At 42.1% G+C, this 72,089-nt stretch overlaps 1 protein-coding gene across 4 annotated transcripts; it reads left to right on the top strand.

The window, feature by feature from the left end:
- Positions 1–8,795: 8,795 nt before the first annotated feature.
- Positions 8,796–35,292, top strand: SCNN1G (sodium channel epithelial 1 subunit gamma). Of its 4 annotated transcripts, XM_069982122.1 has the most exons (14): positions 8,796–8,853; positions 10,833–11,136; positions 16,905–17,234; positions 24,531–24,831; positions 25,738–25,931; positions 27,388–27,491; positions 27,598–27,761; positions 28,641–28,739; positions 29,461–29,578; positions 29,913–29,991; positions 30,605–30,662; positions 31,621–31,682; positions 32,932–33,007; positions 33,275–35,292. In XM_069982122.1, exons 3-14 carry the CDS (start codon positions 16,912–16,914, stop codon positions 33,662–33,664), a joined length of 1,968 nt encoding a protein of 655 aa, XP_069838223.1. In that variant the 5' UTR covers positions 8,796–8,853; positions 10,833–11,136; positions 16,905–16,911; the 3' UTR covers positions 33,665–35,292. The 4 variants fall into 4 exon arrangements, with proteins under 4 accessions (XP_069838223.1, XP_069838224.1, XP_069838221.1 ...); XM_069982123.1 differs by lacking the exons at positions 8,796–8,853; positions 10,833–11,136 and adding an exon at positions 11,865–11,888; XM_069982120.1 differs by lacking the exons at positions 8,796–8,853; positions 10,833–11,136 and adding an exon at positions 14,939–15,124.
- Positions 35,293–72,089: the final 36,797 nt, after the last annotated feature.

The raw sequence follows: 72,089 nt of genomic DNA on the forward strand, positions 1-72,089 counted from the left end.
CAGCCAAGTTTCTAGCTTGGACACCCAATAACTGTAGGGTACAGAGCGATGGGGGAGGAAAGGGTTACGGTCGGCTAGGTATTCTCTCAACATTCGCCAATACTTGTCTCTTCTGCTCACAATAGTCCCCGCACTGGTGAAAGTTTAGCAGTGGCTGCAGTTGACTTGTGGGACGCCCGCAATCTTGGTCGGGAGTAGCAGGTAGGCAGTACTAGGACTTGGTCGCTGCCTCCACGATGTTCACTCAGTGTGCCTTCAGGGAGATGTAGCGCCCCTGGTCACAAGCACTTGTCCATGTGTTGGTGGTCAAGTCGACCTTTGCGGTAACCACGTTTCTCAGGGCACGCCTGATGTTACAGGACACATGCTGGGGGGGGGGGGGCGGCACAACGGAAAAAATGGTGACATCTAGGAACTGAATACCGAGGGACAGCAGCCTCCATAAGGTTGCGGAAAGCTTCTGTTTCCACAAGCCTAAACGGCAACAGCTTCGGTGCCAGCAGTTTGGTGACGTGGCAGTTTAAGGTTTGCGCTTGTGGGCAAATGCGTACCTCCGCCTGTGATAAAATCTCTGGGATATGGACAACTGAAGAGACACGGCAGATGATGGGGCACATGAAGGAGCATATGAAGGGGAAGGAGCAAAGAAAGGCAAAGGAGCAGATGCAACATGTGTGCATGTGTCCTGGCTGGTGGACTGGACTGCAGTGCCAGCACCCAGAACTGGGGAAGAAGCAGTGGCGGCACCCACTGGCGCAGGTTGTCTGTTTGCTCTCTCCCACTCAGTCCAGTGCTTGGCTTCCATATGTCGCCACATGACTGCTTTCCCCACTAGACATGACACCTGGCCAGGTCGGTTTGTCCACCACCTCCTCTTCCACCTCCTCGTTCTGCTCCTCCTCCTGCCCATTGGACATACCAACAGCCTCCAACTGTGCCGGTCCACACCACCAAAATCACCCAGAGATAGTGGAAGCTTCAGTTTTTGGGCATTGATACAAACAAAATCCTCAGGTACCTCCTGCAATTCAGTGGAGGTCTTGCACGGATTCAAATTCGAGAAAAGGACCTGAGAAGAGCTCCTGGGAGTGGGCAAGGGTGGGATCACTCGTTTGATAACATTGGGCAGGGTGGGAGAAAGGTGGGTCAGAGTGAGGTTGCTGCTGTCTTGACTCTTGGCTGTCGACGAGACTGGATTGTGTGGATGGCTGGGTGGTGGACAGGAGACTCGAAGCGCTATTCGCTATGCATTTGATCACCTGCTCTGGCTTCAACAGTGGTGCTCCCCACCCCCGCTTCACTGGCCGATGAAACCAGGGATGCTGGCTGAGCGTAATCCTGGCTGCCCCTCAGCAGTAGGCATTGTTTCCCCACGCGCTTGTCTGCAGCTTGTGCCCCCACCATCATTTCTGCGCCATCATCTCTTTGTGCTAGCCTTCTGCATTGCAAAAGTTATAATTTTGCACAATGTTCTGGGATATATGTTTCTGCATTGTATTGTAACATAATTAACCCCTTAAGGACAGAGCCCAAAATGGCCTTAAGGGCTGCGCCAATTTTTATTTTTGCGTTTTCGTTTTTTCCTCCTCGCCTTCTAAGAGCTATACCTCTTTTATTTTGCCATCTATAGGGCCATGTGAGTTCTTGTTTTTTCCAGGAACAGGTGTACCTTGTAATGACACCTTTTAATCTACCATAAAATCAATGACTGAACCCCCAAAATATAATTTATTGGGGGGGGGGGGGGGAATGCAATTACACAATGTTTTTTTTTTTTGGGGGGGGGGGGTCGTGTTTATGTAATGCACTTTACAGTAAAACTGAAATTTTATCTTTATTCTATAGGTCCGTCTGAATACAGCGATATGCATGTTTACATAGCTTCTCTAATGTTTTGCAAATAAGTATATTTAAAATGGCCGTATTGTGACTTTTATAGCGCTTTTATTTTTTCACCTACGGGGCTGTATGGGGCATCATTTTTTTTGCGCCACAATCTCTAGTTTTTATTAGGATTCCATTTGTGTAGATGGGACATATTGATCACTTTTTATTAACTTTTTAATATATAAAATGTAATAAAAAAATCTGCAATCCTAGCATTTTTTAACGCTTGTTCACGCCGTTCACCGTATGGTAATAATATTGTTTTATTTAAAAAGATCGGATTATTACACACGCTACGGTATATTATATGTTTATTTTATTATTTTTGGGAGGGGGGTAGTGATTTCACCTTTTATTGGGAAAGGGGCTATGTTTTTTTTTTTACACTTTTGAAGTCCCTTAGGGATTTTCAACCTTTTTTGAGCCGCGGCACACTTTTTATACTTAAAAAATCCCGGGGCACACCACCAACCAAAATGGCACAAAATGACACTAAAACAGTACATATTATACATATAGTTAATAATATAGATTCTAAATGTATTTATATTCACTCAGTGTAAAACCTGGGCCTGTTTCGATAAACACAAAAGGGATATCCTGGCAGGAATGGTGGAAAGACACACACGAAGCTCTTCCTCAACAGTTCTCAGTCTCTCCCTGTTTTTAGAGAGAATGAAAATGGGGTACGGTCCTCAAATTAGATATTTATTGCAAAGCAATTCATAGAAATTCATAAAAATTGAAATAAAATACAAGTCATAGGATAAAATATAAGTAACATGTAACTGAATAAAACATTATAGTATAGAACACAGCGCTGTGGGATAGAACATCTGTTAAAAAGCCTAAAAAAGATGCATGCAAGATGGGGGTTAGACTAATAATATATATAGGAGAAACTAATAAAAATTTTATGAATAAATAAACAGATAAATACATGAATTAATAAACCTCTATAGGTAGTCTTGGTTCATGCAGATATATCCAAGAAGGGAATGAATGGAAGGTTGATGAGAATAGATAGATAGATAGATAGATAGATAGATAGATAGGAGATAGATAGATAGATAGATAGATAGATAGATAGATAGATAGATAGGAGATAGATAGATAGATAGGAGATAGATAGATGATAGATAGATAGATAGATAGATAGGAGATAGATAGATAGATAGATAGATAGATAGATAGGAGATAGATAGATAGATAGGAGATAGATAGATAGATAGATAGATAGATAGATAGATAGATAGATAGATAGATAGTGCTGGACAGGATATCTATACTTATGTGTATGGAAAAGACAAAGTCCTGCAGCACTCCTCGAATGAAAAACAGATGGTGCCAAGCGGTTAGCACAAGGGACCATTCGTGCAAAATGTATAAAAAATAGAAAACCGCAGCACTCCAGATAAATTCAAAAAACTGTGGTATTTATTTTCACCCAAGTTTTTGGGTGAAAATAAATACCACAGTTTTTTGAATTTATCTGGAGTGCTGCGGTTTTCTATTTTTTATACTTATGTGTAATGATCTGCGCTTTTGATTTAATAATTGCTTGAGCTAAGTAAGGTTGTCTTGCATATTTCATCGCTCTTTACAAAGTGGGGAATAATCTTCAAGATGATATGATATGGAAAGGAGTGGGGAATATGGGCTCTGGGAGACCAATCTCTGGGTCCGTCACCGGCTGTCTATCAGTTTCTCCTATATATATTATTAGTCTAACCCCCATATTAATGTGACACCAAATATGGGACTTTGCAAGTTTTTTTTTCCAAGTTTTCCCTTTTTTTTTCCCTAGTTTTTCCTTGTTTTCCTGTCTTCTATATTCGATGTCAGTATACATGCACTCTTGAATTTTATTCGGAGGCACTCTTTCTAATAAAATCCAGTCCACATTTGCTGTTAAACTGCAGATTAATTATAATGGAGCAATCAGAAAAATACCCACCCCTTAAATTCTCAAAGAGACATTTACTCCACTTATACACTATTTGCTGTTGACAAAGAGGCTAAGAAAGCTTCGAAACGCGTTCAGCTATTACCTCCGTCTATATCCACAATTGTATTTATTATGATCATATGGAACTAATATAACTGCACGCTATAAGTACTATTCAATACCGATTTAGTATATCCATATCAACTTTTATCCCACATTTTTGTGTATATACACATCATATTTTTTTCATTCAATTTTTATTTATTTATTTATTTATTTTCATTTTTATTTTTCTATTCTTTCACATTCTTCATTTTTTATTTTCATTTTTATGTGTAGTACCATTTGTACATCTTGCATGCATCTTTTTCAGGCTTTTTAACGGATGTTCTATCCCACAGCGCTGTGTTTTATACTATAATGTTTTATTCAGTTACATGTTACTTATATTTTATCCTATGACTTGTATTTTATTTAAATTTTTATGAATTTCTATAAATTGCTTCGCAATAAATATCTAATTTGAGGACCTTACCCCATTTTCATTCTCTCTATCTAGTCTAGTCCAATAGGGTATAGGACTTCTAAAGGTTAACCTCATTAGATACCTATCAGTAGAACTCACACCTCTTCCTTTACCTTTGCATTCTCCCTGTTTTTAGTTTTTATCGCAGTCAAGCTTGAGAAGCCCAGCTAACATAGATATGTGGTTGAAAATGGGAGCAATGTTAAAATAGCTTTGTTGGCCAGAATGGGGAACTCCTTGGCAACAGATAACCAAAGACTGTGCAAAGGAAGATCAGCAAACTTTAGCTTTAAACGCGATCTTGCTTCAGTTCAATAAGTTCCTCTTGCTCCTTTAAAGTCATGTCCTTTCCAGCAACGGATAATGAGCTGTATGGGTCCCTAACCCAGTCAAGGCATTCTGTGAAGGCCGAAGAGAAATAAAATGACAACTTCTCCTCAAGAGTTTTCAAATGTCTGCCAATCACCTCGCACATTGCAGCAGTGTTGTCATCATGCAGTTTCTCGGTGAGCGGGAACATCTGAAGGTTGCTACCCTGCACGTAGCTGCCAGAGCTGCACCTTTAAACCAAGTCTCTTCATTTTATCAGTGCTTGTAAGCAGGTTTTCATTTCGGCCTTGCATCCGTGTGTTTAGTTCATTCAGATGTTGAAATATATCAGCCAGGTATGCCAGCTTTGCACACCACTCATCACTTGCAAGCAGCTTTGAATAATCGGACCTCTCGTTTGTCAGAAATATTTTAAGTTCCTCTCGCAACTCATACACACGGGCCAGCACTTTGCCGCGTGGCAGCCACCTGACCTCCGTGTGGAGCAATAAGATTTTATGTTCCGCTCCCATTTCTGTACACAAAGACGCAAATAAGCGACATCTCAAAGGTCGCGTCTTCACAAAGTTCACTATGCGCACAACTTCATCCAACACAGAAGCTAGATCTGCTGGTAAGGTCTTTGCAACGAGGGCCTCACGGTGCAAGAAACAGTGGGTAACAAGAACATCTGGGTTTCTTTCTTTAACCCTACGTACAAAGCCTTTGATGCGCCCGACCATGGCTGCGGCTCCATCAGTACAGACACCTGTGCAGTTTTCCCATGTAAGCCCACTTTTATCAAGATATTCCGATGTGACCTGGAATATTACCTCTCCTGTTGATTTTTCTGGCAGTACCTTGCAAAATAGGAAGTTTTCTCTAATGGCTTCTCCATTCACAAAACGCACATTGGCCAACAGCTGACAATGTCCACTGATATCCGTCGACTCATCAAGTTGCAAGGCAAATTTCTTACTAATGCGCACTTTTTCCAAAACAACTGTTTCAATATCCGCAGACATGTCATCAATCCGTCTGGCAATTGTGTTATCAGAGAGAGGCACTTTAGCTATCTCTTTGGCTGCGTCAGGGCCAAGCATCTCATTTACAATACCTTTACAAGCTGGCAGTATTAATGTTTCTGCCACAGTGTGGGACTTTTTTGATTTAGCTATGAGTTCAGCAACAAGGTAGCTAGCTTTGAGGGCTTTCTCATTTACCTTTGTGCTTTTTCTCAAAAAAGTTGCCGCTTTGTTTGTACGTAAGCGTACAAAATACTCCATTGGCTTGTTTTAAACGGAATGGTGTTTCGTTTGGAGATGGCGTTTAAGCTTGCTTGGCACCATGGCTCTATTGGATAGCTTCTCACCACACACCAAGCATAGTGGTGTTGGTGCTGTCACATCCCCAGTGAAAGTAAATCCAAATAAAAGATAGCTTTCACTGTATTGCCTTGAGCTCACCGTCTTGTCTTTTTTCTTTTGTTGACCTCTCACATCTTTAGAATTTAGGTTAGAATTGTGTCCAGGGTCCTGTTTGGCATTTGCCTTTTCCATTCTCAAATACTTCTCCATCACTGCTGAGATAGTGTGCGCAGCCACACACTAAAATAGAAGAGTATTAAATTATCCCCTGCTTCTCTCCCCCATACTTCTCCTCACATGCTTCTCTCCCCTGCTTCTCTCCCCCATACTTCTCCTCACATGCTTCTCTCCCCTGCTTCTCTCCCCCATACTTATTCTTCCATACTTCTCCCCCCCTGCTTCTCTCCCCCATACTTATCCTCCCATACTTCTCCCCCCTGTGCTTCTCTCCTGTGCTTCTCTCCACCATACTTCTCCCCCTACTTCTCTCCTGTGCTTCTCTCCACCATACTTCTCCCCCTACTTCTCTCCTGTGCTTCTCTCCACCATACTTCTCCCCCTGCTTCTCTCCTGTGCTTCTTTCCACCATACTTCTCCCCCGTGCTTCTCTCCTGTGCTTCTCTCCACCATACTTCTCTCCCCCTTGCTTCTCTCCACCAAACTTTTCTCCCCCATGCTTCTCTCCGCTGTTTCTCTCCCCCATCCCCATGTTTCTCTCCCCCCTGTTTCTCCCCCATCCCCATGTTTCTCTCCCCCATCCCCATGTTTTTCTCCCACATCCCCATGTTTCTCTCCCCCCTGCTTCTCTCCCCTGTTTCTCCCCCATCCCCAGGTTTCTCTTCCCCATCCCCATGTTTCTCTCCCCCATCCCCATGTTTCTCTCCCCCATCCCCATGATTCTCTCCCCCCCTGCTTCTCTCCCCCATCCCTATGTTTCTCTACCCCATCCCCATGTTTCTCTTCCCCCATCCCCATGTTTCTCTCCCCCATCCCCATGTTTCTCTCCCCCATCCCCATGTTTCTCTCCCCCCTGCTTCTCTCCCCTATTTCTCCCCCATCCCCATGTTTCTCTCCCCCATCCCCATGTTTCTTTCCCCCCTGCTTCTCTTCCCTGTTTCTCCCCCATCCCCATGTTTCTCTCCCCCATCCCCTGTTTCTCCCCCATCCCCATGTTTCTCTCCCCCATCCCCATGTTTCTCTCCCCCCTGCTTCTCTTCCCTTGTTTCTCTCTGGTTGAAAAACACTGCTTTAGGGGACTTTTACATTGATGCATTAGATTACGTACACTAATCCCTGCTATACAGTAGCATAGCAGGGATCAGTGTTATCGGCAATCTTCTGATAGAGCCTGCCTGTGAAGATTAGACTGCACAGAAGTAAGCTACATAACCCCGGCAGTCAGGCAATGCGATCAGCATGTCTGTGGGGGTCCTGATCGGTAAGTGACAGGCGATGCTCTTGTCACACTTAGATGCTGCGGTAAGGGCCCGGCTGCTGATTGCTCCTCCGACTCCTGAGCTTGCTCCACAGCGGGCCCCTTGGCAGGGCGTATATTTTGCGTTATGCCCCTGGTCAATAGGGGTTAAGTATAGTATGTCCAGGAAATAGTTTGCAAAAACAGACAAATTTATGAGCGCAATAAACTGTCCTGCAACTATTTTTGTCTAACCGGAACTCAACTAAGCCAACACTGGCGTATATAGTATGCTTGTAAAGTTATGCGTACAGCGGCAGGCGATACATACAGATTTTTTTTATTATTTTAAACCTTGCACAGAGCGCAATAAGGTGTCCTGTGGCAATATGAATGTAACACTAACACAGGTGACTAGAGGAGAATTATAAACTGCCTGTCTTAAGTAGCTGATGTCCTGGTAGTCTACACACTGTATGGACGGAGCTATTTGCTGTGCTGTGTAGTAGCCCTAAGAAAGGCTTTTGGGGTCTTGCCTGACTAAAATCTGTGAAAACCCTTACTGCCCCCTGTTGCTGTACCTGATAGTCTCCCCTATCCCCCATTACTGTACCTATAGTAACCCCTAATGCTGTACCTGATAGTCGTCTGTGTTCCCTTTTGCCGTACCTGATCTTTGCTTCTGTTAGTGTATTTAACCATTGTGCTGTTAGTATACATGATTTTCGTTCCTGTTAGTGTATCTAATTGTCACTGCTGTTAGTATTTGTGAACTTTTCTACCGTTAGGGTACATATTCGCCGTTCCTGTACCCGATTGTTGTCGCTTTTACTGTATGAAATATAAAAATTCTCATAAAAAGACCATTACCAAATAAAGTAGACATATTTTAAGGTCATGTATTTTTGCTCAGTATTTTGCAACCAAAACCAGGAGATAATTGAAAACACAGAAAGGTTATGCTCGCACCTTGAGTTAGACATTGACAAAAAGGGGCCACCCTGTTGTTTCCCTATTTATGTTCCAATACTCGCAACCGAGTGGGACTTTAGGGGTTACCTATCAGGGTGGTGTGGTGCTTTCCCCATCATAGAGGCACCCCGTGACAACAGGCTAGAGATATCTGGCTATCCCATGGTTTGAGACTCGCAACCGAGGCTCCACGGACTTGTTTTGTATGTTCACACACTGTTGAAATTTGATGGTTGCCGTTTAATGGCAAATATTTTCCATCATTTTAAAACAACAGTCATTGTTATAATATGAATTATTATATCATTTGTGTTGTGTGACTATCTTTATTACACACAGAAAATTTCAAACCTAGAAAACACTGCAGATGACGGGAACCGGACGAAAAAATGGACCATGCCACCGGGATCTGCACTGCTACACTGACCAGGTAACATTAATTTTATATTCTTTGTGGTACATTCGCCTTAAAGGGGTTATCCAGCGTTTAAAAAATATATTGCTGCACTCGAACAATTAACAAGGATTTTGGTATCCGCACCAAACGAACGATGAACGATTTCTCGTTGGTCGTTTGATGGTTGCCTGCATTTACATGAAACAATTATTGCTTAAATTTGAACGCTATTAGCGATCATTTGCATGATAATTGTCCTGTATAATAGGGCCATTACTCGTCTCAGGAGAGACAGTGCGGTCAGCCAATCACAGGCCGTAGCACTGTCCAGTCCGCATTGGGACACTGGGAGAGAGCGGAGAGGTAAGCATAACTTGTTCATTATATTTACCAAGAGTGTAGCATTATGTAAGGGTTTATAATAGTCCAGCACTGACTGGGATGCTGCCCCCAGCAGGTGGCACCAGAGAGTAGAGCTACTTCGCACAAAGATGTACAAAAGATGTATAAACACATTTTACAAGAGAATGAGAGAGATGAAGAGATGTTGGGTGATGCAGCAAAACAGTGGGGCTGATTCGCTAACTAATTGTTGGGTCTTTGTCCATTTTCTCTGTCGGTTGGCGTCCAACATCTTTGATAAAGGTGTGCAACGCAATTTTTCCAAAAACCTGACAAACCTTTCATTTTTGTCCAAAAAGTCGCCAAATGGGCGTGTCCTGGGTCTGTCCTTTAAAACCTGCCACAACCAACAGATTTACTCAGCAAACCATTATTTTTTTATAGTAAAAAGACCCTCCAGATTTACTAAGGACGTGCACCACATTAATGAATTACAGAACAAACAGCATAATTGATGCAGTTATTAAGTGAGGCCCAATGATCCAAAGCACTCAAGTGTATAAGGATGCCTTTGGTAAGTGGGATAACTGCTAAAGCAGGATCTACAGATTATTACAGTTAAAGGGGTATTCCTATCTCAGCAAATATAGTTAGATGAGAAGTCTGACCAAAAACGAAAAATCAGGGGTGTGTGGTAACATAATGAAGAATCTATACTTACTCATCCCTGTGCCCCTTCCCCAGTGCTGCATCACCGTTCTTGGACCCCCCTGGCCTACTGCAGCTCCTGCAACATCACGACCTGGCTCACGAATGGTGGGACACTGCTGAAGTCAATGACTTGCTAAACAGGCGCTTCCCGTCTGGTCATTACGACACAGGAACTGAGGAGAAACTGGAGCCCAGCGGAGGTTATTCAGCCTGTGACCAAGCGCTGCAGGTGCATGGTGACAGGTAAGTATAGGATCTTTATTATGTTCCCCCACCCCTTGCAGGCCCTGGATTTTTCATTTTGCCCGGACTTCTCCTTTAATTGTGTAGGACTCGTCAAGTTAAATATTTTTGCCAATACATTCATTAATTTGTCTCCTTCTCATGATATGTTGCTCTTTTCCTCCCACTGTTGAAAGCTCATTATCTAGGGTACCAACCACCAATCTGCTCTAAAATCAGTGGTGTGTGTGTGTGTGTGTGTATAGCTATGTTGATGTATAGAGCTATTTTGTATATCTACTGTATAATACATGTACATATTATCTATAGATATCAGCCAGCACACTGTTTTTAGAGCAGAGTTGTGGTTGGTAACCTAGACAATGAGCTATGAACAATGGGAGGAAATCAGGAGAAGGAGACACGTTTGCTTAATGAATATATTTGCAAATATATATAATTTGGTAAGTTTTATAAGTATAACTATACTAGTAAGATAGAAATACCCCTTTAAGGGGTTTTCTTCCTGCCCTATGAATGTTTACTCAATGTGCCCAATTAAACACAGGACCAGTCCAACTGCTTGTGTGTTATTAGTTTACTTATTTGTCTGGAATTATACCTTCAAAGACAATCAGACCCCATTTTATTAGTATTCAGAGCATAAATCCAGGAAATTCTAAAGTATCCACTTCCTCCAATGACATTTAATATATGTTAGTTCCTTCTTCCATTAGCCATTAGGAGGCGCTGCAGGACAAACATCAGCACAGTCCACTGCATGTGAGTGATGGAGCAGATCGGGATACAAGAGACAGGCAGTGATTCCAGAGGCTGAGATGGGATCAGCAGGTAGGCAGTTCTAGCACCTGGAGCTGCCAAGAAGAAGCCTAGTGATGCACAGCCTAAAACTGCAAATGGAAAATTCCCAACACTAAAGGATTAAAAAAACCAAGTGGCAGCTGCCTGTCTGGGATCAGCATTGTGTGCAGCTCCACATCCCCTGTGCATCTGAGAACACTGAGACCCTGGATTATACAGGTGAGATACATATAATGTATATACTATATACCACTGAGACCCTGGATTATACAGGTGAGATACATATAATGTATATACTTTATACCACTGAGACCCTGGATTATACAGGTGAGATACATATAATGTATATACTTTATACCACTGAGACCCTGGATTATACAGGTGAGATACATATAATGTATATACTATATACCACTGAGACCCTGGATTACACAGGTGAGATACATATAATGTATATACTATATACCACTGAGACCCTGGATTATACAGGTGAGATACATATAATGTATATACTATATACCACTGAGACCCTGGATTATACAGGTGAGATACATATAATGTATATACTATATACCACTGAGACCCTGGATTATACAGGTGAGATACATATAATGTATATACTTTATACCACTGAGACCCTGGATTATACAGGTGAGATACATATAATGTATATACTTTATACCACTGAGACCCTGGATTATACAGGTGAGGTACATATTATGTATATACTATATAATACGGAGACCCTGAATTATACAGGTGAGATACACATAATGTTTATACTATATACCACTGATATTATAGATTATACAGGTGAGATACATATAATGTATATACTATATACCACTGAGACCCTGGATTATACATGATACATATAATGTATATACTATATACCACTGAGATTATGGATTATACAGGTGAGATACATATAATGTATATACTTTATACCACTGAGACCCTGGATTATACAGGTGAGATACATATAATGTATATACTATATACCAGGTGAGAGACATATAATGTATATACTATATACCAGGTGAGATACATATAATGTATATACAATATACCAGTAACATTATGGATTATACAATCACATATGGGGTATAAATGTAAGCTGGTGATTTGTACGCGTATGGTGCGGGTGCACAGGACTCTCTTTTCTCCTATAGAAGGTGATAGAGCTCCTGTGCCCAGCCTGCCTCTGCTCGCCTTGTGGGTGTACCATCCTGCTTTGCCAGTGAAGCTGCCAACTTTTTAAACATTTTAATCTATTTTAGGCCATGTTCACACAACTTATTTTTTGCATAAATCACTGCCATTCTTGCAATGTGGTCAGAGCTGGCGTAGGTTTCAGTATCATTTTTTCACAAAAAAAATGATAAATGTGGCACACAAAGAGGCTGCGCCCCCTCTGAATGTAGCCCCCCCCCTCTCCGCCCCACTGTCGAAGGTGGCGCAGATGCGAAAAAAATATTCGCAAAAATACCGTTTGCAAATATTTTTACGCTGATTTGCCCCATCTGCGCCTAAAAAAGTAATTTACGCCTTTTCATACATGTCCCCCCTAGTATATGCTCCTGCCTGGATTCCAACCGGCCGCACGAAAAACTGACTTGTCAGTTTTGTGCGGCCGCTATTCGTTGAATAGCAGCCACACAGACATGTCAGTGCACACAATAGAGCGTGCGGCGGCGAATTGGTATGCAGGCACACACGGGTGCGCCCGCATCCCAATTCAGCAGAAATAAATAACTACAGTACCAGCCGGGATGATCTTCACTGAGTCACAGAACGGCCAGTGTCATATGATATGTGAACATGGCCTTATAGTGTAGAAAGACAGCGCAGCTTACACCAAGCAGAGGACTGTAAATCATGTGTGTACGTTAGACTTGCTATTCAGGAACGATTAAAAAAAGATGGCGCCCAAAACAGAAGATAAAAAGGCGGGTTTCCTGCTAATTAAAGGCAGATACAGCGAACCCCCACCCCAACCCGTCAGCTACAGCGCCCCCCACCAGCTAGTCAATGCAGCACCTGTAATGTGTAAGAAGTCACATTCTTATGGTGCCTTTACACAGAGAGATTTATCTGACAGATTTTTGAAGCCAAAGCCAGGAATGGATTTCAAAAGAGAAGAAATCTCAGTCTTTCCTTTCTTTATGATCTGTTCTCTGTTAATAGTCTTTTCCTGGCTTTGGCTTTAAAAATCTGTCAGCTAAATCTCTCTGTGTAAAGGCACCATTTGGTCAGAATTATCAGTATTTTTAGCCAAAACCAAGAGTGGAGCCGACATAGAACAAACTAGAATGGAAAGATTTCCACCTTTTTCTGTGTTTTCATCCACTTCTGGTATTGGTTAATAATACTGAAAAAACTACTAGAAATGAAGCCAATATATCACAGAGATCCTGGAGTATACAGGTGAGGGGTGACAATGTATCCACTGTACTGCTACTATATACTGAGATCAGGCAATGTACACATCTATCTACAGTATCTATCATCTATCTATCTATCATCTATCTATAGCTCTATCTATTATCTATCAATCTCCTATCTATCTATCTCCTATCTATCTATCTATCTATCTATCTATCTATCTATCTATCTATCTATCTATCTCCTATCTATCTATCTATCTATCTATCTGTCTATCTCCTATCTATCTATCTATCTATCTATCTATCTCCTATCTATCTATCTATCTATCTATCTATCTATCTATCAATCTCCTATCTACCTATCTCCTATCTATCTATCTATCTATAATCTATCTATCTATCTATCTATCTCCTATCTATTATCTATCTATCTATCTATCTATCTATCTATCTATCATCCATCTATCTCCTATCTATCTATCTATCTATCATCTATCTATCTATCATCTATCTATAGCTCTATCTATTATCTATCAATCTCCTATCTATCTATCTATCTCCTATCTATCTATCTATCTATCTATCTATCTATCTATCTATTATCTATCAATCTTCTATCTATCTATCTATCTATCTCCTATCTATCTATCTATCTATCTATCTATCTATCTATCTCCTATCTTCCTATCTATCTATCTATCTATCTATCTCCTATCTATCTATCTATCTATCTATCTATCTATCTATCTATCTATCTATCATCCATCTATCTCCTATCTATCTATCTATCTATCTATCTTCTATCTATCTATCTATCTATCTATCTATCTATCTCCTATCTATCTATCTATCTATCTATCTATCTATCTATCTATCTATCTATCATCTATCTATCTATTATCTATTTCCTATCTATCTATCTCCTATTTATCTATCTATCTATCTATCTATCTATCTATCTATCTATCTCCTATCTATTATCTATCTATCTATCTATCTATCTCCTATCTATCTATCTATCTATCTATATAAACGTTGCCTCTTTGATTGCTGTGCTGTAACATGATTTGATCACTGGAATAAATCACTATTGGTTTTCACCGTACCTCGGAGTGCCGTTGGATTTACTCTGATATATTAGGAGTTCGTGGTTGGAACTACTACTGGCACCCACTTCACCTATTTTTGTGCTGCTGATTTACTTCTATATCTATCTATCTATCTATCTATTATCTATCTATCTATCTCCTATCTATTATCTATCTATCTATCTATCTATCTCCTATCTATCATCTATCTCCTATCTATTATCTATCTATCTATCTATCTCCTATCTATCTGCTATCTATCACCCCCCCCCCCCCCCCCCACCCCCCTCTCTCTCTCTCTTGTGGTGGTTAGGGTAGTATAGGGCTGTGTTATTGGGTTTATACTATCCCGCTGTTTTCCCGGTATCATCCTTCCTTATAGTTATTATACAGCTCTTCCTATGTTCTATCTTCTGAGATAATAGCGGGGTTATCCCAGGTCCTCCCCAGTGTTTCCTCCTGTCTCATCGCCGCCCTGGAATCTGGAGGCTAATACTATATGTAGGGATATGAGAGGCTGGCCTCACATCTGCAGCTTCATCAGGTTGTGAGGAAGAAGAACTCCCATAGACCAGACTGGCTCTACCTGTCAGGGAATCTAGTCGTGTCTGCCTCAGACCAGACTCAGCTAGGTGCATAGACAAGAACATTCAGTTCATATTTGGATAATCTTTATGAGAGCAGAGGGTGAGGTAGAGATCCTGCTCCAGTCTACGTCCATCCCTCAGACAGGTGAGGTCTATGTGCTCGGCGGCCGCAGCTACCCCCCTGCCCCCTCAGGTACCCCAATATACAATAGCTGGGGGCAGATAAAGGAGATTCATGAGCTGTTGTCTTATTGGTGTGTAAAACATATGATAGCTTTTTGTGCTTTTTTATTATTTTTTCTTGATTGTAATTCAGCATAAGGTCCAGGAAGCTGAGATATGTGAAGCTATTTGGCAGGACCCTTCCATTGGTGGCCTCTAGTGCTTTCCACTTCTACATATTGTGAACAAAGATCTATTTTTCATGGATCATTAGTTATGGAGAACAGCTATTTGGATGGTCAGCAGTCACCAAGTCTCCAGCCTTTCAGTATCTATACATAGATGGATAGATAGATAGATAGATAGATAGATAGATAGATAGATAACAATAGGACTGTCATACTCAGTTTGATTTACATCCTACAACTTATACTGCTTATGGGTCACTATCCTACAGCTTATACTGGTTATAAGTCACCATCCTACAGCTTATACTGGTTATGGGTCACTATCCTACAGCTTATACTGGTTATGGGTCACTATCCTACAGTTTATACTGGTTATGGGTCACCATCCTACAGCTTATACTGGTTATGGGTCACCATCCTACAACTTATACTGGTTATAGGTCATCATTCTACATCTTATACTGGTTATGGGTCACCATCCTACAACTTATACTGGTTATGGGTCACCATCCTACAACTTATACTGGTTATGGGTCACCATCCTACAACTTATACTGGTTATGGGTCATTATCCTACAGCTTATACTTTGTGCACCAGCATGCAACTTAAATTCAATCTGGGATTTAGCGAATGACTATTCTTGGGAACTAAAGGGCAAAAAATTGTTAAAACGTTCAAATTCAAGCAATAATATTCTGGTGTAAGTGCAACAACAAACAACAACCACTAATTCTTTAATATCTCGTTGATGCATCTTTGGAGCCGACCTCATATATCATTATCACTCGTTCTCACGTCTTTCAGTGTAAACTCTCATCGGTCACATTATATATTACCATTATATTTAGGACTTTTCGTAGTGATTTATCTTCTTGTCTCGTCGTTCACTAGATGATCGGTTAAGCGATTTTTCCGTGTATGTAGCAGGACCCTTACTCTGGGGGTCTTAGAGGCATATTACTGAGTTGTTGTATTACTGCAGCTTAAAGTGACTACTTTTGATGTTGCTTTTTAGTGAGTATTATTCACCTCGCGTCTCATCATTATCCCACAACTATTATCTTGTGTGCTCCAATGTTACATAATGTTATTTCCCCCTGTCGTCCCAATACAATGCAGGCACTTTCCCCAGACACAATGGAACGCTCCAGTATTGGAACCCATTACTATTAGCTGGTTGTGTGTTTATACTGGATATGGGACAATGATGTTCTGTGTGAGAGGGCCATAACTAATATGTGATTGGATCCTGTTGTTTTACCTTGCAGTCCTATGTAAGATGACCTATGTCCTATGTAAGATAGCCTTATATTATTATACATTGTATGCAATGACAAACTCGGCTCTGCTACATCTATGTCAGCCCTATACTGATTGCAGCTATTATTCCAGCCAGCTTGATGATTGAAAAGCAACTGTGTGTGTCTAGGCATGCACTTATACAAGCAAATGCCTGAAGACCTGCCAGGTATTACATATTAAGAGACTGCCGAGAGGTGCCAACTATGTACGGCAAAGAGTCATAAAACACTAGACGCTGCCTTGGACTGAGCTATGTATCTTGCCTGTTCCAGATTCATCATGTCTAACGGTCCGAAGAAGAAAATTACTCAGAAGCTGAAGAAGACCCTTCCCGTAACGGGTCCCCAAGCTCCAACCTTGTATGAGTTGATGCAATGGTACTGCCTGACCACCAACACCCATGGCTGTCGGAGGATAGTGGTGTCCAAGGGTCGTTTACGGAAATGGATCTGGATTGTCCTCACACTGATCGCGGTGGCCCTCATCTTCTGGCAGTGCGCCTTATTGCTTATGTCCTTCTACACCGTCAGCGTCTCCATCACTGTGAACTTTCAAAAGTTGACATTTCCGGCGGTCACCGTCTGCAACATGAACCCCTACAGGTAAGAAACATAGAAGGGGGGTGCTTATTGGATGGGGTGGTGGATTTTATGAGCTGAAATATGAGCTGACGTCAAAGTCAAATATTTAGGGGGGATTATAGTTAAGCCCCCTGTTCCGGTATGTAAATGATGAGGACCTAGACTGCATCTTTGCAAGGCTCTCATAGCAGTTGCATAGTCTGCCTATATGATATGCATGTCCTTCCACCCCGAGAAGCTACGATATGAGGAGCTGTTTGATAGGTCCTTACTCTGTAGAGCTGGGTTAGCCGGCTCTTATAAGTCATAAGACAAATACAAGTTCTTATTAAGCTACTGGGCAATTATACAATGTCTACAGGACCCCCTGTCTCCCCTAACATAAGTGTTTGCTGTTTTTATCACTAAACAAAGTTTCTAACAACTTTTGACCCTCATCCAAATCATCCTACAAATAGACCATGATTTCACTTTAAATGTTGTAATGCTTCATTTCCCCTGCGGGGGCACTGTGGGGTAGTAGATCGCTTTCTGATCGTTCTTCCATCGCAGCTGATCACTGTGTCGGAGCCTTTCTAAACAGAATTGTCCACATTGACAACCCCCCCCCCCCCCCCCCGGTATAGGTCTACTTTGAACCCTTCCACGCCTATGGCAGAATATATGAGGTGGAGATCTATCCTCCTAATTGTTGTTTTGCATTATTCCTAATAGCAAACACCTTTATGTATGTTGAATATAGAGTTTTATATGTAGACGGGTTCCAGGGTAATTCAGTATACTGTAGTGAGTTTGGGAATTGGACTTTGTTTAGGAATTGACCAGATTTATAAGATGGGAAGTGAATTCCCACACTGCTCTCTATGAAGTATATGAGCTTACCATAGTTATAGGGACAAGAGGAGACCTGAGCGAGATCACAAGGAGTTTGGATGGGATCGCCGCATAGCCCTGAGGGTTGTCACCTCCCTGGCCACTCCCTTCTTTAGCTTTATTCTTTGTTGTATTATTCTTTGTAGGAATATACTGTAGTTCTTAGAGGGTTAGTCTAATTTTTTTCTTAAAGGAGAAGTCTGGACATTTTTAAATTTCTGCAGGGGCAGGGGGGGAATTTGATATAGAGTCCGAACTTACCTCTCCCTTTGCCCACGGTGAGCGGCAGGACCGGCCTCAGGACCCCTGCCAAAAAGGCATTTTCCCCCAAGTTGTGATGACAGGAAAATGCACTTACAGGCTGATGCACTGGTCGCTCAGCAAATCAGTGACTGGACCAGTGTCCCACCCTGAGCAGCCAGTCTATCGGCCAGGTGGTGATGTGTGCACCCTGGAGTGGCGATCCAGGGCTGAAGAGGCACAGGGAGAGGCGAGTTAATACTCTTTGTTACTTTCCCCCATGCCCCTGCCTTTTTTTTTAACCCTCCCGTGGCTGGACTTCTCCTTTAAGGATCTGGGGTAGTCCATCTGCTATGCACCCAGACCAAACCTGTCTGGAACCTGTATGAATCTTACCAATATGCATTGGGACGTTTAGTTATAAAGGTGCAGAAGCAACACCAGGCTTTGTGTGTTAGGGGGCACCATGAAAGATGCCAGTATATTGAATAGCACACACATATACCGGAGCTCCAATACATTAGGACCTCCGGAAGCTTTAGGTTGCACCTGTCATGGACTCATAATAGGGCCAAGTATACAGTTTTGCTCATGAACCAGGAGGATCAGGATGAGTAGATCTATACGTGCGGCTTACACTGTCCATTGTGCTCCAGCAGTCCAGGCCGGTGCACTGAACCTCATGGATGGGAGCTGGGTGTTTATCCCTGACACATAATGTAATAGATTCTTCAACCCAACACTTAAAAATGACAAGTGAACAAGTTATATGGTATGTTACGTAAATACCAGCACATAAAGCTATCAGCGCAGTGTTTATATAGGGATAACATTGGGCTGCACAGTGTTTTACCTGCAACAAAGGAGAAGAATGGAGACGCTTGTAAAAAAAAAAAAAAAAACAGGTTGTTCTTCACATCCAGCAAAAGGATAGTCTGGTTTCTCACAAAATAGCGGTGCAAAAAATGTTACACACTGTCTGTTTACTTCAACAGGTTTAGGAATATAATGCAGACCCCAGACTAGACCTCAGTATGATAAGACCCCAGACTAGACCTCAGTATGATAAGACCCCAGACTAGACCTCAGCATGATAAGACCCCATACTAGACCTCAGTATGATAAGAACCCAGACTAGACCTCAGTATGATAAGACCCCAGACTAGACCTCAGCATGATAAGACCCCACACCTAAATAAGATAAGACCCCAGACCTCAGTATGATAAGACCCCACACCTCAGTATGATAAGACCCTAGACCTCCGTATGATAAGACCCCAGACTAGACCTCAGTATGATAAGACCCCAAACCTCAGTATGATAAGACCCCAGACCTCAGTATGATAAGACCCCAGACTAGACCTCAGTATGATAAGACCCCAAACCTCAGTATAAGACCCCAGACCTCCGTATGATAAGACCCCAGACCAGACCTCAGTATGATAAGACCCCAGACCAGACCTCCGTATGATAAGACCCCAAACCTCAGTATAAGACCCCAGACCTCAGTATGATAAGACCCCAGACTAGACCTCCGTATGATAAGACCCCAGACCAGACCTCCGTATGATAAGACCCCAGACTAGACCTCAGTATGATAAGACCCCACACCTCCGTATGATAAGACCCCAGACTAGACCTCCGTATGATAAGACCCCAGACCTCAATAACATAAGACCCAGACTAGTCCTCAGTATGATAAGACCCCAGACTAGACTTCAGTATGAAAAGACCCCAGACCTCAATAAGATATGACCCCATACTAGACTTCAGTATGATAAGACCCCAGACCTCAATAAGATACGACCCCAGACCTCAATAACATAAGACCCCAGACCAGACCTCAATAAGATACGACCCCATACTAGACTTCAGTATGATAAGACCCCAGACCTCAATAAGATATTACCCCAGACTAGTACTCAGTATGATAAGACACCAGACCTCAATAAGATATTACCCCAGACTAGTACTCAGTATGATAAGACACCAGAACTCAATAAGATACGACCCCAGACCTCAATAACATAAGACCCCTGACCAGGCCTTAATAAAATAAGACCCCAGACTAGACCTCAGTATGATAGGAACCCACATCTCAATAAGATCAGACCCCAGACCTCAATAAGATAAGACCCCTGACCTCTATAAAAAAAAAAAGACCCCAGATTAGACCCCTGGATTATCAGACATCAGTCCTCTAAATTATCAGACTTTAGATCAGAACCAAATATTATTCAGACCAGACTTAAAGGGGTAGTTCACAAAAAAAATCTTTCAAATCAACTGCTGCCATAAAATGCCAGAGATTAGTAATTTACTTCTATTAAAAAAAAATCTTATCTTCCAGTTCTTATCAGCTGCTGTATGTCCTGCAGAAGTGGTCTTTTCTTCCCAGTCTGACACAGTGCTCTCTGCTGCCATCTCTGTCCATGTCAGGAATTGTCCAGAGCAGGAGAGGTTTTCTATGGGGATTTGCTACTGCTCTGGTCAATTCCTGACATGGACAGAGGTGGCATCAGAGAGCACTATGTCAGACTGGAAAAAAACACCACATCCTGCAGGACATACAGCAGCTGATAAGTACTGAAAGACTTAAGATTTTTTTAAATCAAATTAATTTACAAATCTCTGGCACTTTTTGGCACCAGTTGATTTGAATTTTTTTTTTAAATTCAGGATTAGAAAAAACACAGATGTCTGGTGCCTGGGATGGGCGCTCCGGGCTCCTCGGAGACTGTGATCCCCATAGCCACAATGGTGGATACAGCACCGGTCAGACCGTTACTTCCTGCACCCACATATAAACAAGTCGGCAAATGGAGAGGGCAGATAGTAACTACACACAAGCGGTTTCTATTCTTGGCTGGAGATGCGGTTACTGCTATAAATATAGATCCAGAAGGAAACAAGGAAATCCACCTGCTTTACACAAATAATTGTTATCTGCCGCAGCCATTGTGGGATGGGAGGATAATACTTGTGAACGCCGTGACTCATCAGCGTGTAAGGGTTTCATGGGATGTCGAGACACGTTTGTTCTTCACACCTCTTCTTTACTTCTGTAATTAAAGAGACATAAACTTAGTTGCATGACTGAAAGAGCAATACTGTCATTTCATGTTATTGGAGAGCTATAGCCAAGGGCTACAAAGATGGCAGCTACAATGAAGAAGAGGCCCAACTTACACTAACACTATAATCATTTCCTATGGACTGTGTGGATACACTCACAATTTAGCAGCCCTAGCGGCTCGAATCTCTCAGTAACCCCTGCTTGTTCAGTGTCTGCAAAGAGCTTAATGTAAAGATTTGCATTCTGTGAGAGTAGTCTATTCACAAAGTAATAAGTAGAAACAACTATCTCACTGTATTACAATAGCGCAGATGAACTGTTAGGGTACTATTTGACGGGCCGATATGGGCCCGATAACAACTGTAAACGAGCGCCGATCTGCTAGATCGGCGCTCGTTTACTGAGCCTATTACACGGTCTGAGGACATCGTTACCGATGTCCTTGCAGCCCTACGGTATACTTTACCTATCCACGCTCCAGGGCTGCTGCTGCGGTCCGCTTCTCCCCGGATCCTGCGCGCTCTAGCTTCAGAGCAGCCTGTCAGCTGACAGGCCACTCAGCCAATCACAGGCCGCGGCGGCCGCAGCCTGTCAGCTCAGATAGGACGCTCTGAAGCTAGAGTGCGCGGGACCCGGGGAGAAGCGGACCGCAGCAGCAGCCCTGGAGTGCCGATAGGTAATGTATATCATTAGTCACCGGCGCCCGACAAATATAAGTTCTAACCTATATCAACGATCAGCCGATGACAACCATCATCAGCTGTTTGTTGTCTTTATTACACGGAGCGATAATCTGCCGAATCGGGCCGACTAGCGTTCCGTGTGATAGTACCCTTAGTGATGTGTTAATTGATAAGTTTGCTATTTCCTATAGCAGACAGTAGAATTATGGTTGCAGCTCTGGGGTATAATATAGGATGTAACTCAGGATCAGTACAGGATAAGTAATAGAATGTATGTACATGGTGACTTCACCATGAATGCCTTCTTTCTACCTTATTCATTTCTCACAAATAATATGTAGCATATTATCCATAACTTCAGACTGGTTCTTGCACAGTACAGAGACGTCAAAATATTGTAGCTGCCGTATATATAACCCATGGTTATAGATGTCAAGAAGGAATGCATTGTTCATGTTTCTATAGCCTAGGGGTAATGTGTAAAGTAATACGTTGTAACAACTTCCTGTAACCTTTTAGCACCTGTAATATGGCTAATAAACATAGTGGTTTCACGCATATGCCTTATACGGTGACTTTTTTTGTTTCATATGTATATTTTTCAGGCTGATATAGTTGATGACAATTGAAGTGGACCTGTTGCAGGGGTTTAAGGTATGGTTGTATAGGGTTTCTCAGTCTGATTTCATGCATACTTTGCTTTTACAGATTGAGTGCTCCAGAGGTTAGATAACTGTCTTTTTAATAATATGGAAATGAGCTCCAAAAGCCCAGGGGGTGTTCCCCCTGGATGCTAAAGCCCAGCTATGTAAAGCCCAATACTTTCCTTTAACAACCCTGTTCTCATTTCTGTCTTCCTCCAACTACTTGATTGACATTCACCATAACTGCTGAGATTTACATAGTCAGGCTTTTGTATCCAGAGGGAACACGCCCTGGACTTTTGGAGCTCATTAACATAATAATAAAAAGATTTCTATCTCCGCACTGGAGCACTCAATCTCTAAAAGCAGGGTATGCATGAAATCAGACCGAGAATCCCTATACAACCATGCACTTAACTAAACCACCTAAAATCCAGTGACAGGTCCATTTTAAAGGGGTTATCCCAAGATTAAAACTTATCCCCCATCTACGTGGTAGGGGGAAACTAGCTGATTCATTGAGATTTGACTGCTTCAAGTACCCTAACCTCTCCACCCCACTCCCCCATCTCTGCGCATGCTCGGCTACTGGGACTTCTGAACAGCTGTGCTTGAAAGGACTATCAGAAGTAAATAGAACCAAGGCCAGGTATACGCACTATTGCTCCATTCACATGGGGGACAAGGGATCTTATGTCTTGTGACAAGTGGAGGGTCCCAGCAGTCAGCCCCTACCAATGAGCTAAGTATCCCCTATACTCTAACTTTTAATATTGGGATAAGCCCTTTAAACTGATAACTAAATCTAGTACATTGTTGTATGCCTATTGCAGGGGGTTAAGGCATGACAAAAAGATTAAAAAATATCAGAGAGAGAATTATGCCCCTTCCTCCATGTCATGCCCCGCACTATCCAATATACCATGAGCAACTGCTCCTCATCTCCTTGGGACCAGTTTGGTAGAGTTTCCCAGGTATTTTGGGAGGAGTGTTCTAGTAAAACGAATGTCCACTTTTTTAAAGGGATTTTTATGACATTAAAATGTAGTCTCATCAGGGTGCAACCGGATATAGAGAAGGACATGCTGAGTACAAATTGTAATTTATTGTTCTATACTTCTGTTCATTCTAGGCTTAAAGTGTTACTGTCGTTTTTTTGTTTTTTTTTTTTTTTTTTCAGAAATCAACAGTACAGGCAATTTTAATAAACTTTGTAATTGGGTTTATTAGGCAAATATGCCATTATCTGCTTTTAAAAAGACTTTCCCCAGGCCCCTCCCTCCTCTCTCTCCTCCACTTCTCATTATCAGGAAATCTCGTCTTGTTGCATCAGACGTGCCCCTGTCTGTTCTATGGAGAGGGGAGGGAGGAGAGAACCGGTATTCAGAGGTCAGAGAGGTCAGTGCTGATATTAGAGGAGATAGCCCGGTGATGTAGCTGTAAATTAACTCTTCGTTGTCCTGTTTTGGTGCCTCATCTCCCTCCACCCCTCCCCTCTCCATAGAGAACAATGAAGACAGAGGGGGGAGCTTTAAACTACTTTCTCATGATAAAAATGCATTTTTCGGCTAATAAACCCAATTACAACGTTTCTTAAAATCGCCTTTACAATTGATTTCTGCAAAAAAAAAAAAAAAAAATTAAATGACAGGTACACTTTAGGAGTCCAGTGGGCGGTTCTATTCAGTGACTTGCAGCTATCTCATAGGGTCCTCCCACTGGACTCCACTAATAAGGGCCTCCCACTTGACTCCTAAGTCCATATATGTAATATGTATGTGTTGTACTATGTGTTTTCCAGGTACAGCTCAATGAAAAAACATCTGTTCGGACTGGAGACGGAAACTATGAAAGCTCTCAAAGATATCTATGGATTCATAGAACCCCCAAGTCGCAGACGCAGAGATGTGGAGACGCCACAAGACGTCCCAGAGAAGAACTTCAATTACCTCAATAAGATTCAGTTGTTTGAGGTGAAAAGCGTACGTGGCAATGAGGTAGATACCGAGGAGATTCCCTCACGGAAAAGGAGCAGAATGAGCGCCAGAGTGGTCCATAGAAATAGCGAGACCATCGGGGGGAACATTGTGGGTTACAAGCTGGTAAGTCGCACAGACATTTCTTTTCTTGTACTTTTGAGGTTTAAAGGGAATGTGTCACCTAAATTTTAATTTACCGATTAGAATCAGATACTTACACTTGTTCCTTTTCTTCTAATCTGTTTCTATTTTCTGACTGTAATTTTTTTTATTGTCACTTTTTGTACATGGGGGCTGCCATATTGCCTGAGCTGTTCCTAACAGCATTAAGTGATATGCTTTACAGCAAGGCTCATGAACATAGATGACAATACTAGATAATAGATGACAATGTCCCCTTGAATGTAAAACATTACTGAGCGCGCTCTGTGACCTTTGTCTCCTCTATCTACTGGTGTCACATGTCGCTGCAATGCTGAACACATCACTTTACAGCAGCCTCCTGTTATCACTACAGACACAACAGGAAGTCTCAGCTTACTTTTAGCCCCAGTGGTGAGAATGAGAACTGCTAGACATCAGGAATATTTTATAATATAGAGATAAATGGAAAATTAGAAAAAATGTCACCAAAAATAATTTTAAAAAAAGGTATAACATAAAAACAATCAATATTTAAACAATAAGTAATCTTATGATGACACATTCCCTTTAAGGAATTACGATATATTGCGGAGATATGTGCCTAAAGGATTAAAGGGGAAAGTGAAAAATATTTTCTTTCAAGTCAACTGGTGTCAAAATTATACAGAGTTGTAATTTTACTTCTAGTCTTCCAGAACTTATCAGCTGCTGTATGTCCTGCAGGAAGTTGAAATAGGAGATAGATAAATAGATGATAGAAATTGAATCTTATATTTGATCTAGTAACATATATATATATATATATATATATATATATATATATATATATGCAAATTCTTGCTTCTTAATCAATAGATATATGAAATTCTCCCATTCTTACAATAGTGCGACCCCAACAACGATACCGACTGCACGATATTCACTTTTAGTTCGGCCATCAATGCCATCCAGGAGTGGTACCGGCTGCATTACATGAACATCCTGGCTAAGATACCTATGGAGGAGAAGATTGCGCTGGGTTACTCAGCTGACGATCTATTGATCAACTGTTTTTTTGATGGCAAAACGTGTGACGCTAGGTTAGTGTTCTTTAATCTTCTGTCATTATATTCTGTGGCTGCTTAATGTCTCCTTTCAAGTAGGAAGAGAAGTTTGCGTTCCTAGCTTTCTTAATGCATGTGGGCTGTCAGGTGGATATAACTTTAGTCCACTACTCTAAGTAAACAGAGGAGGCACTGCTGTGTGACTGAGGGAATTATAGACATTGGATTGATGGACAGGAGAGCAGGAAATTCCTATCTATGCCTTTTCAAGGACTATGCAATATAGCTGATGTTGTAGCTGTAGTTGTTGCTGCTGAGAAGCTTAACAAGAGGGAGGAGGGGAAGGTTACACTGTAGTTGTAGTGGACATAAAGCAGTAGGTTCGCTGGTATTGACACATCAGAATGTTATGGGTGGTCAGAGATGGGAAGGAAGCCTTGATTTACCTTTGAGGTACATTGTTTCTTATCTTTAGCAAGCAGGCAGCCTTGCTCAGCTGGTAGATACACAGCCCAGGCTTTCTCAAGCTCTCTCCAGTTCACAGAGCACATGATAAACCCCACCCCCACTTCCTGTAATTTGTCCTGATATAGCTGTTACTAGAGACAGTTTTTTCCTCACAACAGGCAGTGGACAGCAAATTACAGAGAAGGGACCATGGAAGACCAAACTTTCCATGTCCAGTTATGGACTATATTCTTGTATTGAGCATGACTATAGGTTGGGTTATTTTTACCAGCTTCACGGACATTAGTCACTGACAAGGCCAACTCAGCATTAAGATGTTTTAAATAGCGACTTAATGTAAATTACTAGATAACGTGGCTGTATTGTATTGTCATTCAGACAATGCCGGATATGAGCTACTAATTATAATGATTTTAAAAAATCTACCAATGAATTCATTTTTCATCTGTAAGGAAGATATTGATAATCTTGAGGTGACCGTGTAGTGCAATAGACATCCAGACCTTGAAGTATCTTATAACAGGGATAAAGTCATAGTAGCCACCTACTCCCTGTGTACTAGGGTGTTTTTGCAAATCTCAATGGGGGTCTATAAATGTGGGCTAGCCACCATTCCCTAAGGTCAGTGCATACGTATCCCTACTGACAATGTTACTATAGGGCAAGGGTATGGAATCTTAGCTCTCCAGCTGTTGCAAAACTACAACTCCCATCATGCATGGACAACCAAAGCTTATAGGGGGTGCACAGATAGGGCTTGTCCTGTCCTGTATTACTGAGACAGCCATTTATTTGGATGAGGATTTTGCAATGCTCACTTTCCCCTGCTACAAAATTTAACACTTACTACCAAGTATCCCAAGAAATTACAGCTGATCACTGGAAGAGGATCCTTTGTAATCAGTTTATTGTCAGATATTGGACATGGCAATGAGTTTATGATCAAGTTTTATAACAAGATGTCTGACTTTATATAGAGGATGGTCCTATCAGCGAACTATAAAACTGTTCATTTCTGTTGCAGAAATTTTACCCTATTCCACCACTCGCTATATGGTAACTGCTATACGTTCAATGACGCCACACGGGAAGAGCTGCTGGAGTCCTCAATGGGTGGCGCTGAGGCTGGTAAGACCTCTTTAGTTGTTGCAGACATTTTCTACTATATATACAAGCTGTTATAGGTAGATATATCTATATATATCTGACAGTGTTGGTCGCTCTTCGTCCTTAGGGCTGAAATTAGTCATCTACATTGATGAAGATGAGTACAACCCGTTCCTGGTCACAGCAGCAGGTGCCAAGATATTAGTACACGACCAAAATGATTTTCCATTCATTGAAGAATCAGGGACGGAACTTGAGATGGCTACAGAAACCTCTATCGGGATGCAGCTGGTAGGTGAAGGAAGAAGGTTTTATGTAGTTGTTGCTTTTAAGGGGTTAGCTATAGAGGGTGCACAGACAGCAATCTCCTCAAGAAGCTTATTAAAAGGGTTATCCAGCGCTACCAAAACATGGCCACTTTCTTCCAGAGACAGCCCCACTCTCGTCTCCAGCTTAATCAGGGTTTAGCTGCTCAGTTCCATTGAAGTGAATGGAGCTTAATTGCAAACCGCACCAGAACTGAAGAAAAGAGCGGTGTTGCCATGTTTTTGTAGCACTGGATAACCACTTTAACACTCAAAAACACTCAGACCTTTTCCCTAAGATTTTGATAGCATTCACTTTTCTCCAGGTGACTGTGGTATTTTTAGTTGAACAGAGAAATTAAAGGGGTACTCAGTGAAAAAAAAAAAAATCAAATGAACAGGTGTCAAAAAAAATATAGAGATTGTAATTTACTTCTATTTAAAATTCACAAGTCTTCCGGTACTTATCAGCTGCTGTATGTCCTGCAGGAAGTGATGTATTCTTTCCAGTCTGCAGTGCTCTTCGCTGCCATCTCTGTCCATGTTAGAAGCAAATCCTCATAGAAAACCTCTCCTGCTCTGGACAGTTTCTGAGATGGACAGAGGTGGCAGCAGAGAGCTCTGTGTAAGACTGTAGAGAATACACCACGTCCTGCAGGACATACAGCAACTGATAAGTGCTGGAAGACTTGAGATTTTATAATAAAAGTAATTTAGAAATCTGTAAGCCCAATACCTGAGAGATGGGAAACTGGAGTCTGCCAGGTTCTGGATTATAGGAAAAAAAATATTGTAAATGAATTGGAGGAAATATTGACGATGAGTGATAAAATGAATATATCCTAATATTTTATTGTTATTGTAGACAGAATCTTCGAAGTTAAGTAGTCCGTACAGTGACTGCACCATCGATGGAAGTGATGTTCTCGTCAATAACTTGTACAACAAGAAATATACCTACCAGGTAATTGCCGGGTTATAAGAACAGGTTTATATTAGATGATTGATGATAGATAGATAGATAGATAGATAGATAGATAGATAGATAGATAGATAGATAGGAAATAGATAGATAATAGATAGATAGATAGATAGATAGATAGATAATAGATAGATAGATAGATAGATAGATAGATAGATAGATAGATAGATAATAGATAGATAGATAGATAGACAGATAGATAGATAGGAGATAGATAGATAGGAGATAGATAGATAGATAGATAGATAGATAGGAGAAAGATAGATAGATAGATAGATAGATAGATAGATAGATAGATAGATAGATAGATTAATAGATAGATTAATAGATAGATTAATAGATAGATAGATTAGGAGATAGATAGATAGGAGATAGAAGATAGATAGATAGATAGATAGATAGATAGATAGATAGATAGATAGGAGATAGATAGATAGATAGATAGATAGATAATAGATAGATAGATTAGGAGATAGGAGAGAGAGAGATAGATAGATAGATAGATAGATAGATAGATAGATAGATAGGAGATAGGTAGATAGATAGATAGATAGATAGATAGATAGGAGATAGATAGATAGATAGATAGATGATAGATAATAGATAATAGATAGATAGATAGATAGATAGATAGATAGATAGATAGATAGATAGATAGATAGATAGATAGATAGATATTAAACACTAGCTATCTTTCTCGCAGATCTGCCTGTACTCATGTTTCCAGAAGGAGATGGTGAATACCTGTGGATGTGCCCACTATGACCAGCCATTGCCTGAAGGGGCGAAATACTGCAATTATGATGAATTCCCCAGTTGGAGTAAGTTGTGTTCTTGCATTTATTTACCCTATTGTATACACTAAATGATCCCAGCACCAACAATACATGTCCCTGAGCCACTAATGGAGTAAGTGCTCCAGTTCTGTCCTTCTATACAAGAGCCTGTATAGTCATGAGAGGGTTTGAACCGCAATCCTAAGTACTTACCAGGGTTATAAAGTAGTCGTTTTTATTCTGTATATGAATGGAATCATAGAACATGTAATGATCAGGCACCGAATCCGGACTAGATTTTTTACTTTGCCTTTATGTCATAATAATCATTTTCTATTGATCATTTATGTATTGCATTCTCTTTCTCTTGTTTTTCCAGTTTATTGTTACTTTAAGCTGCATCAAAAATTTGTCCAGGAGAAGCTGGGATGTCAGAGTACTTGCCGTGAGTCCTGCAGGTAAGAATACAAGTACTTAACCAACCACGTATTACTTGTATTTGCATAGGGCTGCCTTATAGTTCCCATGGAGGATCCCAAAAGCTTTGCCAGACTCATCCTTATTTAAAAGAACACACTAGGCAACACTAGTGTGCACTTGTATTGTTTATAATATGGAGCCTGATAGGGTGAATCGGTGTACTGGGGGTTGTAGTCCGGCTCCCAGTGCACCAAAAACCCCTAATTAGCATAAGGAATAAACTACAAATGATACAGAAACAACGCCAAGGATGAAGGTAAAAAACTTACCTTCATCCTCAGCACCCTGTGCACTATAGGGTCATATCAGCAGGTTGGATTGTTCCAACCTGCTGATAGTTTCCCTTTAAATTTTAGTCGGAACAACATCTCAGCTTTGCGACGTCTTAACTCTTAGCAATTACACTTACATAACAGGACTAAGAACAATTGGTAGGCTCCAGCTGACCTTGCTAGATTGGTTCCAGCTCCCCTGGGACTTCTCTAGTTACTGCTCCTGTTTTGTTCTTCTCAAGCTGCGTCTTGTGCGCTATGTTAGGAAATTATGTGTTAGACACTCATATAAACAGAATGCAAATTTTTGTCTTTTCAGTTTTAAAGAATGGACGTTTACCAGAAGTGTGGCGACATGGCCGTCATTAAGTTCCGAGGTAAGACGATCATGGCTCCTTCAGACTCAATGATGTCCCTCTGAAAGCTGACCATATAGTAAATGCTTACCATTGCTTCTTCTTAAAGGGATATCATCTGGTGTCAGAAAGTTATACAGCTTTGTCATTAAATTATATTTACAAAAATCTCCAGTCTCCCATTACTTATAAGCTGCTGTATGTCCTACAGGAAGAGGTGTATACTTTCCACACAGTGCTCTCCGCTGCCACCTCTGTCTGTGTCAGGAACTTTCCAGAGCAGTAGCAAATCCCCATAGAAAATCTTTCCTGCTCTGGACAGAGGTGGCAGTAAAGAGCACTGGTGTCAGACTGGAAAGAATACACCACTTCCTGCAGGACATACGGCAGCTGATAAGTACTAGAATACTTGAGATTGTTAAATACTGTAGAATTTAATTATAAATCTATATAACACCAGTTGATTTGGATTTTTTCTCTGGCATACCCATCTAAACTAAACATTTTACCATGGAAATGCTATCTAATCTATTGGCATCATAACAGAAAAAGCTGAGGAGACTAATATATATCTTTGTATTATTCAGCAAAACATATTGTTTGAAATCCCTGCTTTTTTCTATCCTTAGGAGTCCAGTGCCTCTCAATGTTAGGACCACCTACTGGACTCCTAAGCATGCATAGATTAGAGGTTTCAGTCAAGCATTTCTTCTAGGGAGGAATCCCTCTATAATACCACATTGTAACAACATCTCAAGTACTGTATGGTTCCATAGCAGTCTATAGGTCCCTATTACATATACATACAACACAGGTCCATAATAGAGTCAGGTACATTAGCCCTAGGGGAAAGTCAGCGGGACAGGTAGTGACTACTACACTAGAATAGCTTGAGAGAGTATATAGGAATATTGCTGATAATAATAATCTATAGTCATAATCCGTGTATTAATAAAATGTGATCTGTCTTGTTGATCAGGAGTGGACGCTGCGGGTTCTGGCCTGGGAGCTGGGGAGCAGAATACAAAAAAACCTGACCAAGTAAGTCCCCAAAGCCGAAAAGACCATCTAAGATCTGTAAATTTCTCCAGGCTTCTAACAATCGTGCCATGGCTCTTCACTTCAACATTTTCATTGACCTCATAGAGGAATCTACAGCCTAGTCCCCACTATCAGGGGATTCTGAGTTAAAGAATAAGCTCATCTGTTCAATAATTGAAAATTATTCTGAGCTGAAAGAGCCTATAAAGATCAGCACTTTTAGAGAACCCAGGACTACCAAGGATTACATGGACAGCCTAATGATTTCAGTAGGCACTATGTAATGCTTCATTTCCCCAGTGGTGGCGCTGCAGGAGATTTGAACAGTTACTGCCTGCTGATCATTGTGATTCATTATATATATATATAATTATTATATAATGTGGTAATATGTTAGTGTTATCTTGTTTGTCTGAGCTGGCATCTCATCTGTATTGCTTTCCCTTTATGTCATCCATATAATAAGGCTGCTGGCATTGTTGGCTCCATGTAGAATAGCTATCCTAAGGAACGCCATGTCCCTAATAATTACTTATTCATCACCTAGATGTAATTCCATGATTGTGCCATCTTTATTCAGAAGGCCATGTGTCAGAGGAATAATAGCTACTTACCTGGTGTTTTCTCTTAGGCCAGTAACTACAGAAACAAGGAAGGTAACATTCAATACTGTATATACATGTATCAGAGAGTGGAGGATACGGGAATCTTAATATGGGTTCCTGACCATTAGGAGCAGCTTACTATGTAATCATCTACTATATCTGGTAATACCTATATAATTAGGAAGCTGGTGCCTAACCTTAAAGGGGTTCTCTGCTTTGGACAATCCCTACTTATTAAAAGGCTCCTTTGACAATGAACTGATCATAAACTGCTCCTCTTTTGGAGCATCGAGCGATCAGATGTCCTCTGGGAGGAAACCTGGAAGTGTTCAATTCCCCCACAGTGCCACTGCAGGAGAAATTAAGCATTGCACCATGTCCATGTAATGTCTGTGTAATGCAGGACAGGTTAGGTCCTCCAGAGCTAGAGACACTCTTTGTCATTCTATTTATTAAGGCCAAGTCAGGGAGTTCCTATTTGCTACCTATAAACTTAGAGTTTGATCAATAAATAATATAAAATGGCTTTTCTAAACTAGAACTTAACCAGTACTGGTCTACATGGACTTATAGTTTTTAAGTTGATGGCACCTGGTTCTACATGGTCACGTTCTTAGCATTCTCTTTCTGCTTTTGTTTTATAGAAATGATCTCGCAAATCTGGATATCTTCTACCAAGACTTGAACCTCAGAACTATTGCTGAAAGTCCTTCCTCCAGTGTAAGTCCTCTTGGCCCCCATACCTTTAACTAGAGATGTGATGTGAAGATCTTGGGCCCCAATTCAAAATGTATAACTAAAATCTATAACTTGGCCCCTCACAGTCCATGTACCATTTATAGTCCTGGTGCCTTTTCGTGTGGTAGGGGGTTGTGGGCCTAGGTGCAGCTCCTGTCTTATTGCTTTGGACATGTGATATATGACAAAATTAAAAGCCCCTCACTGTTAAATGCAGAGGAACTTACTCATCTTCCTGCCTGTCTACAGATTCCAAATCTTCTTGCAAACTTTGGGGGTCAACTGGGCCTTTGGATGAGCTGTTCTATGGTCTGCGTGCTCGAGATTATAGAGATATTCTTCATCGACTCACTTTGGGTGATCTTACGTCAGAAGTGGCAGAAGTTCTTGAAATGGTGGAGAAATCGCAAAGAAGAAGAAGACGTGGAGCAGAACCCTACCGATGTGGCTGGCCATGACAACCCTTGCCTATCGGAAGATGATCCACCAACGTTTAGCACAGCTCTACAGCTGCCTCAAGCGGACCACTGCCAAGTGCCAAGAACACCGCCTCCCTTGTATAAGTCTCTTCAGATACGATCAGATTACACAGAGAATCCAACGAACGTTGACTGTGAAATAGAAACAGAACAAAAATAAAGTAATCTCTCTCCTCGTGGAAACGTTTCCTAAAGGCAAGACCTTGATGTCAAGACTTTTGTTGAGAAGCCATAGTTCAAAAAGGGATGGAAAAGAAAGACTTTGCGAGAAGTGGTTGTATTTGAAACCAGTCCAAAGACATTCAATGCTTTGGAAGAGTCCATGGCTGTTTGTATATAACGTTTGCTGTAGCTAATGTTAAAACATGGTGCTAGATACTATTTACTATATAACTTCTAGAAGATCTTCTGTCCCTTACAATGTGCCACAACTGCGTTGACGGAAAAGTCAATGTTCGTTACTGTAGCTCGGTCGTCCGACCGCTAGTTCTTAAATTACTGTATATTACCCTGATTATTTTTGCACATCTTGTTCCTCTGAAGGATTATGTCCAGGCGGCAATCGTACCATCTGGATAGTGGAAGGAACACTACTACGAATATAATAATATTGCTAACTGGTAGATCCTTAGTTTCAGTAATATGGCCATAGATAGCCAAAGCCACTTTTTGTTTGACAATAATGTAAGTCTATGTAAATCTTTATAATAGGAAATGTCATTGGATATTTTGGATTTCTTTTTCAAATAGGCATTTCTGTGTGGTGCATCAGTCATTACGGCCAATCCCTTAGAAGTAACAGCAGCACAAAACACATGCAGTATAGTAATGGAGGGCGCATGTCTCACCAAGCTGGGTCCAGGTTCATAGAAAATCCAAAAATGAGAAGAATAGACAGCACATCCTTTGGATATGCTGTCTACTCATCTCATATTTAGTCATTACGACCAGATGCCGCTCATTGTCTTTGCTGATAATTAAAATGTTTCTATTATTGTGTCCCTCACATCCTGATAGATGCCACCAAAAAGGGCATTGTTAACAAAATCAGAGGTGTTGATAGCAATGGGTTCCAAGAGTATTTGTTCCTGGCCTATGCCTGGAGTTCCAAATTTCACGGCATCAGCCATTTCTAAATTCTATTGAATCTCTGTCTTCCTAGCTACTCATATTGCCAATGCTGTCTACCAACACCTCTGTCATGAATGGCTGGATCCCAGTGTTGACTTCATGAATGTATCAAGCCTTCTCAGGTTCTTAGAATGGATAACCAAAGACTTCAAGTCTACACGTTGAACCTTCTGATAGTAGACATACATTGTCGATGAATTTATACTTACCATAATATCAATCACTACGTCTCTACGTCAAAGTTTTGTAACGTCTTCCTTCATTCATCCAACACATCCGAATGATCCTGACAACTTTTAGCGACTAATGAATAATTCTATATATACTTTATTGTTGTTGACATTCTATAGGACAATTGTGCTGTGCACAAACGCTGCTATATACAAGACTTATCGGCCTGTTCTATGGCCACAGAAGAAGGGGTCAATCAATATGTTCTGTAACAATGTACGTGCCTTCGGGTTAACAAAAAAAAGTTGAATGTACTCTATAAGATTTTTATCGTTGCATGGTTAAACTTGAGCATGAGAGTTGGTATACGCACATAGTTTGATGATAGATGGTAGAATTTATACATGTGTATGGAGCATATATGTATAGGATGCTATATTTAATATAGATTGATGTGAATATTTTTTTAAATAAAATTGTGAACAAGAGCGACTGTGTATCTATGGATTATCCCTACTGGTTAGAACTGGTTAGTCTGACGGCTTATGACCCCCCAGTCATCATGATTTGGGTTGATTCAATGTGTTTCTGGAAAAGTTTCTTAGCAAGTCTCTTAGCAAGTTTTTGCAATTGTAATTCCTTTAAATGGACGTGTTGTATGATCAACCCATATTCAACTATAGACCAAATACAGTTATTAGCTGCTGGAAGAAACTCTCTACAATTAGCCACAGCTGCATATAACTAAAACGATTCGGGAACATAATAAACAAAGTATTATTACCTGTCCCCCATGTCCCATAGTGTCGCTCCTGGGTCCTATTGACAGCCACCGGCCACCTGCAGCTCTTCCAGCTGCAACATCATGTACATGAATGATTGATTGCCTGCTCAGCCAATCAGTGACTAGGACGGGATACCATCCCAGTCACTGACTGTCTAAGAGCCGGTGGCTGAAGAAGTTGGATGCAGCCCTAGGGAGTCCTGGAAAACATGGATATAACTATAGACCATAGACTGTATCCATGTTTTCCCAGACTCCCTAGGGCAGCATCCACCATCTTCAGAACTGCACTCTACTCCTCAGTACTAGAACAACAACAAAAGTAACCGTCTGGACTTCTCTCTTACATCTTGAGCCATCAAGGAAAGTATCTATGTTACCTATGTCTCATATTGTAGTATTTCTTCTCTTTAATAAGCTTAACTAACCGTGCAGAGAAACGTAATGACATTTAATGACACGCACCCATTCATTACTAGAGTCAACCCTTTATGACTCCTAAGACATAATAATACCTTGCAGAGTTTACAAATCTCATAGAAACGCAATTATCTCTCCAATCTGAGAGCAACATAAACTTCCCGGAAGGTAATTATTGAGAAGACGCCATTTTGCAAAATACCAACATTAAATGGCATCGACCGTGTATATGATTAGCGGGGAAGGTGGCCGGTAGTATAGGTGACGATGAGTCCGAATTAACACGCAGATAAACACTTGAAAGCATTTGGTCATAATGGGGGTTAAAGTGTACCTGTCATTTTAAAAAAAAACTTTTGACATGTCTTATTACATATTACAACTTAATTTTTGTATATTTCTTTTTAAAGATTCCTTCAAAAATTAATATTCAAAAATTTCAAGAAAAAAAATTAAATAGGTTAACCAGGCACTCTCCTCTCTGCCGAGCAGGGGGCACCTGGTTAAATGGTTGAGTCTCCCATTGATTTTCAATGAGGTTTTTACTCGAATTGAGCGCTTACTCTACTTGACTCTAGTAACAAGCACTCAAGCACTAACTGTGACCATTGTGAGAGTTAGGGGCTATTACTAAAGATGAGCGAGTACTAAAATGCTCGGGTGCTCGATACTCAAGATGAATATTTCCCAATGCTCTGTTGCTCACTTCGAGTTACGAACCCCATTGAAGTCAATGGGAAACTCGAGCATTTTTGCAGGGGACCAAAGCTCTGCACAGGGAAGGTTGCATGAAACCTCAGAAAATGATGGAAACAAAATGGAAATGGACAGGAAACAGCAGGGGCAGAAAGCATTGAAGCCTCTGGGGCTGGCTAATTGCAACACAGCACAGTGAGGATAGGTATAGCTGAACTACAGATCCCAGCCAGCCAAGAGAATGTCAGAAACAGGACAAATTGGCTACTGACTGCTGCACTACAAGTCCAAACCAGCAGCCTAGAGTAGCAAAAAAACAAATATGTTTTAAAGATTTTAAGCCCTTAGAAGGACTGTTGGGTTCTTCGCGTCGGATTCCTGCCTAACCGCACACTAACTCCCTGCCTAACACTCTCCCTGACAGACAGCAGCTCTCTCCCTAATATCTTCCAGCCTGCGTCTGAAGCGAGCACCGCGGGACCTGATTCTTCTATGCCCAGGCCATCTGATCTGGCCAGCCAATCGCTGCTATCAACATGTAGGGTTCCCACGTGATGCTACGAGCTCCCAAAGACTCTACTGGATGATGATTGGCTGAGAAATTGCCCAAATTTACAGGAAAAGGATTAAGCCATTGTCTCGAGTATTGCGAGAAGCTCGTCTGAGTAACGAGCACCATCGAGTACCCTAATACTCGAATGAGTACCAAGTTTGGACGAGCATGCTCGCTCATCACTATCTACTACCATTCCCCTTTTACTTTACTGGTCTATTGTAAACATAGGCGTGGAGGAGGGCTTCTGCTACAACCAGATGTCTTACAGACATATCTGATCTTTTCTGAGACCATTTTAACAAGACCCAAAAATAGTAATTTTTATGAGATAATGGTTTACGTACAGCTCCTATAAAACTTTCCCCAAGCAGATACCAGAGACCAACCCGCGTTAAATACCATCTACACCTATCCCCACCTTAAAGGAGAAGTCCAGTGAAAATTTTTATTAAAGTATTGTATTGCCCCCCAAAAGTTATACAAATCACCAATATACACTTATTACAGGAAATGCTTATAAAGAGCTTTTTTCTCTGCACTTACTACTGCATCAAGGCTTCACTTCCTGGATAAAATGGTGATGTCACGACCCGACTCCCAGAGCTGTGCGGGCTGTGGCTGCTGGAGAGGATGATAGCAGAGGGATGCTCAGTGTCCCTCCAGTGCCCTGTGTCCTTCAGTGTCCCCCTGCCATCATCCTCTCCAGCAGCCACAGCTCGCACAGCTCTGGGAGTCGGGTCGTGACATCACCATGTTATCAAGGAAGTGACATCACCATGTTATCCAGGAAGTGAAGCCTTGATGCAGTAGTAAGTGCAGGGAAAAAAGCACTTTATAAGCATTTCCTGTAATAAGTGTATATTGGGGATTTGTATACCTTTTGGGGGGAAATACAATACTTTAATAAAAATTTTCGCTGGACTTCTCCTTTAAATCACGTTTCTTATACAGTTGGATCCCACAGTATTTATTATGTTAAAACATCGCTGTGATTCCTAAATAGTTCACGCAAAACGTTTATTTAACCCACTTCAAGCACACATAGGTCACTGTACAGAAAGTAATACTGGAAACTGTGTTACGGTACAAATACTTCTAGATCAGAGTGTACATTGTGAATGCTATAAAAGTACAATAGATAAGAACCTGTTACTAGAGAAACACCCGAGACCGGAAACATTATGAAGTCCAGTCATTCCTTTAGATAGGTTTATATCGCCTTTTCAACCTTTGTCCCATTTTATGTGTCATTCCGACGTTGTGTAACATGAGCAAGCGGCTTGCCGGTAAGGTTATGTATAAGTAGGGTAGTGTATGCAATGTCCACCTACGGAGTATCCACTGGACAATACTGAGAGCTCTTACACCAATCATGTCTATTGACACCAGTCTTTTCCAGAAGATAAGAGCTGGTTCATGTTGACAAGCCTTTGTCTTACTGTATGGGCTAGTCAGTAGGCTAGTCATGCAAATAAGAACAGAGTAATACATATGAATGATGTCTAGTGAGGTATAAGAATTTTATCTTGGTGCTTTATGAATGGGATTACACTGAGGAACTGGGCCAAGGGTCAATGGAAAGGTCCTAGGAGGCAAGAAAACCAACCCTAATAACAAGTTTGATATTGGCTTTTGGCCTCATTTTCTTCTCTATGTCCCTTCCCATATAAACATGGCATCCAGTGACAGAATAAATGTACCCTGAGCCCCGGGATGTCCACCCAACCTGCTCCCCCATCCTCTGTGAATCCCCACTTATTAGATGACCCCCCCTTTATAAGTCCCCCTATATTAGATATCCTTCAGTGCAGCCCCTATAACAGCCCCCTGTGTAGACTTCGCTTTAGTAGATGGCCCCCTGAGTAGTCCATGGTCCCCTGTGTAGACCTCGCTTAAGTAGATGGCCCCCTGAGTAGTCCATGGTCCCCTGTGTAGACCTCGCTTCAGTAGATGTCCCCCTGTGTAGTCCATGGTCTCCTGTGTAGATCTTGCTTTAGTAGATGGCCTCATGTGTAGTCCATGGTCTCCTGTATAGACCTCGCTTCAGTAGATGGCCCCCTGTGTAGTCCATGGTCATCTGTGTAGACCTAGCTTTAGTAGATGGCCCCCTGTGTAGTCCATAGTCATCTGTGTAGACCTAGCTTTAGTAGATGGCCCCCTGTGTAGTCCATGGTCTCATGTATAGACCTCACTTTAGTAGATGGCCCCCTGTGTAGTCCATAGTCATCTGTGTAGACCTAGCTTTAGTAGATGGCCCCATGTGTAGTCCATGGTCTCCTGTGTAGACCTCGCTTTAGTAGATGGCCCCCTGTGTAGTCCATGGTCATCTGTGTAGACCTAGCTTTAGTAGATGGCCCCCTGTGTAGTCCATAGTCATCTGTGTAGACCTAGCTTTAGTAGATGGCCCCCTGTGTAGTCCATGGTCTCCTGTTTAGATCTCGCTTTAGTAGATGGCCCCCTGTGTAGTCCATAGTCATCTGTGTAGACCTAGCTTTAGTAGATGGCCCCCTGTGTAGTCCATAGTCATCTGTGTAGACCTAGCTTTAGTAGATGGCCCCCTGTGTAGTCCATAGTCATCTGTGTAGACCTAGCTTTAGTAGATGGCCCCCTGTGTAGTCCATGGTCTCCTGTATAGATCTCGCTTTAGTAGATGGCCCCCTGTGTAGTCCATAGTCATCTGTGTAGACCTAGCTTTAGTAGATGGCCCCCTGTGTAGTCCATAGTCATCTGTGTAGACCTAGCTTTAGTAGATGGCCCCCTGTGTAGTCCATAGTCATCTGTGTAGACCTAGCTTTTGTAGATGGCCCCCTGTGTAGTCCATGGTCTCCTGTATAGACCTAGCTTTAGTAGATGGCCCCATGTGTAGTCTATGGTCTCCTGTATAGACCTTGCTTTAGTAGATGGCCCCCTGTGTAGTCCATGGTCATCTGTGTAGACCTAACTTTAGTAGATGGCCCCCTGTGTAGTCCATGGTCTCCTGTGTAGTCAATGGTCTCCTGTATAGACCTAGCTTTAGTAGATGGCCCCATGTGTAGTCCATGGTCTCCTGTATAGACCTCGCTTTAGTAGATGGCCCCCTGTGTAGTCCATGGTCATCTGTGTAGACCTTGCTTTAGTAGATGGCCCCCTGTGTAGTCCATGGTCATCTGTGTAGACCTAGCTTTAGTAGATGGCCCCCTGTGTAGTCCATGGTCTCCTGTGTAGACCTTGCTTTAGTAGATGGCCCCTGTGTAGTCCATGGTCTCCTGTATAGACCCCACTTTAGTAGATGAGCCTAGTTGTAGCTGACAGAGATAGTCATAGTTGATAGAGATAGTCAGAGACATATAAAATTATACAAAAGGAGGCAAAGAAGATTATAAATGCTGCTAAAGCCTCAAAAGAAGAAGAAATAGCAAAACCTGTTAAGGAGGGAAATAAAAGCTTCTTCAGATATATAAGTGACAGGAAGAAGAAGAATGGCTGCAGCATTACTAAAATAAGTAATGGGGAGAATACGTTTATTGATGGAGATAAGGCGGTCGCTGACTATTTGAATAGTTACTTCTGCTCAGTGTTTTTATAAGGAGGCCTTCACAATCACAGGATGGCCGAACACAGCATTGCCTCCAGTTATATGGGTTTTGGCTACAGTGTTTGCAGAGGCTGAAGTTGCAGAGGAACTTGCCCATTTAAAGTTGAATAAGGCGATGGGTCCAGATGGTGTCCACCCCAGGGTTCTTAAAGAACTCGGATCTGTCTTTGCTGCCTCCATGACAGATCTGTATAACCAATCCCTCCTAACAGGAGATGTTCCTGATGATTGGAGAACGGGCAATGTTATACCAATCCATAAGAAGGGGTGTAGAAAAGAGTCCAGTAACTACAGGCCAGTTAGCTTGACATTTGTAGTTGTATAAATTATGGAAACATAATGGATCACCTATGAATCAACAACGAATGAATGAATCAACTGGAGTTAGATCATAGATCATGTCAGACTGGATGAAGGTGGTGCCATGGATATTACCTATCTGGACTTCAGCAAAGCCTTTGAGACGGTTGTGGACATCCTAGGAGCCATAAAAATGGACAAGCAGCCGCCTGAACCACTCCCATTATAAAGAGTCCTGCCCAGATTTGCCTGGTGCTTATTCCACCCCTGTCTATAACCAAACCAGAAATGGTGGGATAAATTGTGCTTGAGTTGAGTGTAGGATCTGGAGAACCATTGCCCAGATTGCAGAGTATCATTAGTGGTGTATTTTACAAGTTTGGATTGTGTCAGAGGCTATTAGGTGACAACCTTAGGCTGGGTGACAGTAAGCAGAGCTGTCGGGCGTGGTGTCACCCTCCCACACACCAAGAAACTGCTGAGTTAACTGAGCAGTTTCACTTATGGTTCACGAATGTCAGAAGTCATAGTCCACAACAGCATTCAAAAGACAGTAGAACTAGTCAGGCCATCAACTATGATTTATATCCGGCCTTAGGCAGCATTCTCTACGTTTTGAATTTCTAGGAGAGAAGTTTAAAGACTAAATACTCATCTCCATCTCATCTCCATTTTCCATGCAGGTGAATGCAATCTATAGTTGTCAGTAGAGATGAGCGCAACTCAAGCATGCTCCAGTCCCATTGTCCGGCGTGTGATTACCGGTGGCTGAAGAAGTTGGATGCAGCCCTAGGGAGTCCTGGAAACCATGGATACAGCCTATGGCCTTTGGCAGTATCCATGTTTTCCCGGACTCCCTAGGGCTGTATCCAACTTCTTCAACTTCAAATGCAAATCGATCTGACTTGTGTATGCTTGAGTTACGCTCATCTCTAGTCCTCAGCTGTAGGGTTCTTCAACTAGGTCACTGCCAAAAAGTCCCAGTGAATAGTGTGGAATTGTTCATGTTCCACTCCCTTCCCTCTCACCCTAAGGATTCTTTTATATTACCCTACCTTCGGCCACCCTTTACACACAAACCATCGCCGGATCGTTCTCTGGGTAGGGGATACATTCTAATGGTGGGACAATCTCTTTAAAGCGACTCTGTACCCACAATCTGAACCCCCAAACCACTTGTACCTTCGGATAGCTGCTTTTAATCCAAGATCTGTCCTGGGGTCCGTTCGGCAGGTGATGCAGTTATTGTCCTAAATAAATACTTTTAAACTTGAAGCCCATGCCCAACGGGAGTATCTGTACCCTAACTTTGCACCACCCCTCCGTCCCTCCTCCCCACCCTCTTCATCATTAGGAATGCCACTGAAACATTTTCTCCATGCTGAACATTGCACAGGTCCTTAACGATCCAGCCCATGTGCCGTGCTGACACAGGTGATGAATAGGAGACAATCTGCCTGGAGCATTCCTAATGATGAGGAGGGTGGGGAGGAGGGACGGAGGGGTGGTGCAAAGTTAGGGCACAGATACTCCTGTTGGGCACAGGGCTTCAAGTTTAAAATTGTTTTTTTAGGGACAATAACTGCATCACCTACCGAACGGACCCCAGGACAGATCTTGGATTAAAAGCAGCTATCCGAAGGTACAAGTGGTTTGGGGGGGGGGTTAGATTGTGGGTACAGAGTCGCTTTAAGGTTTATGGACAATAGTATGGCTATAAGGGGTGTGGATTAATGTAAGGAATCTGTAAGACAAGGAATGTCGCCAGGTAGATTTACATCTGAATGACTTTATCCTGAGCCCCATCTATGAGGAAGACATTGCTACACTAGGTGTTATGGGATCACAGTGTATGCATAGTATTTGCTTATCTCCCAGTAATTATATGCGTGGCTGCCTAGGTTATTCCATATGGCATTACGCATAGTTTTGCCAATGCTGCTATAAAAGTCTAGGATTATGTATTTACTGTATATTTATATGGATAACTGTGAAAGGGCCATGAGAGGCAGACTATCTGAGAGGGAGGTCATGAGTGGCATCTCTGAGAGAGGGAGGACATGAGTGGCAGTCTATGTGAGAGAGGGAGGCCAGGAGTGACAGTCTATGTGAGAGAGGGTATGCAAAAGAACACTGCAGAGACACCATCACATGTCTCGACGTCAGTGAACTAGCCAGACCTTCCCTCCGGGGCAATGCTCTAGAATACACTGACGTTGAGACACGTGATGGTGTCTCTGCGGTGTTTTGGTTGATCTCCCTGAGGTCAACCAGCGTCCTTTTGTTATGTGAGAGAGGGAGCCCATGAACTGCAGTCTATGTGAGAGAGGGAGGCCATGAGCGTCAGTCTATGTGAGAGGGGGAGGCCATAAACAGAGTCTATGTGAGAGACAGAGGCCATGAGTGGCAGTCTCTGTGTGTAGGGGGAACCATGAGCAGAGTCTATGTGAGAAAGGGGGGTCATGAGTGGCAGTCTATGTGAGACAGAGGCCATGAGTAGCAATCTATATAAGAGAGTGGGGCCATGAATGGAGTTTATGTGAGAGACAGAGGCCATAAGCAGAGACTACGTGAGTGAGAGGACCGTGAGTGGAATCTATATGAGAGAGGGCCATAAGCGATGTCTATGTGAATGGGGGCACCAGGAGCAATGTATGAAGAGGGGGTCTGAATTAATATGTGTTTTTGTAAGGGTCCATTATTTCTATCCACGTCCTCAGACTTTGTTTCCAAGCTTGTCACAGCATTGAGAATAGCAGCAGGATGGCAGTGTAAAGGATGGTGGTGTTGCTATAAAGACTGGGGATGGGATGCAACAGAGAGGGCCGTAGAAGGCCTGAGATTGGGATAGTGCACTTGTCTGGGTCATGTCATCCATTGGGGTACATATACCACAGGTTGAAATCTGAGAAGTTACACAAAGGACAGAGCTTACAGACGCAGAGCCATAAACATCAGGTGAGCGGCTGGAATCCTCTTACTCCATGTATTTCCCTGCTGCACCTGCCAACTGGGCCCTTGACTCAAGTGATTGTATAGCCGAGGTTTCAGCCCTAATGTACAGTAATTTTCCAAATTACCAGAAGTTTTGTAGACTTTATGCATTAGACTAGTGGTCTAGTCCCACTTCAGATTACATTAGAGTGTTTGCATTACTATTCATTCATTGTAGGGCATTTTCCCATCGCCCTGGCGCCAAAGTATATATAGACCCAGCTACATGTATAGTAGAGGAGTTTATATCCTATAATAAAGGAATGTGTCATCAGAAAATGATCTATTGTTTTTATGCTAAACATATTTTTTAGGAGTTTTTGCTGGTGTTTTTTTTTTTTCAAATTTCCCATTTAGCTTTGTGTAATGTAAAATGACAATGAAATTTTTGCAGTTTTCATTTTGGCCACTAGGTTTGAAACAAAGCTGAGACTTCCTGTTGTTTCTGTGATGATAATAAGGCGGCTGCTGGAAAGTGATGTGTACAGGATTACAGCGACAGGTGGCAGCAGTAGATAGAAAATATAATAGCTTCTTTGCCTCCCCCTCTCAGTGGAATGACCTTTGCACACGTCACAGAGGTCATAGAGCATGCTTAAAAGTTTTTCCCATACACAGAATAGGAAGTAGAGCTGATTATTGTATCTATATCCATGAGACTTGCCATAAACCATGTCACGAAATGCTGATTTAAAAAAAAACAAACAGCTTATGCAGGATGGAAGCCCCCATAATAATGTGTTAATAATAAAATAAAAAATAGATAGAAACCGAATATAAAAAAAAGATTAGTATCCAGTATGTGTCTCTAATCAGTAAAAATATATATAGGTGAGCCACATCAATCATAGTTTTTACACTTACCATCCTTCTGGAGTCGGTCTCCGTTTGAATTTCCCTCTGTTTGCAGGTCCCTGAAGCTCCAGTGTGTGTCTTCATTTTTTCTTTTCTTCCTGGTTTGGGATTTCCCATGATGCACTTTGTCTCCTGTGATGTCTAACTGACTCTGTAAAACTGTTAGATGGCTTACAGCTTGTTCAGCCAATCAGAGCTGAGAAACCTGACTCATCTGACAAAGGGAGGCTGGCCTAACAGGGCTTAGACCCGCCTCTCTCTTGATGATGTCATTGTCACAAAATGGCTGCCACAGAAAAGCCTGGGGTCAACAGTCATTAGGTAAGAATGAGTTTACTTCACTTCCTGGTGAGGGGTTGAGGGGGAAAAGATAGGGAAGGGGGGCAGATAGGTGATTGAAGCATATTACAAGGTTATATAACTTTGTAATGTGTTTGAATTACTGGGAAAAAGTTTTTGGCTGGAGTACCCCTTTAAGTGCAGTACATGCTATAAAGTCTCTTGGTATAGTGCAATACACAGGATAATCTCTTCACAGTTTCAGATACACTCAGCTTCTCGCTGGCAGGAATTATATACTGTATATATATATATATATATATATATATATATATATATATATATATACTCTTTGATAAATCACAGCTTTTCCGCTTGTAGATAAGTGACGTTACGTAAGCTTTAGGCTGTACAGCAGTGGTGACAGTGGACTGCCGGTACCAGCTGTGGGGCCCTATCCAGACCCTTGGTTACTCAGCAGAGGGGCTGTTAGAAGAAGAGTATCCTACGTCCATGGGAATGAACCTCAATGGAAAAACGGATCCAAACCAATTTGCACAATTGCATCCGTTTATGCTTTTTTTTTTTTTTTTTAAATGAATGAATGCAAAAACACAGAGTGGCCCTACCCTAACTGATAAAAACAAACTATTAACCCTTCAATTTCTGAAACCGTTTTACTCTGTGGCAGTGCCAGATGACAGTGACAATTATTTATTGCCTTGACCGCAATGCTACTGACTTGTGTGTAAGGGTGCTTTGTGTACAGTATACCCTATAACTCGTTAAGGGGGGAAGAGGAAGTCAGTGCTGCTTTACATCGCTCCATCAGATGGCACAATTGTGGTGAGGCTACACCCTGAGAGAGGAACGAGCACCAGAGAGTCAGTGGAGAGGATGCAACTAACAGTCCCCAGTGGCATCCAACCCTTATTCTGTGTACCTTGTAATAAAAAAAACTGTGTCGCCAAAGTGTTGACTGTTTGCTCCAAATTACAAGTTAAAAGTATTTATTGTGCATGGAAGACTCACACGCTGACACTTTACATGGTCAAAGTAGATCTCATTTATTTGAGGATAGCAGCTAGTATTTATATCATAAGGGTGTTTTTCCACTAACGTTTGTGGCACTATTTTATTGGCTAAGGTAAGAAAATAGTTACTTGCGTGTAGGGCCGGACTGGCCATCTGGCATTTCGGGCAAATGCCAGATGGGCCAGTACCCTCTGTGGGCTGATCCCATACTCCTCCTGGCCCTGTGACTCTCTCCTCCTACCATAGGGGGAATAAGTTACCAGGCCAGGAGAAGGACAAGATCAGCCCTCAGTGTTGAACTGTCCAGCACTCCAGGGTCGTCCCAGGAATTCAGGACACCGGTCCTGGATTCCCGGCCCACAGAAAATGGGCCTGTGTGCTCTCAAATGCTACAGCTGAGTTACAGTCCCATACCAGCCCTGCTTGCATGGCACTAGTGCTTACTTATAAAAGAAATGTACACAACTCTACATGTTAAGAAGGTCAGTGCCATATTATAATGACTTCACAAAATATCATGACATCTTTAATAGTGTGTACTGGCATGATCAAGTGTCTGCAGGCAATGAAAAAATTCAGCAAGCACCCTGCTCTTCTATGCCCAGTTACACCAAGCTTCCAGGGCAGTCAACAGCCCAAATGCTCGCCTTATACCATCAGCGATCCTGCTGCATAATACAAGAAGGTGTAAGGCCTAGGGCTTTCACTTAATGAGTAATGACAGAAGTTGAACAGAACACGCAAATCCTGTTTGGAGAAATGTTCCAACATGCTAGAATTTACAGAACTTCTGCCAAACATGATTAGGAAGAGCCAGTCTATCCACACGTGAGTATAATAGCCAATATACTGGCAAGAGTCAGCAGTACAATACCTAAGTGACAGCAAACCCTTCACACTGATGTAATAAACATCATGCATCATATAGACACAGTATTGCTTTCCCAATATCAAAATAAGATAAGCTTCATGTACTAGGTCAGCTCTCTTTTTAAAGAGACTCTGTCAGTAGGTGTATGCCGTCCTATCTCAGGGTAGTATAAACTAGTGACAGAGAAGCTGAACAGAATGATATATCACTTACATTGTTCTGTTCAGCCATTTCAGAAATCTCCTCCTGAATAACATGGACAATAAGTAGTCCTCTCCATTATGTGCATGGGCTCAGTAGTCCTGGATATTCATGAGAAGCAGAAAACTCCACCCACGAGCTGCTGATTGGCAGTTATCTATCCATGCTGTGTATAGGCAGTCACCTGTCAATCAGCAGCTAGAGGGGGGTGGCAAGAATACTATTCTCCTGCATATTAGGAGAACGGCTGAACAGAATAATGTACTTAATACACCAATCTGTTTAGCATTTGTCTCACTAGTTTTGGCTGCCCTCATTTAAGGCGGCATAAACCTAGTGGCAGTTTCCCTTTAATTATAGAGCTGTATATTTAGCAACTTTTTATATTTTAAATTTAAAGAAACATCTAACCTGCTGTAATGTAGCACATGGGGCGGTGAGGATGACTTTAAGTTTCTTGATCCTCAGCGTCGTTTCCGGGAACTTAATAGTTTATTTCTTATGCTAATGAAGTGGTTTGGTGCACTGGGGGTGGGGCTACTGTCCTCGGTGCACTGAGCTGTCCTTGCTGCCCCGCCCCTTTTAATAAATATTTTACCAGCAACCTGCAGGGATGAGCACCAGAGTATTGTCACTGCAGAGCGTCGCCCCAATATTCATCTGGAACCCAGCACTTGTCTCATCAGAGGCTCCGGACGCTTTTACTCCAGCTCTGCTTGTTTGGATTGGGTTCTCTGTATAGTGCTTACTGTTAATAATTGAATGGTTTATCCAGTTATTTTCCAACCATTTACAGCGATATTTGCACCAAGGGTGAAATGTTTACTTTATGTAAGATATGAAAATTTTCACATAAAGAAAGAAAAATCGCATTGGCATCTGTGTGTGTTTTTACATTGGACTGATTTTCCAACCATTACAATTAGGGATGGTCCGAACCTGGTTCGGACGGGGTTCGTACGAACCCGAACCCTCCGCAATGATTACCGCTGTCTGCCCGCTCCGTGCAGCGGGCGGATCCAGCGGGAGGAACGCCTGGAAAACTGGGATACAGCCATAGCCATAGGCTGTATCCCAGTTTTCCAGGCGTTCCTCCCGCTGGATCCGCCCACTGCACGGAGCGGGCAGACAGCAGGAATCCGATGCCGAATGTTTGGGTTCAGCCGAACCCAAACCTCGGCGGGTTCGGACCATCACTATGAATACCAGCAAGAGTTTTTTTTTTTTTCGTATGAGGCTATAGATGTATAGAAGACCTGCAGCTAGGAAGCCAGCCAAGAACCGACAAAGCCCATGGAGTTTTGCTATTTATTCACCTGCCTCTTCTGGTAGCAGACGTTCCTCTTCAGCATGGCGGCACACTGCTGGGGACATACTTGATGCATAAGACGTCTGGAATCTCGCTTAGGTTCCTGGTAGGAAGAAAAAAGACAGGGGACAGAGTGGGAACTAAATAACAATAAGTCTTTCTTTAAGTGTTACTGTGGGTCCCCTTGTTATCTGTTACACACCTGACCAGCTTGTACTTTGTAATAAATAAGATCCGACCAGTTCCTTTATTTTACATCTAATGCTATAGAGGTTGTAGAAAGGGGAACCTTGTACAAGTTCACACTACGCAGGTAGTATGACCAACCCTATGCTTAGTCACCAAGGTGGTGATGGTGAAGGACGTGACCAGGATTATCAGGTTGCCCCAAAGTGACAAGTGGCTATAACAGACATTGCCTGGTAAACGACCCCCCCCCCCCCCCCCCGCGCCACTAACCATAAACTATTGATCACTGTAATTCCACATTTGTCCACTAATTGTTCACCAATCATTCATTGTAATTCCACATGGTTTCTTCATTTGCTGGGATCAGATCGAGTAACTCTCATAACTAATGACTATCATACTGTGTAATATGGTGAACGATTTCAGGTTAACAATAAACAATCGTTTTTAGACAATCATCAATCGTTAAAAATCTATTCCTCTAATAATACCCTAAGTAATAGTGGCCAAGGTGGTGGTTCTGAGCATTATGCGGTCAACATAGTGACTGTAGAGGTGCTGGCTTCTTTTCTTCTTGAATATAAAACTGTAAAATCACAAGGCAACAGTTACACCATAATAGAGAAGGAAATATATACGATTCATAAAATTGTTCAGAAATAAACCCTGGCAGCACATATACACACAAAGAAAGTGCCTGAGAGTGTAAATAAAATCCAGAACCACAAAGACATACAAGACTTACAAGAAAAAATAAAAAATAAATCATCAAAATTGCATAAAATGTATGCTTTTATTAATATATATACTTAAATATATAAACTATTAACATTGTAGTAATGATAAAGGTTGATATGAATGCAAACTAACATGTAACCAAATAGCTGCAGAACTTGGGGGCGAGATACGTCCCCATCGCGGTACCCCATGTTTGTAACTATATTTGGGACACAAGCAGGAAAGTGCTGTTTTTTCTATGAACTCTATGTCTTCTAAAATAAACTGCTTTTAAAGCATATTCCTACCTAGTGCTAAGCTATTTAAGCAATTCATATGTGAAATTGTACACAGTACAGTACAGATACATCAAGTGTTACTCGGTGTACAAGCCAAGTTGACAGGTTTATTGTTAAAGGATCTTGATAAGGCTATAGTAAATGAAACTGAATTCTTTAGGTATGACTCAAAAGAGACCATTATTGTTGTGGCTGGATACCTTATATTGAGACAAAAGGCAGAGAAAGCAGTATTCCAATTAATAAAAAATAAAAAAAACTGACTTTTTTTACATTTCTTTAATTTATTTATACAAGTTTGTAATAAAAACTGGGTAAAGAAAATGTCATTAAAAAAAAAAATACAGCAGTAAGGGGTGACACAGCCTCACTGCTGCCCCCAGTGGCTGTGTTGGGAACTGCAAGACTGCTCAGGACCTGGACCTCCCCTGATGTCTATTCTATTGCATGTCATTAGAATACAAATTAGACACGGGGAAGCTGTCTGTGCCAGCAACGTTAACAGAGCGGGGATAACTGTAAATCATCACTCAATATTCTTCACTTTGCCGCAGCTGATACAGACAGTTAATAGTAACTTTATTTTAAAAAAAATATTTGAGAGATTTTTTCTCAAATACATCATCCATGTATTTGTCTTTTGTAGGAATGTAAAATTGCGAATTGATCTGAATTAAGATACAAAATGTGACTTCCTTTATGGTGGATCTAGGTTATATAGGAGAGAGGGGAGATTAGGATCAGTAAGTAATAAGTAGGTGAGATCATTCTGACCAGATGTCTCAATAGAATTAGGTTTATTAATAGTATAATACACGGTTAGCGTTAGTTTTCTTATGTTAAAATTGAAGTCTAGGATCAGATCAAATTCACAGATCTATCCTGTGGAGCAAAATGATAGTGTTTTGTTAAGTTTTCTAACAAATAGGTATCATTTTTCCCCTCTTGTGAATTTGATCTGTTCCTAAACATGAGCTGCTATGTAAAGATATGAAGGTATTAGGTATTTTCTATTAATAAACAGAATTAAAACCCTATTTAGTCATCATCACCCACTTAACACTTACTGATCCTGATCCCACTCTGCCCCCTCTCATTCTTATTACAATTGATTTACAACCTCAGTCTATGTTTTATTCCCACCCAGCTTCAGCAGATTCATAATAAAACATTGTATTCGCGAATAACATCAGAGTTTCGATCTATTCACCACATAATATCAAAATTTCTTTACCTGCAATTTATTGACGTTAAAAGTACTAAAAATATATCATCTCTTCAGATTTATACCCAAAGAATCAACATCCTTCAACAAGCATAGACTTTATTGCTGAGAAGAAATTAGTGTTATGCCTTCCAGAGAAAATTGTTTATTCTTAATCACAATGCCTTAAAGTTCGAGTCTCAAGGGGACAGTCATGGGTACGTATAGCACCCCAACTTTTACTAATACTTATATAGAGGAACTTGTATTCTCTTTATATCAGTGGACTTCTGTATTAGTTTGTACAAAGGTTATACTGAGAATTTCATCCTAATCCGTCAAAGTGATATCTTTGACGGTCTCATATCTGGGCCACTCTCCGCTCAAAGAATTGACATGTCAATTCTTTGAGCAGAGAGTGACAGAGAGCTGAGGTGCACAACCTATTGAGACAAATTGATTTGTATAAAAAAAAAATAACCTACTGCTAAAAGAACTCCTTCCACATTGTTCTAAAGTCACGATTCAAGATTCACGATTTAATCATGCCCTGGAACTGGGACTCTGGCATTTTATAAGAAGTCCACTTGTGCTCTTGGCCGTTGCTTGCAATAGTCTCTTGTAGCTTGAACTGGCATTTCATATTGGATCGTCTTGTTCGGTATTCTGACCTCTTTGCCTTCGTTTTTGACTGCTGTTTTTGTACTAAACTTCATTCTCTGGTTTGACCTGAATCTGTCTGACCATTCTTCATTGTGTTTGTCTGTCTTTTCTCGTTCTGTGTTTCACTTATACAGCATAGAGACCACAGCCCAGTTGTCGCTTTCGGTGTAGCACAAGACCTTTAAGTAAGTTGGGCCAGTCTTGGGGGTCTATGTTTCCCTATATTCCATCCCGGTCCTGGGTTCCCTTACATGAATCATATCTTATATAAAATTACTTTAATTATGTGTCATAGTTAGCTTTAGCTCTGATTTAGCTCTGGTCATACCCTTGTGGCCTCCAATACATTGGAAGCGCAGCATTAAGTTTGAGAGAGCGCATCAACAAGCCTCACCAAACAGTTTCATGTTTATATTGCACAATTTATTGTAATTACCATCCAGCCAATCCCTGATTAATAACACACACCATGTAGTCAGTATATGTGTGGACTATAACTATGGACATAGTAATAATGACTACCTATGTCATATTACAAATAGCAGGAATTATTTTGTTTCCTTGGGGCAGTTTCTATGCAATCAACTTACAGCAGATCTATTACTGACTGTCATCATAATCATTCATTTGGTCCATCACCCATTAATAATCCTTCAGTTTCTTCTTGTCTATTCGTAAGTTGCTATTTTTGTTGTTTTTACTTGCCAGCAATAATATGTGCTTTTTGTCTTTTGCCTGTCTGCTTGTCATACAATACAATTCTACTATAAGTCCTGGGGTATCTGAGTACTGGGAGCAACAGCCAGAGGTCTAACTTGAAGCCGAAGTACTCCAGCACAAATTCTGTCATGATCCCTCCACTATAATTCTTTATTTATAGTACTGACCCCTTCATATGAGGAGAGACTTTATGGGCCCCCTCAGGTTCCCCGGCCACACTCTTTGCACCCCCTATAGCTACACTTCTGGAAGGGAGGATGTGTCCAACAAGATATAGGAGCCTCCTTGCCTCCACAGTCACTATTGTTCTGGTAGAGATTATTTGGTTGACATGACTTGGTGTCTCCCTCCTCCAAAAGCCTCGTGGTGACCATGGGGGTCACAGAAAGAAAATGGCCAAAATTACTTGGTAAGCCCTTCTCTACAGGCCCTAAATAATCACAGTAGGGATAAAGAAAATGTGGTCAACATAACTTTGTAGACCTTTCCTCCCCTCTGCCTCATAGTAACTATTTTGGTTATAGAGAGGATAGAGCTAACATGACTTGGTAGCCCTCTCTTCACAAACCCCATAGCTTCCACCATGGTGCTATTGGTTTTGAAGAGACTATAACCAACGATACCTTGTAGCTTCCTGTCCACAGTTCCCATAGCATTGCTTGTGTTAGAGAGAAAGTGGCCAACATAATTTGGTAGCCATAACCTCCACATGCATCATGGTAGTGGTAGGGAGATGTAGTCAACGTGATTGGGTAGCTATATCCTCCACAGGCACCATGGCAGCAGTTAGAGAGGATGTAGCCAACATGATTTGGTAGCCCTCTCACCAAATTTCTCACAGTGATTATAAGGTATTAGAGAGGAAATAACCAGTACCTGGTAGTCTCCTGTCCTGAGATCTCGAAGCGGCCTTTGTGGTGCTAGAGAAAAAGTAGCAACGTGAATTAGTAGCCGTAACTTGATCTCATACTCCTTTCTCCCTAGACCCCATAGTAGCCCTCTCCCCACAGTCTCCATAGTTCTGGCGGTAGAATGGATGTGACTTGACCTTGTACCTTCTCCATAGACCCCATAGCAGTCATGTTGTTGGTTATAGAAAGGATGAGACTAACTTGACCTGGTTACCCCCCCCCCCACACACACACACACACACCCAGTGGCCATGATGGTGGTTATAAGGAGGGTGTAACTAGCTTGACCTAGTAGCCCTCTCTAAATAGTGGCTATAGAGGTGGTTGTGGGAGAATGGTGGTAATTTTACCTGGTAGCCCCCTCTCTACAGTCTCCATAGTGTCAATGGTGCTGGTGGTAGAATGGATATGGCTTGTATTGACCTGGTACTTCTTCTCCATAGACCCCATAATAGCCCTCTCCCCACAGTCTTCATAGTATCTGTGGTGCTGGTGGTAGAAAGGATGGCACTTGACTTGACCTGGTACTCCTTTCTCCATAGACCCCATAGCAGTCATGTTGTTGGTTATAGAACGAATAAGACTAACCTGACCTGGAAACCACCCCCACCCCCACCCCCTCATAGTGGCCATAGTGGTGGTGGTAGTAGAATGGAGGTAACCTGACCCAGTAGTACCTTCTCTATATACCCCATGGTTAAAAAGAGCATATGACTTGACCTTTCCCCATAGTGGCTATGATGGTGGTGCTGGTGGGAGAATGGTGGTAACTTGACCTGGCCCCCTCTTCATAGACCCCATAGTGGCCATGATGGTGGTTATAAAGATGATGTAACTAACTTGCCCTGGTAGCCCTCTCTTCATAGTGGCTGTAGTGGTGGTGCTGGAAGAATTGTGGTAACTTGACCTGGTAGATCCCTCTCTACAGTCTCCATAGTGTCCTTGGTCCTGATGGTAGAATGGATATGACTTGACTTAACCTAATATTCCCTTTTCCACAGATCCCATAGCATGATGTTTGTTATAAAAAGGATGTGACTAACTTGACCGTGTCCCTTCTCCACAAACCCCATAGCAGTTATGATGGTGGTTATAAAGAGGATGTCACTAACTTGACCTGGTTGTCCCCTCTCCCCAAAGTGGCTATAATAGTGGTGGTGCTGGTGGTGGTGGTAAAATGGAGGTAACTTGACCTAGTTGTCTAATTGTCCCTTCCCATAGACCCCATGTTGGCCTCAATGATGGTTAAAAAGAGAATGTGACTTGACCTTTCCCCATAGTGGCTATGTTGGTGGGGCTGGTGGTAGAATGATGGTAACTTAACCTGGACCCCTCTTCATAGACCCCATAGTGGCCATGATGGTGGTTATAAAGATGATGTAACTAACTTGCCCTGGTAGCCCTCTCTTCATAGTGGCTGTAGTGGTGGTGCTGGAAGAATTGTGGTAACTTGACCTGGTAGATCCCTCTCTACAGTCTCCATAGTGTCCTTGGTCCTGATGGTAGAATGGATATGACTTGACTTAACCTAATATTCCCTTTTCCACAGATCCCATAGCATGATGTTTGTTATAAAAAGGATGTGACTAACTTGACCGTGTCCCTTCTCCACAAACCCCATAGCAGTTATGATGGTGGTTATAAAGAGGATGTCACTAACTTGACCTGGTTGTCCCCTCTCCCCAAAGTGGCTATAATAGTGGTGGTGCTGGTGGTGGTGGTAAAATGGAGGTAACTTGACCTAGTTGTCTAATTGTCCCTTCCCATAGACCCCATGTTGGCCTCAATGATGGTTAAAAAGAGAATGTGACTTGACCTTTCCCCATAGTGGCTATGTTGGTGGGGCTGGTGGTAGAATGATGGTAACTTAACCTGGACCCCTCTTCATAGACCAGATAGTGGCCATGGTGGTGATAGCCTCTTTAGTGCTTGTGACATTGGTTTGTAATTCCAGTTAAAACAAAGTCAGGAAGGACAAGCGGACAAGTATCCATGAAACCACTTCTGGTTCTTATCGCTCCCAATGGTTTTGACTTAATTTCACATCAAAGCAAGTTCATCAATAAATGTCCTCCAATGGATTATCTTGGATAGTGGAGCAGAGCGGTGACTATGGCAGGGGTTGGGTAATGGCAATAAACTTAAAAGCTATCCTTATTATGGGGGATGAAGTAATTACGGGGTTGAAAAAGGAATTGTGGCTTATTCCAACTGCTGTTCCAGTGCAAGTTATTGCATTCCCATGGTGCTCTAGGGTGGGTGATAGTGTCCTTCCTACCTGTAAGTCATTGTCTAAAGGGACATATAGATTACAATCTGAAGGTAAATCTTATCTGAAGAGACTAAAAGGATGTGGTTTATGTTAAAAACTGGGATTGAGTTTGATAAACCTGCGGCCTGAAGAAGGTCACTTTTATTAAGAGGGTCTGGACTCTCAAGCCTCTTGCAATTCTCAGAATGATTTTATTGATAGGCAAATACCAAAAATGTTCATCAGACAATGACTGCCTGGGGCTGAAGGGGCCATAAAGAGGCAAAGGTTTTATTTAGTTGTGATTAAAGGGGTATTCCTCTCAGTTAAAATACATGATGAATTATCCCCCTTCCTGGAGAAAACAAATTCTTTCGATACTAGTTATTATCTATTCAGTCTCCTTCCTCCAGTTCTGAGCTGCTGCTTTCTGCTGAAGGCACAGAAAACTGTGTGTGAGCCTTTCTCTCTGTCTCCCCCTCCTCCCCCCTCCCTTCTGACACGGCTGATGTAAACAAGTCCCTGGCTGACTGTATCTGCACTCTGTAATGCAGGGAGGGATAATCGCAGTGAGGTCATCAGCAACTTGACCTCACAGCAGTTCTCCTGGCATTACAGAGTACAGAGACAACTGGCAAGGGACACTGTTTACATGCGCCATTTTGGAAGGGGGAGGAGGAAGGGGATACAGAGAGAAGAGCTCACACATAGTTTTCTGCATTTTCATAAGAAAGCAGCAGCTCAGAACTGGGGGAAGGAGACTGAATAGATAAAAAGTATAAAACAAATTGTTAATCTCCAGTAAAGGTGATTCAACATGTATTTTATCTGAGGGGAATAACCCTTTAAGACTTGTAATAGATTGAAACGTATTGGATTTCACTACTCCAGCTCGGCTCTGTAACCTTCCTCAAACACTTATATACTTTCCATAGATTTTGATGTTATAGAATGAAGCTTTAGAATTATTAGTGGATGTTCGGGTTGTGAACCGGACTCTGGGTGAGTGGCTAATCTTGGTCACATGGGGGTCCCTTCTTTATATGTTGTATAAGGGGTTCAAGGGCTTTAAGTATCCAGGACATGCGCCACGCTCTCTCATTCACAATAATACCGTCTACAAGTAAGTGCTCTCAGCTATTATGTAACACAATTTCATCAGCGACCGACAAAACGATTTCTGGTGAGGGAACAGCACTCAGCGCTTATTGAAGGGCAAACTATGTCAAGAAGTGACTGTATATGAAGGTGTAGGATTTATTACTGATTTATCAGTGCACCCCCCGGTGGGAGGAAGGGTTCCTTAAAGGGGAATTGTATTCTTTATTTAATTGCTTTGAGTACAGGTCGCGCCGACTATCTTCCCCTGTTGAGATAGATAGATAGATAGATAGATAGATAGATAGATAGATAGATAGGTAGATAGGAGATAGATAGATAGATAGATAGATAGATAGATAGATAGATAGGAGATAGATAGATAGATAGATAGATAGATAGATAGATAGATAGATAGATAGGAGATAGATAGATAGATAGATAGATAGATAGATAGGAGATAGATAGATAGATAGATAGATAGATAGATAGATAGGAGATAGATAGATAGATAGATAGATAGATAGATAGATAGATAGAAGATAGATAGATAGATAGATAGAAGATAGATAGATAGATAGATAGATAGGTAGATAGGAGATAGATAGATAGATAGATAGATAGATAGATAGATAGATAGATAGATAGATAGGAGATAGATAGATAGATAGATAGATAGATAGATAGGAGATAGATAGATAGATAGATAGATAGATAGATAGATAGATAGGAGATAGATAGATAGATAGATAGATAGATAGATAGATAGGAGATAGATAGATAGATAGATAGATAGATAGATAGACAGACAGACAGACAGACAGATAGATAGATAGAGATAGATTTTTATATAAATCCAATGAAAGTAAGTCTGGTAATAAGCAGGTGGCTCCTCCTTTCCTGTCATCTCTTGACACCAATAACCTGTAATTACATTTCTCATATATACAGATTTTGTGGAGAATTAGGTCACCGTAGACTATAGACATTGTTGCTGCTATTATGAAATTGATACATAAACCAGAAATCCATCCCTGCTCTGTCCGGATAACTTACACCCCAGTGTTTCCATCACAAATATCTGATATGTGCAGAACTACAACACGCTAGAGCACGCTCCTGGGCTCCTGGGTTGGTTTAAGAGTAACTTGGATTAAGAGCGTTTTGGTTTAAGAGCTCACAGTTTTTCAAAATTGTAACTTGGTGTAAGAGCATTGCTTTGGTTTAAGAGCTCCCTGTACTGGGTGGGAGGGGGAGTGGGGAAGGGGCATGGTCTGCATGGCGTGGTCTACAGCCCTGTACTCTGACCCAGGAACTCACACTCAGCTATACACACTGCTGCTATAATCTGCCTGCACTTACACTCAGCCATTCACACTGCTGTATAGAAAATTTCTGTCACTGTCCTCCTGCACAGCCCTGTGATTCTAAGTTCCTAATTAGTCCATGCTGAACATCCCCCCTTCCCCATTGCTGTCATGTGACCACACAGACCTCTGACAGCGGCACTCCTTCTTTATTCTAGCCTGTTGTACTACACTGCTGCATTATGGGGATCTGCAGCTCCATCCTGTGTCATCCTGCTGCTGTGTTATTAGGTTTATGCAGTTACTATACATTATACACCACATGCTGAGTGCTATACTGTACAGTAACTGATAATATCACATATTCAGTTGTTCCTAAATGTTTGTTTCATTAGTTTTACATGTTATTCAGAATAATAAATCAATATTTTTTGGGGTGAGGAACCAATTATCTGCATTTCTATGATTTCTTATGGGAAATTTTGCTTTGGTTTAAGAGCGGATTTGGATTACAAGCACAGTCTCGGAGCGAATTATGCTCGTAATCCAAGGCACCAGTGTATATATACAGAAAAAAATAATCTTGATGTTCCTTCCCAGCCCTTGTTTATAGGAAGATTTGATATTTTTGTAACAAGGTTTGTAGGTCAAAGCTTATAAAGCAAAGGATCAAACTAAGAACCTTCTGACCTCTCGCATTTGTTCCGGCCGAATGTTGTTGATTTCATGGCAGCTTGTCAATGTTCACTAGTGCATCATTTATAAGAAGCTGCAGGAGTTGCAGATTCTGGAAGGTTGTACGGCACAGCAAGAAGTGCCAGCACGGAGACGTTACTCATCTGCAATGCTCAGCAGAAATTTTTACTATTTTAAACGTATCGTCTCGCTTTCGCGCCAACATTCCTTCTCATAGATCTGTCAGATTAGGCTGAAAACACAATTGTGAAGACTAGTCGGAGAAGAGCTATAAGACCTCAGGCAGGGCTGTCATCAGGTTTGTGCTGACCCCTTAGCCTTAGAGTGTGTTCACACTGCGGAATCTACGTGGATAACCTCTGGCAGATTCCGTGCGCTCGTCCCCCTACCCTCCCCCTAGGCGCCATTCTATTCAGGCACGTTCCGCCGTCCCCCCAAAAAAGAACTGATATGTCAATTCTTTGGGCAGACAGCAGAATCTGCCTGAACATAGAATTAAACCTATGGGGCGGCCAAATCTTCAAGCGGGAGCACGCACGGAATCCGCCGAAGGTTATCCACGTGGATTCCTTAGTGTGAACACTATGGGCGTGGAGGAGGTGGATGAAGCCAATGACGTCCGCTTACCTCCCCGGTTCCAGCGCCGTGTCCCGCATCGCGCCGCTCCTGGTCTGCGTGCACTGTGTGCACTTCTCTGTGTGCACGGAGCCTTAGGTGAAGAGTATCCAGAAAAAAAGGTGGGGCACACCGCTCCCTGTGATTAGTGGGATTCCAGCTGTAGAAGCCAAACAATCTGACCTGTTGGCACATACATAGGCATAGAATATGACACAAAAGTAACTACTTAGAATTCTTTTTAACACTTATTGGGTATGGAGTGGTTTGGCCCAGTCACCAATATATATGCTTATTAAAATTGTTAGTGTTATGTGTAGGAAGTATTATCCAAACCTAATCAGGTCTAATTCACCATAAATTCCTTATATTGTATGCACCTAAATGCCCGGGCTATACAGGGCACATATAAAGGTGACCACGGTCCTATGTTCTCCTATCATGGGTCCAGAATCTGACTCCACGTTGACTCCCATTCCACAAAGTACAGATAGAAAATAAGGTGTAGAACTGATGTGACCTTCACCCTATGAACGATGTACTCACTCATCGAGAACCCTCACGCCCCTTGTCCTTGGGGAATGCTAAACTGGTTCTCATAGCAGTTATCAGCAGTAAGTGAGACAAATGTCACATACAAATGACCTTGACACCCTCCTACAGATCAGTAGAAGTGAGAGTTGTTATTCTAGGCAAGGTTATGTACAGTATGTATGGTATGTTTTCTTTGTCATCTGTATGGTAGATTCCATCTCATAAAAGCAATGTGAAAGGTTTAGGGTGAAGGACATGAAAAACAGAGCTGTCAAGGGCACCCAACTATGTTGTCTCCAAGAAGTTAACAAAAGTTAAGGTTTCCATCTAGAGATGAGCGAATCGGGTTCGGGTTCGAGTCCATCCGAACCCGAACGATCGGCATTTGATTAGCGGCGGCTGCTGAACTTGGATAAAGCTCTAAGGTTGTCTGGAAAACATGGATACAGCCAATGACTATATCCATGATTTCCACATAGCCTTAGGGCTTTATCCAACTTCAGCAGCCACCGCTAATCAAATGCCGAAAGTTCGGGTTTGGATGGACTCGAGCATGCTCCAGGTTCGCTCATCTCTATTTCCATCCAACCTGAGCTGTTGCCATATCTGGCCACTTCCACCAGAAATGGATAACCATCTTCTCTGAAACCACCATCAATCACCACTGGCCAAAAAATTGAGGAGGAAATTGTCAACCACCCAAATCCATTTGTTTTACCCAAAGAGTTGGCACTGGAGATAACTTGAGCACTTTAAAGGAAACTATCAGCAGGTAAGAAGAGTCTTACCTTCATCCTCGGCTCTATTTCCTTGCAGTTGGCAGTTTAATTCAGCGTCTAGTAAGGCTGTTCGGAGCACTGAAGGCGGAGCTACCACCCCAAGAGTACCAATCCAGTACTGATCCAGAAACGATTATCGGCTGATCGTTGTTTAGGTTTGGACCTAAAATTGCCAGGAGCCGACCGAGCATCATTACGTGTAATAGTGATGCGCGGCTGAAATCTGAAGATTGCCAAAACACCTGTTACCTTACCTCTTTCCGCTCCTGGTCTTCTCTTCTGGGCTCCGCAACTTCCCGGTCCCGGTGGCAGCAGTGTCTGAGCAGCCTGTCAGCTGATAGACCACTCACCAGAACCGCCAGGACCGCAGCAGTCTGTGATTGGCTGAGCGCCAGCTGTCAGCTGACCGGGAAGCTGAGGAGCACAGGAAAGAAGAGGTAAGGTATCAGGTGTTTGGGCAAGGGCTGCATGGATATCGCTAACGATGTTCATGCAGCCTTTACTGCCTGATTATCAGGCCATGTGATATGTCCAGTAAATGAGCGCTCGTTTACTATAATGATCAGGCCGTAGTCGACTCGTGTAATAGGACCCTAACTGTATATTCCAGACGCCAACCTACATTTTTACCCACCAATATCCAACTCCTTGTGGTTTAGAGGATGGTAAGACCACGTAGCAGCACTATGATATGACTGCTTTACACTATAGGCCAGATACAAACAATAAAAATGCTTTCATATTTCAGCACCCATATTATTACCATAATACCTATAACAATAGGGTCACTAGACTGGAGAAGCAAACATTACCTTTACCTCCTGCCTATCTGTAATCCTAAAAATGTCTCTGAATACTCAGATTCCCTCAGGACTTAAAGGTAGTGTACAATAAAGTAACCCACCAGTGATTGGGCACAAACTAAATACAAGACGCACCAAAAATCCAGCATGGATCCATTCCTCTGGCAAAATCTGAAACTGCTGGTGCATGGAAGATAGTGGCACAGCAGATGACCTGCCAAGAGTAACAACTTGCGACTCCACCGAGCTGACCTTAGAACACCTGTAACCCTATAGTCTGTAGCCAAAATAAAGTAAAAATTTCCAGACCCAAAATTATAGGACTGGCACCACCATGTTTTCCCATCTTCGAAGACTGATCATAGTCTTGACCTTTGTTGTTCTGCACAGTGACTTAACTAACCTATTACTCATGCCAACAACGCACAAAAAATTCATAGCTGATCCGACTTAAGCCGGTTTGAGGTGGATATTGAGGCAAAGCCGTCCATATGTATTTAGTCACTACTCCCATTACAAACATAATTTAACACATGGCACAATGTTATAAACAGAAATACAATTGCAGTGACAGTTCTCAGGAGCCAGGGAGCACAACTTGTCCTCTTTAGTAACCTATTTTATTTTGTACACTGTGTCGGTATGCTGATACCCTGTCATTTTTCTAGGTGACGACATTGTTACTAAAGTGACAAGAATTTTTTAATGTCCATATTAACACCTATTACCGGACAGCATCAGATAATGCTGACCTGCCCAGCTTGTAACAAGACGGACAGCCATAGAAAAACTTTATCAATCCTCTATATGGGGTCCCACATGAAATGGTCCCAGCCGAGGCGATCCCACCTGGACACCTGGACACACGATAAGATATAGTTGAGCAGGAAATCATCCATGGTATCCTGTGGCACATTTGTCTACAGATGTTACAGCTGGACCTGAGGATCCGGCACACTTATAGGTTGCTTAAACTGGAATCACAACTGTTACCTTAAATGCTCACTGGGTGATAGATCTAGTGACTGGGCAGACAAGGAAGTGTTACAATCTGGAGACCTTCCTGGAAATCTTTGTGTGTGACGACCATTATCCTGCAGCTGGAGGTCATGAGAGACAACAATTGTGGCTTCAGGATGTCCTATTCATATCACTGAGCTGTTGGTATCCTTGTATCACTACTAGGGGTGACCAATTGTCAGGGGGTAGTGTGTCCTCCCCACATCATCACACCAGCAGGGGGCAGTGTGTCCTCCCCACATCATCACACCAGCAAGGGGCAGTGTGTCCTCCCCACATCATCACACCAGCAGGGGGCAGTGTGTCCTCCCCACATCATCACACCAGCAAGGGGCAGTGTGTCCTCCCCACATCATCACACCAGCAGGGGGCAGTGTGTCCTCCCCACATCATCACACCAGCAGGGGGCAGTGTGTCTGTAATAAGGATGAGGTTTAAAAAAAGAAGGAAAAGTGTGCTTTGGAGGGAAATTTGAATGATCCAGGACGGCAGAAGAAAACTTGTAGGTAAAAATATGGTGGGTTTAATTCTTCACCAAAGGAGGTACAAATATCATATAAACAGGATATCAGTCATAAGAGAAATAAGGCAATAGTCTTACAAATGTCTTAGAATGTCTCTGTGGTTCAAGTCTCAGAGTCCCAAAAATGCTGGGGATGTAGTCTCTTTCCAATGGTGACTGAAGATTTGGCTAGAGAACAAAGAACTTCCTTGGGTGAATTCCTGAGGTGGGGGCTAACAAACCCCAGATGTGCGTGGAGACTTCTCTTGAAAGATGGTATACAAAAAGACCCCCCAACCAACTAACCTTCTAATGGCCCTATTCCACGGGTCGTTTTAGAGGAGCAAACGAGCGCTATTAGCGCTCGTTTGCTCCTCGTTCGCCGCTCGCTGCCGCCGCTATTCAACGCGGCTGCAGCGAGCGGGTGAGTGCGGGAGGGGCGGCGGGGAGCTGCGGGGGGGCTGCCCGGGGGATCGCTGATCGTCCGGGCAGCCCATAGGATATAGCAGCATCTGCTGCCGACGCTCCTATTCAACGGAGCGACGGCAGCAGATCGCTGCTATATCAGTCGCTTGTTTTTCAACATGTTGAAAAACAAGCGACTGCAACGATCAGCCGACATGAACGATGTCGGCTGATCGTTGCACTCTATTCCACGGAACGATTATCGTCCGTAGCGGTCGATATCGTCCGAAAACGAACGATAATCGTTCCGTGGAATAGGGCCTTAAGTCTATATACTCTCCTGACCGGGAAAATATATACACTTATGCCCAAATATGGTTACACCCAGTACAACTTATATCCCAAAAATGGTATACTGGCAAAGCTCCAAGTGGATTGGTCAAGCTGGACACGTAGCTATATCTCACTATGATCCATACATTACCCACGTGACCATTTAGACACGACCATATTAGGACTTCCAGTCATCCACCATTTTGGAGGTCAAGAAATTACTAGGTGAGAGTTCAGCCCTATACTCAATATGAGAGTGGAGAAGAGAATGAGACTGGAATACAGTGTAGATATATCTTGGATGATAATAATTTGATTCCACTAATGCCAAAGATAATATGATCCATTCAGCCATTAATAAGGTTAGATGTTATAGATGGGGTTACAGGTTATTAGTTTTTTACAGTGTCCTCCCCACACATCACACCATCACGCTTATGGTCTTCTCCTCCCCGGCGCTGTGGCTGTAGCTTCAGAGCAGCCTGTCTGAGCTGACAGGTCACTTAGCCAATCACTGGCCGGGACCACCACAGCCAACACTCTCAAATATCTGGGTACATTATTTCCTTTTGTCATGAGTGTAATATACTCCATATAGAACTGGGATATATCAATCTGCACTAATACATGAACCAAACCAAATCTGTCAAGACCTTAAGTGTCTCTGAAGACCATCTCAGTGTTATCCCTGATAACCCTATTGGCAAGATGACCAGTGTTACGGAATTTCTACTTAGAGTCATTGTTCACCTGCATAGTCTGGAAAATTAGCAGTCCTATGCCAAGCCTCAGGCCTGCTCCACCCTGTTGGTCTACATTCAAGCTGCTGAAGTTTTATTTCTAAGGCTTTATGTGTTGGGTTGCTGGTCAGGATCTCAGGCATTTCTTGCAGCCACTCTAAAGAGTTTTAAGCTTTCTCCGAGTCCTCAATATCCATGCAAATGGTTCTTGGCCCTAGAAAAAGAAACCCTTAGAAACCCCCTTTCCCTATCTAATCCATATGGAATGAACAAGGTCGGAAATGAAGGATAATGTCCTATACGGGGATGGGTAAAGGTCCATAGGAGGGACAAACGCAACATTGCAATGGATAACTCTATGGATAATAGAGATGAGCGAACCTGGAGCAAGCCCGAGTCCATCCGAACTCGAACGTTCGGCATTTGATTAGCGGGGGCTCCTGAAGTTGGATAAAGCTCTAAGGTTGTCTGGAAAACATGGATACAGCCAATGACTATATCCATGTTTTCCACATAGCCTTAGGGCTTTATCCAACTTCAGCAGCCACCGCTAATCAAATGCCGAAGGTTCGGGTTCAGATGGACTCGGGCTTGCTCCAGGTTCGCTCATCTCTAATGGATAACTCCAGTAAAATGGAGGCCTATAATAACATGTTCATACAATGGAGGATGTCTCAGACAGTAGGTGTTAAGAGACTGTATGATACTAGAAAATAACAGAAAATGCTGACATGGTTTATCATCAGGTGAGCAGGGGATACGGCTGGTGTATGTCAGGGAGATGGGGTGTACCCCAGGGGTGCAGCATTCAGAAATGCCTCCCTTTATGTTTCAAACAACCTCCAACTCCAGACTACACGGATTATGGGGCGCAGGTCCAACTTGAGATCGAGGCACAGTGAGTAATAAAAATATATTTTATTGTGGAGACTCAACGCGTTTCGGAACCGCACCGGTTCCTTTCTCAAGAGTCATGACTCTTGAGAAAGGAACCGGTGCGGTTCCGAAACGCGTTGAGTCTCCACAATAAAATATATTTTTATTACTCACTGTGCCTCGATCTCAAGTTGGACCTGCGCCCCATAATCCGTGTAGTCTGGAGTTGGAGGTTGTTTGCATCATTGTTTCCTGTTGGATATCGGGAGTGGCTGCGGTCCTTGATATATACGCTGCAGAGTGTTGTGCCTCCCTTTGCACAACCACATCAGGTGAGGGTTGCCGTGCACCCCTATCCCTTTTTCACCTTGCCCTTCTGATCCTCGCCATGGAGCGCTGTCGCCCTTTGTTTTTTCCCTTTATGTTTATCAGTTTTACTATAAGTAGATATCTGGTTTTCCAAGCTAAATTCATTTTTTCTGTTTCCCTTTTTTTTCCCCCTCGCTTTCTGTTTATTTCCTTTTTCTCATGATCACCATTGCTTTTTTCTCATTCCCATCTTTTCTTGCTCTCCTCACTTCCCTTTCTTCTCATTCCCTCTTTCTCTTCCTTCTGTTTTCCTATTATTTCTCATTCATTCTCCTTATCCCTTCCTGTTCTTTCCCTATACTTTTTTATGTTTTATTCCTTCCCTTTCTCCTTTCCTTCCTATTCCATTCCCTTCCCCCCCTTGTCTCTATCTCTATCATTTCCCCTTCTACCCTTTTCCATCTTCTTTTCCTATCACTTTCATGTCCTCTTCTCACTTCTTTTCCCATTTTTAGTTCATGTCTTCTATCATGCTTCTCTCTCATTCACTGAACTTTCCCATTTTCCCTTTTCACTCTTTTTCTTTGCATTTTATTTTCTCTTTTATAATTTCTTTCTCTTTTGCATTTTATTTGCATCTTTTTATTCTCATTGCTCCCTTTAATCCTTCTGTTCCCCTGCTCTTTTCCATTTGTGTTTCTATTTTTACTTTCCCTTCTTCTACCCACCTGTCCCTTTCTTTTACATTGTTTCCTCTTTTATTCCCCTTTCTTATTGCTTTCCTTTTTAGTACCCCCCCCCATCCGTTCCCCTTTCAGTCCTGTTTTTCTTCCTCCTCTTTCTCCATTCATTGCCTGTTTCTTTTCGTTTCCCTTTCCATGTACTTTCTGCTTCTTTTTCCCTTTTAGCTTTTTACCTGCTTTCCCTCCCTACTCCCCTTTTGTTCCACCCAGAATCCTGCACATTATTTCTTATAAATCTTCTTATTATTAGGTTACATATCACTGTTGTAGTGGTCACGATTTCACGATTACTATAGAAATCCAACTATACTAACACTACTTATCGATCTCACATCTGTCACTGCCCATAATGAATTGCATCACTCATTGCCTTATTTGTTATTATGTTACTTACTATGCAGATGATGCCCTGGGATAATAACTACAATTATTGGAAAATCTAATTACAGAGAAGTGTGCTGCCCACGTGTGGATGACCGGTCACTTGCCAGATGAGTGAAGGGGGCCTAACCCATGTTACTAAGTTATGGAAATCTTGGATTTTTATGCATAGATTCTGGTTTATTCACTAAATATACCTGGAATCCTGGAAAATGCCTTTTAATCTATGACGCCACCACGCTAGTGGTTGTTCGGAGTATAGCTCAGCCAGATTTTAGGTTGTTGTGACACCAGTGCCAGGTGGGCGCACAGGTATGGAGGCACACCTGCTTTTATTTTAAGGTGTCTGGCTATATCCTTTCCCCTGTGTTCGGTGACCTGCCGGGCTGTGAGGGGGTCCCTTGGGTACTTATGGTGGTCCAGAGTGGAGTTGTGACCCACCCGGACAATCGGTACCGCCACCCACAGAAAGGGGAGATGACCCAAGGATGGAGTAGTGACTGTGTAGGTGTCGGAACAATAATCACTGAGTCCTATTGTCATAGATAAAATCTTCTTAACCGTGAGATTACTTTGTACAGTAGTTGATCACAGACCGTGACAGAACAGAATCTGCGCTAAGAGCCCTTGAAGTAGAAGAGCTGAGCTGACTTGCTTGTGTGCTGAGAAGCAGAGTGAGCTGAGAACAGCAGAGCGGAGTTTGTGCTGCAAGTTCAGAGTAGTGGAGAGGAGATTGTGCTGAGAGTCCCAACCCAGGGTAGAAGTGTGCTTTTCCGGAACTGCCGTTTTTGACCTTTGTTGTTGTTATACCACCTGTTGCCCTACTGTGTCAAGTGACTTGTCCTATTAGGGTGACACAAGCCCCAGACCTTGTTACCTGAGTTAAGCAAGGCGTCCAAATTACCTGGTTACACCTGCGCTGCGAGATAGAATACGTAGGGTTGTAGCAACTTTGCTCTATCCGGATCAGTTCCTCTTGTTTCAGGATACAGTCCTGCACTTTTAGAAGTGTTCACAGCTTGGGTTGGGATGATCTCTGACTTGTCCTCTCTCAAGTAGTTTAGCACTGCATAGTTGGAACAAAGATAGCGTCTAAAAGAAAAGTCTCTCAGTCTCCCATGTGCGTCCGTCCACTACCACACTCCTGACTAGACTTCACTGGAAACTGACTGGAGGGGGAACTGGCAAAGCCAGGGCCCGGCTGGACCACAGCAGGGACCGTCTTGTCTTGCGTCCTCTCTCCAGGGTAAGACTCACTAAGTGTGGGCGTGCACTTCCTCTCCCCATGTGACAACTTCCTACAGGAGGTGTACTGTCCCCTGTGAGTGGTGGAGAAGAAAGTGTAAAGAGAAGAAAGTGAGTAGAGATAGGTGATGAAGAGAATAGAGCTCTTATTGGTGCGCAGATCATAAACAAGCAATAACCCTTAGTTCACTACAGCTGTGCAATATACAAGTGCATATACAAATAACAGCGACATCTAGTGGTAAAACTTGGGTACTACTTCATTACCACGTTAACTTGTAGTACAGGCTTTTGCGAGGGGTGTATGAACTAATAACACCCATGGTGGGACACCACAGAAGCAATTCTGATCATCCCAGTCCGGTCACATGTTGTGGATGGTCTCATTCCATCACTAAATCTATACTAATCCTTCTGTTCCCTGAAAACATATTCAATAACATCAGTGTCCCGTACTGGTTCTGTGATTTACAAAATCTACATTAGCAACAAGCTGAAAAGCCACATTCAGAATATTTGTGAATACTATTAGGAAAAGAATAGATTAAAAGGCATTTTCCAGGATTCCAGGTACAATTAGTGAATAAACCAGAATCTATGCATAAAAATCCAAGATTTCCATAACTTAGTAACATGAGTTAGGCCCCCTTCACTCATATGGTAACTTCATACATTTCTGAACCCATAGGGTTCTATTGGGCAATGATACCTAGAATGTCCTATATTTGTCCAAAATTCCAGCATGGATGCCCCATAGAACACTATGGGGGCATGCAGAATTCCGGACAGCTCCGCATAAACATATCGAATCTGACCGAAATTCTGAATGCATTTCATGGCAGTCTGACCAGCACCACTGGGTGTTGACACTGGCATATCTATCTATCTATCTATCTATCTATCTATCTAATATCTATCTATCTATCTATCTATCTATCTATCTATCTATCTATCTCCTATCTATCTATTATCTATCTATCTATCTATCTATCTATCTATCTAATATCTATCTATCTATCTATCTATCTAATATCTATCTATCTATATATCTCAAATCTATCTCCTATCTATCTATCTATCTATCTATCTATCTATCTCCTATCTATCTATCTCCTATCTATCTATCTATCTATCTATCTATCTATCTATCTATCTATCTATCTATCTATCTCCTATCTATCTATCTATCTCCTATCTATCTATCTATCTATCTATCTTCTATCTATCTATCTATCTATCTATCTATCTATCTATCTATCTGTCTGTCTGTCTATCTATCTATCTCCTATCTATCTATCTATCTATCTATCTATCTATCTATCTATCTATCTCCTATCTATCTATCTATCTATCTATCTATCTATCTATCTCCTATCTACCTATCTCCTATCTATCTATCTATCTATCTATCTATCTATCTATCTATCTATCTCCTATCTATCTCCTATCTATCTCCCCCTATCTATCTATCTATCTATCTATCTATCTATCTATCTATCTATCTATCTATCTATTATCTATCTCCTATCTATCTATCTATCTATCTATCTATCTATCTATCTATCTATCTATCTCCTATCTATCTCTCCTATCTATCTCACAGGAGCTCACAGTTTTTCAAAATTTTGACTTGGTTAACCCCTTAACGACATCGGGCGTAAGTATACGCCCCCGCAGGGTGGGCTTTAACGCAAACGGGCGTATACTTACGCCCAATGTTTCCCCGATTGCTGTGTGTTCACACACAGCGGTCAGGGAAGATGGCCTGCTATAATGTATAGCAGGCCATCTCTGCTCGTCAGCACAGGGGGTGATTAACCCCTCCCGTGCCGACGATCGCTGCTATATGCTGATCAATACAGATCAGCATATAGCAGCTGAAAACAGCTTTCTGGGTCATTGGTGACCCGGTGACCCGGAAAGCAATGGCGATTGGTGCTGTCCGAGATAGTATCAATCGCCATTAGTGTACTGGGGAAAGATGGCGCCGATGCCACCCCCACGATCGCCCTGATAGGCCGGCCAGTAGCGGCCTGGAGACACTGTAAACCCCCCACAAGTGACCCCATTCTGGAAACTACACCCCTCAAGGAATCTAACAAGGGGTGCAGTGAGGATATGGACCCCTTGATGACGGCCACATTTGTGCCATGAAAGTGAAAAAATGAAATTTTTCCCTTTCACGTCACATTGTTCCACGTCACCAGTGGGGTCACCAGTGGGGTCCATATGCTTACTGAGCCCCTTGTTAGATTCCTTGAGGGGTGTAATTTCCAAAATGGGGTCACTTGTGGGGGGTTTCCAGTGTCTTGGCAGCACGAGGGCTCTGTAAATGCGACATGGTCCTTGAAAACCATTCCAGTAAAATCCAGCTTGAAAAGGCCAATTGGCGCTCCTTCCCTTTGGAGGCTCGTCCTGCGCCCGCTTGGCACTTTATGTCCACATGTGGGAAATTTCCGTACTCGGGAGAAACTGCGCTACATGTTTTGTGTTTTTTTTTTTTTTCATGAAAAATGAAAAGGCTAGAACAACATTTTAGTGTAAAAAATTGAATTTTTCCTTTTTTACACCACATTGTTCTGAAAATCTGCGAAGCACCTGTGGGGTCCAAATGCTCACCGCACCCCTTGTTACATTCCTTGAGGGGTCCTGTTTTCTAAATGGTGTCCCTTTAGGGGTGTTTTTTAGGTTTTGGCACCCCAGAGCCTCTGCCATCCTGAAGTGGTACGGTCAAAAATAACCAAATATAACGGAGGCGTTAAAATTCAGTAGGCGCTCCCTTATATCTGAGGCTTGTGGTTGCGTCAAATAGCGCAATAGGGCCACATATGGGGTATTTCTATAAACTGCAGAAACGGAGCAATCAATATTGGGGTGCATTTCTCTGCTAATAGGTTTATCATTATGAAAGATATTGGATTACAATAAAATCTCTGCACAGAAAATAAACATTTTCTAATTTCTTACACACTTCGCTTTTATTTCTGTGACTCCCCTAAAGGGTTAAAACACTTTCTGGATGTGCTTTTGCAGAGTTTGGGGGGTGCAGTTTCTGAAATGGGGTGCTTTGTGGGGCTTTCTAACATACAGGCCCCTCAAATACACTTTGACAGAACCTGAACAGGTCCCTAAAAATATCTGATTTTGAAATTTTACAGATAATTTGAAAAATTGCTGATAATGTTTTAAGCTTCCTATTGTCTAAAAAAATGAAATGTAGTTTAATAAATGCCGGCAACATAAAGTAGACATGTTGCTAATGCTATTTAATATATAATTTATGTGGCATAACCATTTTCTGTATAAGCAGAAAGGTTTCAAAGTTTGAAAAATGCATTTTTTCCACAATTTTTCACGTTATGTTGGTGTTTTTCATAAAGATTCGTTATGAGTAACGACTCCATTTTACCAGAAATGTAAAGTACAATATGTCACGAGAAAACAATCTCAGAATCGTCCGGATAGGTAAAAGCATCCCGAAGTTATTAATGAATAAAGTGACACTGGTCATATTCATAAAATTTGTCTCTGTCCTTAAGGCCATTTCAGGCTCTGTCCTTAAGGGGTTAAAGAGCATTGCTTTGGTTTAAGAGCTCCCTGTACTGGGTGGGAACGGGAGTGGGGAAGGGGCATGCTCTGCATAGCGGGGTCTACAGCCCTGTACTTTGACCCAGGAAGTCTCCCTCACCTTCCATATCATAGCAGATCCACTTCAGGCTGGGGCTTACATCAGGGGACAGGACTGTGGGGGTAATCTCTTCATAGCTGTAACCCCTCTCTCCCCTGACAGAGAGTGCTGCATGTATGTGCCCACATCTGTCCTGCCCATTCCTTCATGCTCCCTGCAGTCTCTGTCCGCCCTTGTGTTTCCCATCCTCTCCATTACTGTACAGTAACTTATAATATCACATATTCTGCTGTTTCTGAATTTTTGTTTCATTTGTTTTACATGTTATTCAGAATTAAAAATCATTATTTTTGGGATGTGGAACCAATTGTCTGCATATCAGTGATTTCTTATGGTAAAATTTGCTTTGGTTTAAGAGTGGATTAGGATTACAAGCGCGGT

The sequence above is a fragment of the Dendropsophus ebraccatus genome, chromosome 9 (genome assembly GCF_027789765.1).
Source record: "Dendropsophus ebraccatus isolate aDenEbr1 chromosome 9, aDenEbr1.pat, whole genome shotgun sequence".
Taxonomy (NCBI): Eukaryota; Metazoa; Chordata; class Amphibia; order Anura; family Hylidae; genus Dendropsophus; species Dendropsophus ebraccatus.

Coding starts and splice junctions, on each gene's coding strand:
- SCNN1G (XM_069982122.1), top strand. CDS start 16,912: ATGTCTAACGGTCCGAAGAAGAAAATTACTCAGAAGCTGAAGAAGACC. Junction 25,932..27,387: donor GGCAAAACGTGTGACGCTAG/GTTAGTGTTCTT, acceptor TTTCTGTTGCAG/AAATTTTACCCTATTCCACC. Junction 31,683..32,931: donor ATACAAAAAAACCTGACCAA/GTAAGTCCCCAA, acceptor TTTGTTTTATAG/AAATGATCTCGCAAATCTGG.